Source organism: Typopeltis vanoorti, chromosome 3 (genome assembly GCF_054136105.1).
Source record: "Typopeltis vanoorti isolate ZY-2024b chromosome 3, IOZ_Tvanoo_1.0, whole genome shotgun sequence".
In the NCBI taxonomy this organism is placed as follows: domain Eukaryota; kingdom Metazoa; phylum Arthropoda; class Arachnida; order Uropygi; family Thelyphonidae; genus Typopeltis; species Typopeltis vanoorti.
The window spans coordinates 23,592,169-23,664,257 of NC_143551.1; positions in this window are offsets into that span (position 1 = coordinate 23,592,169).

Genomic DNA, 72,089 nt, shown 5'->3' on the forward strand with positions numbered 1-72,089 from the left:
GATAAACACTCCTTTCACAACCAACATCATAACGCCCAGACATCCATCCTTGCTTCCTCAAAGAAGACTTCCTCTTCTCTAATAAAATAAAATAATAAACTCAGAGATCGTCGATTGATACTGCATTTTTCGTTCAATCTCTGGGCGTAAGCAAACTCTCTTTTCGCCTTGTTCTTCTATTTCCTAGTCATGATCTGTACGATATCATCGACTATTGCAGTGTTTATTTGCATTTGACGCAATCTTGAGAGAAAGAGAGAGAGAGAGAGAGAGAGAGAGAGAGAGAGAGAACCATTCGTTCCCACTCTACGACGTCCGCAGAAATTGGTGTTCGGAGACCAGTGTGGCTTGTGTGAAGGATAATCTCAGTTGTACGGAGAAGAATCTCTCGATTCTCTGTCTGACGAATTAACTTAAAAAATAACTTGTCTGAAAATGGCTTAATAACACCATCTTCAGCGATGTCATTTGAATAAATTGTAAATATTGATTCCGATACAAGGTTCTTGTTCTACAACTAAAGAGCGGAGAGCTGGTTGTAATTACGATCAGAATTTAGCTTATGAGTTCTGTTAGCTGGACGGTTTGCCTATTTTGAGAAATGAAACTTTCAGTTCGTTTTTGTGAAATAGAAAACAAATGCCTTTCCCTTCTGGATGGACACCCGTTACTTGAAACCTAAGTGACAATATCTTATTGTTTCCTTAACTCCTAAGTGCGATTCCAACTAAAATGCATTCGATGGGATTTGAGACGTTCATCTCGCTATGCTACGGATGAGCACCTAAATAGTCTAAAGTCGATTATGAGAATTCTGTGGTCATATAATAGCATTTTCTGCTTCTTGAATTTTCAACAAATATCTCGGTGATCACTTTGAATCGAACTTGGCATTGATAGTACCCCCGATTACTCCTATATCTGTTAAAACACGTGTACCTTATATTCATTCTTTCATAGTTCAATTCGCAACCAACAGAATGTTTTTCTCTCTCTCCTACTGTTATTTTATAGAATACTTATCTCTCGCATCTCTTGTTTAAAGGAGCAAAGTTTATAGGTGTGTTTGAGTCCAACAATCACACTTCTCATATGTTTACCTATCTACTTAACTATACAGCATCTGGTGAATACGATTGCTATAAAACTGATATGTGAGATTTGGTTAGAATATCAGACTGATATTCCAAGCAATGGTCTGTTTCTGTAATCCAGAAGAAAAAGAAACCGGATTGCGTACTGCTTTACTTCCAAACTGAGAAAGAGATCTCAGTTTGAAAGTTAAAGGACATTTAATTTCGCTGTTAGGAAGTTACGATTTTTGTGATGTTGCATTTATTTCTTCAAATTCCTTTTATCTTCCAAACTTATTAATGCCTATTGAGCTTTATATTTTAATAATTAGATTTGCAAAAATTAATAGTACGATCTGATTTCTGATAACTTTTACGTTAATACATTTTAAGAAATAGAATTAATTGGTTGATTAATTGGGCGCTTGCCTTGATGTCAAGGAAATTATGTCATTTATTATAAATGATAATGCATTTTAAAAATCCTAGTGGTTGTTCGTGTAGTGTGATTCATCATCACCATCATGATGATCATCATCATCATCTATCTATCTCCCTCTCTGCTTTGTTTTGCAACTAATTATGTGACTCTCATACCCTGCCATCTATTTTTTATTTTAAAGAAGCCTTAAACTAACCAAGTTGGTTTAAGGCTTCCTCTTTTATTTTTTTTCCTTCTTTATTTCCTATCTATTATGATTTTTGGTGGGTCCATTTTGAATGCAACCCTTCATTCTAAGTCCAATAATACGCGATATTCCAAACAAGGTTTACGGATTTGACTGTTTCCCCCGCCTTCCGACTAATAGTGTGCAGTTTGGATCCAACTTTGATCCATGTTTAAGAAAGTCTTCTGGTAGTAGTTGAACAACACCAGGTACGGGATCATCACTCTTCATCGGACATCTGAAGATGATTTCAAAATGCTAATGTTTCACCTCTAGAGCACAAAGGTTTTCGGATATTATAACCCTTAAATTAACTACAATGGTAAATATTTTATGTGTTACCAACATTTAGAGGATGAAATTTTAATAACAAAAATAAAAGAAAACGTGGTAGTAAGTGTTGTTAAAGGAATTTTTTTTCATGACTGTTTTCATGTTAAACAACTTAAAATGCAGCCAGAAATGGAGACGTATATTTTTAATAGGCCATTAACCATAAACCTTCTCATACTCAATATGATAAATTGCACCATTCCGAATGTAAAAATTACTTAAGTTGTTCTCTTGGAAAACAGCAACAAAAATTCGTATTATCTTCTATTTCTCAAGGAAGTGAATGGTTGTATTTATATTTTCCTCAAAGGACCCAACCACGTAATAGATATTTAAAAGACGTGGTTCCATTTACCATCCCACATCAATTTAGTCCGATGAGTTGAGCTGTTCAAAAAGATGCCATTAATTCTGAAAGAGGAATTGGCGTCGTGTCGATGCTTTTTACATGCAGCAGTGCCAGGGCCGAATCAACACCTTCTTGAGCCCCCGGCGGGAAGAGAAATGTGAGCCCCTATCACATTTCCTAATGTTCAGTAATAATAATTGATTGCTAAAATATTTATACATACAATAAACATCTTGTGTGACATTGCACCTTATAATTTTACAGACTTCAGCAAAAAGTCTGTAAAATTTTTACAGACTTTGTCTGTAAAAGACAAAGTCTGTTTAATCTTTGTACATACAAAAATAATAGCGGAGAACCTTTAAGAGTTAAAGCAATTCCAAAGGCGAAGATTGTATTCTTATATGCTCTCTCTGGTCAAATTTTCGAAACTTTTATATTCTACATATATTCAGTTCTGAAATAAGGTTGGTTCTTTAACATTTACTATTTATATTACAACTGCCAAGTAAAGTCAAATAGTTCTTTAGTTGATAATTTCTAACAGCGAATGTTTAAAGAGTGTTATTAATAATAACACAGATTAGTCATACAAGTCATTTGACATATGCAAAACGCCGATGCTTTGCGATGAATATTAACGTCTGATCACTTACGTAAACGTATAAGAGACCTTCATATGTCACGAATCATTTCAGTGGACTTCGCAAACGTCGTAAAAAAATTGTCTTTTAGTGGTCATTCGCATCACCAATGCGGATGACCACTTTATTTAATGGTGTTCTGAAATAACGTGTGCAGTGAGACTCTGTTTATCTTTTCTTTTATATTCAAAATCCCTTAGTTCTTTTTTTACCGATTTCAAACCTTTTCCACTCTCGCCGTTGCAAATTTTGGCGAATTTATTTTGGAATCATTTTTTCAGAATAGGTGGACGTAATGTGCTTTACGTTTTTACTTTACGAAATATATAACTGAACTGAGTATAAAATTTAGAACTCCGTATGGTTAAATGCTATACATTTTATCAACATTTTTCGAAATTCTGACTGAGATACATTTCCTGTATACGTATAGAGATACGCAGATAGTTTTTCCTGTTTTAATCTCCCAGCTACGAATCTGTCTCAACGAAATGCAAAATTCGTTTTCACGGGGCGAAATTCCTATCAGCCGGGGCTACCACGAGCTTCTTTTGTAATTCAAAAAATTTATGCTTCAGCGTCTGGGGACTTGAAATCCATTTTCTTAACGCGGTTTCTGCTCCAGTTCTAATAGGATTTCCAGTGTGGTGTCTGTAAAGAGCTGGCAACCATATAGAACCATAATAAGAGCGATTCTTTACACACACAAGATGTTATATATACAAGATGCTTGCATCTTATATATGTAACACCTATTTAATATAGCTGAGATTTGTGGATGCTCTATCATCTGCGAACACGTCTTTTTTCCACTTCGTCCAACAACTCTGTAATGAAAGTCTGATAAGTAATTTGGCACAAATTGGGTTCTGCTATAATTTGTTATCAATTGCTATGCTGAAATTAGTTTAGCCTTTTAATAAAAATTTAAATATAAATATACAATATGATTTCAAATGATATAATTTAAATATTTTAATCGACAATTTACTACATTTTGAAATTTTTTATAATTAAAAAGATAACAGTACACACCAAAATTAAAAATAAAAATAGATATTTAATATATCCCCTTAAAATACTAATTCAATGTTGGATGGAGAACACATCCAGGGTAACGGATGGCAATGCTGTAGCCAATGAAGTTTTAACTGAGGCTCGGCCACATATTTTCTTCAATCAGCTGAAGGGATAAAGAGTCAAGGATTTAGTCGATCTCCCCTTCCCCCGTCAAAAAAAAAATTTTTTTAAGGAAGAATTTAATTTTGGGGGGGGGGGGATGATAAATATTTATTAGCTTCAGGAATTATTAATTTTTTCTCAAAAATTGTGAATAATTTTATTAGTTCTAAAAATACTTAGAAAACTATCCGATAACTTTGTTTCTGTATATTATGAGTTACAGTTTTAAATATTTAGAGTAAAATTTCACACTTTGTTAATGATGAAAATTTTGGGCAGAGCAGTCTATTGTCTAAGTTTTTCAGAGGATAATCTTAAAAAAATCACTTAATCAAAAAATAAATTTTGTTATTTTAAATGAATGTCCCTTTCATAATTCATCGAAAATTACTAACTTGTGAAATATTTTATAACATCCCCTCTCATTATTTAAAATGGACGAAATGAGCAAAAATGACCATTGAGAATATAAGAAATATTTTACTTTATTTCAGAATATTCTTCTGTTTTCATTGCGCGTTTCGAATGTCATTCGACACTACCGCTGTATGCTGATACTAATGGGCAATGATCTTTTAAAAATGGTGGAATGAAGAAATGTAAGAATTATTATAAATTTAGTTTAATCCTTTATCCAAGGGTGAGCAAACAAAGTTTGCGCCTGAAAGTATCTTCAGGACTGGGGTAAGGTATTAGACATATCCGCGAGGAGATGTGTTTTGCATTATGGGAGATACTGAGATAGGAGTGTTGGTATCTTGCTCCACCTTTGCAAGGAGTCCCCCTGGTGTTGTACTACCTTACCCCAGTCCTGAAGATACTTTCAGGCGCAAACTTTGTTTGCTCACACTTGGATAAAGGATTAAACTAAATTTATTATATTCTAACCAGGTAAGAATTATTATTCATCATTCATAAGGTCATTTGCACAAAATGTATAAAAATATAAATGTTTTACTTTCAGTAAAATGTACAGATTTTTTACAGAAATCTGTGATAAATTTCAACCAAGAATTAAGTTCGTGCCATTCTGTCAATATTTTGAAAACTTCATAAAAATGACATTTTAACTCTTGTTTAACAGTTAGTGATTATAAATAGCGAAGAAACTTTGTTTTTATTCTTGTTTTCAATGTTTAACATTCTCTATAATTCGTTTGATTGATATAAAATGTCTTTAACAAAATAATATATTAAAGACATTAATTTCTTGCCAGCTTAGTGAGCAAATCAGTTTTTTATCCACGTATAAATATCCACGTATAAAGCCATATAAAATGAAAGAAAATATCATTGCAATAATCTAAATGCTTGGACATTTATTACGAAAACCTCTATGTTTAAATAAACACCTATAACATTTTCTAAGACTCTTCACAAATAAATTTTGTCTAGGCTGGTATACATAATTAATGACAGAAATAAAGAAGGAAAAAATTAACATAATTAAACAAGAGGCTTGTCACTATTTAAATATGATTTAACATTTATATACGATAAAAACACATAATTTAATACAAAATCTAAAATAAATAAAAGCATTGATAATCTTTTAGAAATTAAAAAAGAATAATTGAAAAGTCAGAGAATGCAATATCAGTCACATAGAGATTTTTAAAAAATAAATAATTTGCTTTAAAAAGAATATCGAACACATTTTTTAATTTTCAAATATATGTCAGTTAAGTAAATTTACAAATAAAGGTTGTGAGGTCGGTCTTTCTAACTTGCTCTCATGTGAAATATGATTCAATTATCTTGACTGTCATCATTTTAACATAATATTCTTGCACTTTGTAACTTAGAAATAAAACTTCACTTTTGGCTCAGTCAACAGACGGTGAAATGTGTTAATTAACTTGTTTATTTTTATTTTTACAGGCCAGTAGACCAAATACTTTGGAGGGAGAAGAAGAAGAAGGTTTTATTTTGTTTGATTTTATTTTTTGAATATCGGTCATATATCAATTAAACGTGCAATTTCGAATTCAATTTAGAAAGAAAATCTTTTCTGAAATTAAAACAATAAAAATGCAGTAGTATCACGTGACTCATTATGACTTAGATGTTATAAATGTGTTTACAACATATCAGATCTGATTCGAAACATGAAGATTTATTTTCTTTTTATCTCGCAATCACTGCACTTCACACAAATAATTTACAGGTAGCCCAATCCTTGTAGTATATGATACAAGTGCATAGGAGGGTGGTCTGACAAGTGCTCGGCCTAACCATGAAGAAACGAATTTATAATTTCAAAAAAAAATTTTTTTCATCATAATCTCCCTTAACACTAATACATTTATTCCAGCGATACTCCAGCGCAATTATCCCGTCCCTGTAGTGGTTCTCAGTAAGATCTGCAAAATGCTGCTCTAGCAACAATCACCTCTTGATTATTCGAAGAAAAACGCTCACCAGCGAGGACGATTTTTAGATTTAGGAAGAGATAGAAGTCAGAGGGAGCCAAATCTGGGGATAGGGTGGATGTTCCAACAATTCATAGTGCAGATCCCTTAATTTTCCCATTGCCAAAACACCTTTGTGGGCAGATATATTGTCCTGATGAAAGATGATATTTTTCTTCCGCAAACCGGGTCTTTTTCTCACGAATTGTTTCGTCTAGTCTGGTTAAAAGATCGGAATAATATTCCCCGGTTATTTAATGTTTAACCCTTTCCAAGATAATTAATAAACAAAATACTTTAATCATCACAAAACACCGATGCCATGACCTTTCCTGCTGATGGAACCGACTTTGTCTTCTTTGGCGCTGAAGAACCGACTTCTGTCCACTGTTTTGACTGCTGCTTGGATTCCGGTGTGTAATGATGAATCCAAGTCTCATCCACAGTAATAAATCGACGCACAAAATCAGTTTTGTCCTGTTAAAACGCTCCAAGCACTGTTCAGAGATTTAGATGCGAGTGCGTTTTTGATTTGCTGTGAGCAAGCGCGGCACCCATCTTGCGTAAAGCTTTTTCATTTGCAAATCTTCGTGCAAAATATATCCTACACGTTCTTTTGAAATTCCTGTAGTCTCAGCAATTTTACGCTTTGACTCTCTGGTCATCCAATACCATATCGTTGATTTGATCAATGATTTCTAGAGTTGTTACACTTTTGGGACGTCTTCACGTGGATCATCTTCAAGGCTGGTACACCCATGTTTAAAATTGGCAGCCCATTTCTTATTTGTTGAAAACAGAGAAAGGAGAAGAGTGCCCATAAACGTTTATGAACTTCGAATGACCTTCTTTTACAAAGAATTGTATAACTGTACGATACTCAATTTTATCCATTTAAAGGGCTACAGACAGCACTTTTGTTTCAGACAGCTGTATAAAACAAACTACTTGATAGAATGACTTTTAATTTCACTTGGATGCTTATCACAGATGTATCATCTTAGAACAAAGATTGTGCCAATAGTGTTGCCATCTATGATCGAGGCTGAGAACCTTTCAAACCCTCCTCGTAGAACAGTAGAAGAAGGAATATTCACCATAAAGCTGAGTACCCCATCAAGCCTCTGTGATATGTCACTTATATATCTTCTTCATTGATGCTCTTAGATAGTATGATGTATCGTTTGACAATAAAGACAAACACAGAAAATAGATTTTAGAAGAAACAAATTCCCCCCAATCCATCAGATTTATACTAAGACAGTTTTATAACAGTTTTTTGTTTTACTGTCTGTCAGGTGGAGTAAATTTTTCCAAGAGTTTCATCCTTCATCATTTTGCAGATATTCTTCATTTAGGAGCTCTTTCTTCACTACTGTAGGAGTACCACGAGAAATAAGAAACATATTGTAGCTAATTGGTTTGCTAAATTTAACTAACTGTTGGTAGTGCTAGTGGTAGAAGATTACTTTGGAAATAAAAATAGCTTCACTTCCAAAATATACGCCTGCGTTCAATGCTTAAATCACTTTTGATTTCATCAGAGACCTTTCCGCTATATCCGTAGCGAAAAGGTTAACAATATTTAACCTTTTCCTTCAGAGTACATTTCACGGATTCAACGTATACGAGAATTTTTATAAAAGGTATTTCGCTCTAAAGACTTCAAGAAAAACAGCCTGTCCTGTGGGAGAGTCGCGAAGAGATGAGACCTGGAAGAGTTTCCTGATTCTATCTCGATGGCCTTCAGAGAAAGTGGAATATTATTGATCTTCTTAAGATGAACCGTTTCTCCTTTTTTGTTTAAGGAACTTCATTTATCTGCATTCTGTCAACATCAAAAATGTTTCTAAATAGATTATTATTTTAAAAATGATAAAGATAATACATTTCAAGGATTTGTTTTTGAAAGCTCAGAGAAACTGCCAAGTGTGCAAAAATTTCATTTCATTTGATATTTTAATTTAATTTGATTAAATGTGACAAACTTAATCAAATTTGATAATTTTCTACGATATTTTTACTATGCTCTTTACAGGAAAATAATCAAGGTGAAAGGCTTTTATTACAGATCAGTGAGAACATTTTGATTGGTTACTTCGCTGTTATTAATGTTTCGTTTATTATGTTATTCGTTATGTATAAGTTCCTTACAAAAAAATTTCTCACCTTTGTTTGGACCTACAAAAGTAAAGAAAAAAAAGCACGAAATAATATGCTAAAACTCGCGGACATTCTACAAAGCAGTCTTAAAATAAATACAAGTTAAACTATTTTCTATATTCAAATATTAACTCACATTGAAATATAACTAAAGCATTGCCTGCTCTCACCTGCCAATTATTTTCGGAGCTGCGTTTCTTTCTTCCAACAAAAGGGACGATGAAGACTTCATTTATGAACAATTTTTATCCTCGTTACTTAAGAAATCATCATCAAACATGACCTCCTTCTTACATTCCCTTGTAGTGACCCACAGGTAACATTTTGAGTTTTCGTCGTCAAGGCAGTTGTATCTGTAGTTATTAAGGGCAATAGAATATGCTTTTCGAATGTCTACCCCCCCCCCCACAAAAGGAGTTAATCAGGTGAATTTTTATGGAAACAATGTCGAGTCATTGTGGGAGATATTCTGGCAGCTCGTAACGGAGTTATGATGGGACTCATTGACTGATAATAATCATTACTATAACAAACACGAAGCAGTTCGTTGGCTGGATAATATACTGCTTGGATAATACACCTTCCTTCTTAACATACTGCAAGAGAGTTACAACAAAACCAATTTTTCCCACTGGGCATGCTGTACACCAAGAAGACATTTTTTTTTCTTTCATCAAGAATTTGTTTCTCGCCAAAGAGTTAATTTTTCAAATATACAATAGCATTCGTGGCCTTTATCCGATCTCACACTCGATGGGGTGAATCTTCAATACCCGATTCTTATTCTTCCCCGATGGTTAATCATAGAAATGGTCCCTTGTGGCCGGAGTTCTTTGTACGACATGGTCGCCTTCCATGTAACGATATATCAAGTCGACATTAATGACCTTAATGCTCCACTTAAGACTCTGTAACAAGGAGCATCAGAGGGCAAACAAACACAACGGATCACCCAGAGCGGCCATTTGTTTTCTCTATTGTGACTTTACCTGACCCTAGAGGAACGAAATCTCTGCAATAACTCAAAGAAAGTAGAGACAGAAAGAAAGAAAAGAGATTAATAGAGTGAAAAACGTTTCTTAGATTTCGTTATGGTCTTCACCGGGGTGCAATAACTTATTTTTACTAAGTGAACATTCTCTGCTAAGAACAAATATGACCGTTAAATATATCTGCTACGTCACGAACCAGTACTTGTATATTTCAGATAACATAATGAACGATGATTAGGCAACGGCATGTGCGTGTTTCGGAATGATTCGTTAACTTTGCGTCACGCGCATCCTATCATCTTCTCCTCGAATGTCAACGCTAGCTTTTTATAATAATTTTAACAAGACAGAGTCACGCAAGTTTTTTGTGATTTCAAGCTGCTAATATAACTGCGTTAGTTTTGTAACATGCTATACGAACTCTTTCCCAAATATATGACGCCATATATTTGGCGTCATATATTTGGGAAAGATATCAGTTGATATCAGTTTGAGACATTACAAGACATCCAAGTATGCAACTTTATTCCTTCACGAAAAGAAAATCCTTCAAACGCAGTTCGCTTAGCACAGTCTTTTGCCTTTTTATCCTACTGAGGACTACCACGTAACCCTTTTACTCGATTCGAAAATTTGAATGTGCACCCGTTTTCTACTCGAAATCGTCAGTTATATAAATTGCCACAAGCTAATTATCTAGCTTATATGTTTTCCATAATCTACAGGAACTCTTGACACAGCCTGCATCTGCTGAATCAGAGTAATTCGAGTTTCTCCTCAGAACCTAGACAATGCTTGGAAAGGGTATATTAGCGGGAATCGGAGGTGAATGAAACAGGACTGACTTTTATTCAGGAAATTTTAATACTTTGCAAGCAGAAAGGTCAAGAAAAATGATAATCGAACTGACGGAAAAGTCACAGGAGTTTATTCTGTCTCTTATTCATTTTTTTCCTTTCTCACTACGTTAGGCTCCGTTGACCAATGCAAGACAAAACGTTCTTAATTAGGTCAAATCTACTGGTTGATTTCATATTTTGCTTCCTGTGTATTTCGTTTAACTTTTTTCGTTTTGTACATTTCATGAAACATTACGCCACATCCTCCGGAACATCAGTTTACCGCATCCGCTTCCTAAAATGCGAAAGCGAGTATTAGATTCGCTTTGGTTCGTCCGTACAGAAGTTAGTTTAGTACTTTCACTGAACAGGTTGATTTAAATTCGATATTTGCAGTCCTTGTAACAAAGTACGACAAGCATTTCCACTTTTTGTTTGAATCGGACCATTTGCAGGCTTACCAAAGAAAAATCTATCAATAAGTTATCCAAATCTGAATCAATAAACTCTCCCTGGATGCGTGGCATTGAACAAACTTAAGGAGTTAAGATATTTATAAATTACCTCACTTATAAACATTTAGTGTTTATAAGTGAGATAATTTATGTAATGAGCAGGGTGACCACCACTAGTACATTCGTACTAGATCTAGTGCTTTTTTAAATTTTTAGTGTTCTAGTACGTTCACTAACAAATCTAGCACCTTCTTCCTTCCTTCCGAATAATAATGATAACAATAACAACAACATGAAAGTTAGACATATGAGTTAAATATTTTTCTCTTCTCCCACCTTCTCATATGTCACATTCAGTGACACAAGCATGATTTCTCTTTTTCTTTACTCCCCCCTCTCACTGTTCGCTGACATTCTCCCCACCTCGATCCCATATTCACGCAACGCGAATGACATAAACCAATAAAAATATATTCTTCGCTATTCAAATACTTGTCGCGTATTATTGTTATGGATATTGAATCCAACATTATTTCAAAGCCGAATGTCGGATTCAATATCCACTTCATTTGTATAATTTTGCATCGCCGAAGTGAAGCCTCTTGGCTCTTCATTTCAGTTAAATATTTTAATATGATTAACCACCTTTTATTGATGCAAAACGTAATTTGGAGCCCATTGAAAAGATAAATCCAGCCGACAATAGTCAGTTTTTAGATGTAGAAAATGTATATCTAGGGGTGTTATGAAGAGCTTGATAGAGAGTGGCAACTATTGAAAAAGAAGCATTGAAAAAGGGTCAAGAATTCATGGTGTTTTGGAATAAAGTTTTTGAAGTGAAAAATGCTGTAGGAGAACAAAATGTTTCCTAAATTAACAACATTATTTAAAGCTGTACTGTGCTTCCCTCAATCATCATTAGCAACTGAAAGAATATTTTCAGCAGTGATAACAAATAAGAATAAAATAAGAAGTAAAGTATTATTGTTGATTGGACACCTTTTGACAAAAGAAAAATTGAAACATTCCTCAGCTACATATTTTACTATTTCTGAAGAGTTAATTAATTTAGCAAAATCTGATAAAAATAATGAATAAACACTATCAGCGTTTTTCTTGTGAGTAGGAACCCTGTATATATGTAAATAGCATATTAAATAACTGAATATTTAATGTTACATTATTTTAAACACTAAAGTGAGATTAAAAAGTATATGGTAAATTAATACACATGTTAAGTGCTAGAGTTACGATTGGGACTTCTGTTATGATGATTGACAACTGCAGCTCTTGGACTCATAGATGACTACAGTGAGGTAAGTTTTGACTTTTTTTATTTTCACGTTTGTTAATTTAGCCGTTTTACGTTGAGTTCATCTATGATAATAAGATAGTAATATCGTAAAATGTCCTAAATAGAGTGAGCAAATAAAGTTTCAGTACTTTTTTTTCAGATTTAGTACCTTTTTCCTGCATAAGTTGGTACGAAATACGTTTGATGGGTGGTCACCCTGGCAATGAGGGTTTGTAGTCCGACAGATTTGGAAATGAAAAACAAAGAAGATTAATTTCAGTACTAAAATTAATTTGTATTCACCTTTTCAGGTGTTTAATACTTCTGAATAAAGTATGCGTGGATTTTATGGTTCGGTATTAGAAAAATGACGACCAAGTGATATTACAATCGCTTATTAAGAGATCGTTAAATAGACGGAAATTGCCTGAAAATGAAACGAATGTTCAGGGAAACGCATAAACAGTCTTACATTTGTGTGTTGATTTACTTTTAAGTTAATATTTATTTTTCACTGAGTGTTTGAAGTCAACATTTTAAGGAGACAACTGCTATTAACATATTCCCGTCATGTCATTGCGCCTGTGGGTGTTGGCATGCAAGAAAAACGAGGATCGAGGAGTTAATTTAAGATACTTTATCTCCATTCGGTTTTCTAAGACATCATCAATCACACGTTGGCCTCAGTGTGACACATCGATCGAAGACTGCCCTGCAAACATCTCCAGAGAGAGAGAGAGAGAGAGAGAAATAAGATCGCGGTTACATTCTTGAGTATTTTCCTTACAAACATGTCTTCTCAAAGCATCATTAAACAAAAGCTTTCCTATTCACTTGCAAACGACAAACTTTCAGAGCGCACAGGAATGATTTTTCTTATCTTTTACTCTTCTTTCGATTATATTTTCAGAGTGAATCGACACTAAACTGTCAGAGTGATCCTCTTACATCTCTGGAGCTGGGAAGAAAATATTATGAGAGATCGCTTGGAAACAGGATTTGAGTAGCTGGAAAACTGGCGTCAGTGAAAGAATAATCCATTCAAGTGTTATGTTTTAAGAATTTTTGCTTTAGGGAAATGAATCGTCATATGAAAAGATTCAATATAAAAATTAAGCCAAAATGCATTCTAAAAGTTTCACAATGAAAATAAAAATCATGGCATACAAGGCAGTTATATAACACAGTCATAAAGGATAAAATAATAGAATAAGCGACACAATTTAATTATTTAGGTTTAATAATAACATATCTAGAAGCCTACATAGCCCAGGTGGTTTCGACAAAGTCCTTTTGTTGTAAAAACGTGGGTTCGAATCCTGTCTATGACATAATCAACTTTTATCAGCGCTTTCAGTCAAAGGCAAGTTAGCTGATCTTATGCGAAATTGGGGGTGTTTTCTGCCGGAAATTAGGGTTTTGGGTTCCGAATTGACTAAAGATAGGGATAACTGACATGCCTGCTTTAATTGTCTAAAACACCTAATTAAGTGACTCAATCCGTTTCAGACGTACAAACATTGGATAGATTGATGGATAACATATCTGAAAGACTAAGATATTGGTGAAAAACAAATTCCAGAAATTACATTGAACAATTAAAAGAAGGCTGATTAAACCTCAACACTAGAAATTTAACTTGCATTTTATAAAGTCACGGCCACTTCCACTCTAATCTGTGGTTGCGAAATATGAACTGTTGAAAGAAGGATCAAAGTAATATACAATCAGCCTAAATGACATTTCTGGAGTTTCATAAAAAGCGCTGAAAAATCAATTAAATAAAAACACCTTTCTGTAATTACCATGTAAAATAACTTATAATATTCGATGAAAGTTTCGATTGAAATAAAGTCATTTCTCTAAAATTCTTGTTTCTTTCATCAGAATACAGTCAGCATGTTATGTTGCTATTAAAATGAAAGGAAATGAGATAGAATTCGAATATACAGTATATATAAATGTATATGTATACTTAACTTCTGCATTCCACCTGATTGGCCGAATCGCTACAGACCACAGAGGCTGTCAACAGCATCAGCGGTATGGGTAGCTTTTCCTGTTGCGACGTATGAGAAACTGGTTTGAAAGCGTACTCCGAAAGGTACATGCTGTCATTCAGAAAGTTTTTTACCTTGGGTTTATTATACTTTTAAGATACCGAGAAATTTTATACTTGGTTTTAATGTTTTTTCCAAGTAAACAAAACAAAGTCTTGTGCGTGAAATATATTCACGTCTGAGCTATTTGTATATAGAGGCTAATGACTTCATATCACTTGCCTTAATATGTATCCCATAATGCAAAGCACACACACCCCCCCCTTTCGGGCGTGTATAATGCAATGCATAATTGGAAGGGTCACTACCCAGAACGGTTTCGACTTTTATTGAGATATCCCTGTAAGAAGTGCGGGGTTACCTCTCCAAAAACTCGTGAGATACCCCGGATCACCCAACAATGAGCTACCCGACGGTTAGCTCATTGTTGGATGAGGGGAATTACTCAGCGTTATTCCCCTCAGTAACAGGCTCAGCGTTGCTACCCAGTGGCAGGCTCAGGCTCGCCTCACCACCGATCACAGCCGCTCATATTTCGTCTGAGGGGTAACAACAACAGCCTTGCCTCAGCTAACTTCATGGGTTACAGCATTGCCATCCATTACCTCTCTACCTGCGTGATAGCAACAGCCGAGCCTCAGTTAAAACGTCATTGGCTACAGCATTGCCATCCATCACCCAAGCTTCCAACCGGTTTCGACCCTTACGAGTGTCATCAGTGGGAGCCAGACCCGATATATATACCAAGGTTATGAAATAATGCAGAAATCATACATATCTCATATACAAGTAGTCTGAAGGTGCTCCAACTTATTAATAAAAGTCTCTGGATGAGTGAAAGATGTTGAAAGTTTTTTATCATGGGTTTATTATACGTTAAAGACACCAAGACATTTTATACTTCGTGTAATCCTTTTCCCAAGGAAGCAGTGTTTTGTTCTGAAATATATTCACGTCTAAGCTACTTGTATATAGAGTGCCCTTCGCATTATGCATAGCATTATACTCGTCCGAAAGCGTGTATAATGATTCCGATTGGGAGTGTGCTTTGCATTATAGGATACATACTATGGCAAAAGCTAACTAGTCATTAGCCTCTATATACAAGTGTGATCACTCTCTGGAAAGACCTCAATGAACACTTATCGCGTTCACTGTCATTCATTTAAGACAGAATGTTCCCACCCCATTCAGAATGACGAAATGATGTTGCTGCAGTGCCGATGCATTCTCATGATTCGATCACTCTTGACAGACTGAGTTATCCAGCGTACAAACACATTGAGTAGGGTTTGTTAGGAATAATAGTCGAGTTAGTGAAGGTTGCTATAATTTGTTTGTGAAGTGAGTGTTTTCACAAGCTGATTTTCTGTTCATCGAATAAGAAAACCCGAATTTTCTAGAGAAAATACTTCACTGCGATAACGCATGTTCTCGTTTCTTGTGTGCAGAAGTTGAGTTTTAAGAATTGTTTTTAAATATTAAAGTCTATATTCTTTAGATAATTACACTTCAAATTGCACTAGCGAGATTGACTTACACTTTCCAGTCCCCCCTCCAACCACTCACGCAAACAAATGAACTACTCCATTTTAAAGGTGAGTTCGTACCTTATTCTATCACTGAAATGACTGATGGACTGCATTCACAATTCCCTGGCATACTTGAGTGGTTGTGGGTGAGTGATCTTCCTCGAGAAAAGGAGCCAAGTGGAGCACTCTCGAAGAAACGGTCTCTTTCTACTCAGTGCTTCTATTGTGCATACAGTAAGTGCTTTCTTCTTCTTCTTTCTTGTACCAAATAACTTTGCAAACTTGAAAAAGGCTACATGCACAAGGTTGAAGCAGGACAAAAAATAAAACATTCAAAGGCGATCTGAAAATCCGCAAAGTTTCTTAACCTCTGACCTTTAAAATCACGTGCCGTCAGTGGAATAAGTCTTGCTCATGCTTAACTGTATTTTTCTCTAATCTCAAGGCTACGTGTCTAGGCTATCAACATTAATGGTTGGTTTATAGTATTTCTTCAAATATAACAACAATGAGGAACACTGAGGACGTGTTAACTGGTCACAAATGAGAACAGCTCCTCGTTATGTTATTTATTCCCATTAAATATTTACATGTTGGTAAGCCCTGAAAGCCTACGTGTGAATAAACAATTCACTTTTATCGTATATTCGTTAATTAAAATTACTAGAATGATACGAGATATCACGGCATCTTTTTGGTTTGAAATCCATTTAAATTTTAATAACAGGTATTACAAAGTACGAGCAGATTATGAAGTTCAACAGTTCGTTTCCATTGTATAATCACGTGATCATGTCAAAATCTAAAGTCATTCATGAATGGTTGCCTATACATTTGAGTAGTAAGAAAAACTCATGGTGTTTATAAACATTCTCCAAATGAAATCATCACGCGGAATTAAAGATCGCTTTATGGATCGGATCGGGTATTTCTTTGAAAATGTTTTCGTTTATTGTTTATAAACCTAAGTGGAAATTAAAGGTATCGAACCCTAGAGTACATGTTTTACACATCACTGGAATCTCTCTCAACTGCATTAAAATTTGAATTTTCGTTAAGATTTTAATTTCGCTGAACATCTCAATAAGTAGACAATACAATTTAAATGTGGGAAGATAATACTAAGATGGGATATTTAATGTGCTTTATACCCTTCAAATATGTAAAAAACCGCTGGTTTAATTTTAACACATGTAACAATTTTTCTAAGAACACTTGAATACGTACAGTTTACTTTGTACGTATCGAAGTAAATATAGCTCTGTATGGAATGTAATCGTTACAAGTTTAGAAACATTAAATGAATGAGTCTGAGTGCAATTACTTCTTCCTCGTGCAACGTTCACTTTGTGAAGACTTCGAAGTCCTAGAGAATTCTCTTTTATTAAATACCGCAGTACAAGATGAAGAGGTTTTTATTATTTTGCCACAGTGAGGCATTGAGCAATGCGTCTTTAATCATTGTTAACTGGCTACTGTACAAGCATTTTCAGTGATTCTTGTGACAGCTTTTTGGGTGCTTCGTATGGGAATTTTATTATGAAACAAAGAGTAAGTGGCCATTCACTGGATGCAGTACAAAAATATAAGTTGATGTCATTAAATATTTAAATTCACATTCCTCTTGAAGCAAATGCTTTAGATTTATTTAGATGCTTCAATCGTAGGATTGCAGTTTAACTGAGCATTTAGTGATAATCTGGAGGGTGTTTTTATCATTCTGCTCCTATTTTAATATCGCTATGAGAAGAAATTTTCACCAGTGAGTGCACATGGAGTTTTTCGAATCCAACAGCGTCCCAGAATGTCATTGTCATGGCAGCTGAGGGGAAATATAACGAAGAAACACTCGAAATGTATATTTTCAAAGGAAATAAATATATAGTTTTAACTATAGATATGAATTATGATTCTAAAGCTACAGGCGTGGTTTTATCCACTGCTGAAATGTCAGCGTTCTTATTTATCTTTAAATCTTTAAAAAGATCCTCGAGTGATTGGAATGATTATGAAGTATCAGTTCAAACGAAATCTGAACAAAGCAGACCTACATGACAGAACAGAATGATGATAACATAACTCAGATTATAACTCAGATTATATTTTATGGAAAAAAAGCAAATTTCAGAAATTTAAATCAATAAGAAGTACAGTTAACAAACAATGTTCATTTAAAATTACACGAACATCATTAAATTTCAGAAATTACTGTTTTAAATGCAATATGGTAAAAACATCTGAAAATAATATAAAGGTGTTCAAATAAATTAAAATATTTTAAAATAACATTTAAATAATTATGCTTGTTTAAGCAAGATTAAATAGTAATAATAAAAATGCATATACATTTTAAAAGTATATATGGAATATAAAATAAATTTTGGTTACAAATGCCTTTTCATTTTCAAAATAAAGTAATGGCTGTCCATGATCAGTGCTTAACCTGATTATAGAGTCCAGAAAGGCTTGAAGTGATCATCTAAAAGTGAAGTTCGTATAGGAAAACAAACACGCATTCTAATTCTAGTCTTCCGAGTTTAATTCCAAGTTAATCTTCTTACACAGAAAAGTGATTATACGTTTTATGAAACCATGATCATATTAACACTCTTCAATTCAATAAATGTGTAGAGCTATTCTCAAATTGGAAATTTTCTTCCGCTTCCGATTTAAGTCGTGTCGTCTGCTCCTGTTTCGTATCATCCCTTTCTTAAACATTCAAAACTGGCCAATTTCTAGTAATGCAATTATATACTAGAGTACTGCAGCAAGCCAAAAATATTTTGTATTAAACTCAGGACGTAACACGAGCTCGTAATAAATAAAAAAAAATACGAAGCCTCTTACTGATAGTGTTAAACATCACCGATGTTTCTGAACAAGAAAGTTCAGAACAGAACAAATTTCTGATAAGATACTAAATTACATCTTCTCAACTGACATTCAAAAAATTGAATGTCAGTTGAGAAGAGTTACCTTAAAATACCAATGGGAACTTTAAATCAATTCCAGTTTACTCTCTCTTATCTTGGATGGCTTTTGAATAGGGAAATAGATAGCGCGATTTGCGACTTGAATGGCAGCCTATTGACAGAAAATGAACGAACAACTTAATCTCCGGGATGCAGATACACAAGAAGATATCAACTAAATATTCACCTGTCGAGGGTCTATCTTTATATAAGCATTTCTCAATATGGCATCGTAGGTTATTATGACTGCGTTATCTGTCCTCTGCGTTATCTATTAATTATAAGTTGTCTCTCTCTCTCTCTTTCTCTCTCTCTCTCTCTCTTGACCGATTTTGATGAAACCTGATATTAATGAAGGATCACAATTCACTTTTTTTTATTTATTTCAACCAAACATGTTTGCATAAAATATATACTGTAAGTATGCATATTCCCATTCATTTTTTATATATTTATTTATTTTATTTTTGCATTGAATTAATGGATGGTTTTCATAGTTTTCCTAAATAGAAAAAAAAGGTAGGTGAAGTACTAAGACTAAATCAGGAGGAGAATTCTCTCCATTCCATAACATCACCGCAAACCACAGAACAGATGGGGAACGTAGTTCGGAAAATAACGTTCTCAAGGCATTAGCTATATTCGAAGTGTATCGTGATTTATCTTTCACGCCACAACTTTCCAATGATCTTTTGTTTAATCACAGAAAACTGGCCACAAGGCAATTCAAAGTAGAGGAGGATTGTTTATTTTGTTAGCTCCCCTTCCATGAAAGAGATGCTGCTTACAAAACCCATTTTGGTCACACATTTCACGGGGAAGAATTTTCATTTGATTTGTAATCAGCTGAAAAGACTGTGCATGCAAAAATAGGTCAATGTTGTGTTTATACCTGAAACAGACGTCTTTCGACTACGCTTCCTTAATACTTTTTTTCAGTTTTTTTCATTCTAAAGAAGTATTTCCATCTCTCTCTCTCTCTCTCTCTCTCTCTCTCTCTCTCTCTCTCTCTCTCTCTCTCTCTCTCTCTCTCTCTCTCTCTCTCTCTCTCTCTCTCTCTCTCTCTCTCTAGGAGGAATGAAAGGAAAAATAATTATATTTTTAAAGTAAACTTGAGATGAGAGTCTGGGTAACCCAGTTGAAAAACAAATAGGAAGCGTTACTCGCACCCGAGATTCAAACAGTGGCTTTTGAATAGAAGGACAGCAGAATAAAAGGCAAAAAGAACTGTTACGGGAAAGTTACGTTGATACGTTGTTGATGAATAAAATTCGAAGTAAATCGAAATAATGAAATTAGCATGCAGATGGTTAGTATTTAACAAAATGCATGAAGAGAAAGGGTTGAGACTGCTAAGAATTGTTGAGCACGGTCACAAACCACATGACATACACACACGTCTATTGTTAGTGCTTGGGAGTGCTCAGTTATATATGCAAGATGAATCCAATTTAGGCGAGTTCTGGTATCTTATTACGCAGGAGGCTACTTAACTCAATTAGATGTGCCTGCAATTGGGGTGGATGCTTTCGGGGGCTAATGCATTCTCCCTAACTTCTTTGTAAATCTGATTAAGTGTCCCTGTGCCTTTCTCGCTATGCCAAGTGTAGATTAAAGTAATATATCACTTTAATGTGACTGACGGTCATTCTGTCATGGATGTGTCATAATAAATTGGAGCGTTTCACGTGAAACATGAACACACTCAACAGTAGTGACCTCTCCTCATAATGTAATTACAGTATTACATTATGAGAAAATATCAAGGATAGTGAGGGAGCTCGCTCCACCTTTGCTTCGAGTTGCCTTGGTGTTGTACTACCAAGTGGTCATTTACACTTGGATTCGCCGATAGTTTTTCGGTATATATGAAACTCATAGATTCGTAGTACTCGATCTTAGAGTTTTGCTTACTGGCAGTTGAAAAACAAGGGATTTGTATCCCCTTAAGTATTATTAAGGATGCCAGAAAAATAGCCGTTTGGCTTTCAATTTATGCTATAATATACAAACAAACCTTTATGGCATTCGTATAGTAAAGGTAGTAAGTTCGTTTCACTTAAACCTTGTTATACTCCAGGTCTATCTTTCTTCCAGGTCTATCTTCCAGATCTACCTACTCACTGATGAGACCTCAAAAAAGGTTGAAACTGGTCTGGGTAGTGACCTCTCCTCATAATGTAATTACAGTATTACATCCCCTGGGGGTTGTGTTTTTACATTATGAGAAAATATCAAGGATAGTGAGGGAGCTCGCTCCACCTTTGCTTCGAGTTGCCTTGGTGTTGTACTACCAAGTGGTCATTTACACTTGGATTCGCCGATAGTGTTTCGGTATATATATGAAACTCATAGATTCGTAGTTCTCGATCTTAGAATTTTGCTTACTGGCAGTTGAACAACAAGGGATTTGTATCCCCTTAATTATTATTAAAGATGCCAGAAAAATAGCCGTTTGGCTTTCAATTTAAGTTATAATCCAATCATTCAGTTGGCTTCAATTTCCCACCTGGTGGTGAAATGAAACTATGAAATACGCTTATAGGGGCAGTTGCTATGAAATTTTCAGAGAAAGCTCATGTTGGTAAATCATAAAAGCCAATATGCAATAAAACAATTCACATTTACATAGAGCACCATTAATTAAAATTCAATAAGCAGTCATAAAATACCAACAGACTCTCACAATGAAGTGTCTGACGTGCTAAAGCAGTTCGACAGTTCGAAAATTCATTTTTTATTTCGTATAATCGAGTAATCACGTCACAGTCTCAAATCATCTAGGAATGGTCGCCTGTAAATTGATTTGATAACCGAAACGCGTGGTGTTTATAAACATCGTCTAAATGATATATTTACAAACAAAATTCTCAAATATTTGCGAATAGTATGGCCACCCATACTGACTCCCTGGAAGTCTCTTTTAATAATAATAATAATAATAATAATAATAATAATAATAATAATAATAATAATAATAATAATAATAAACACTTTATTATGTCTTACATACATGTAATAATTACATTATAAAATTATAGAAATTAAAAAATTAAAAAAATTGCACACATATAATATCAATAATAGTAGTATTTTTTTTTAATTCAATGATTTTTTATTATGAAATGATGATTATATATTATGCATTTACAAAACATGTCGCTCTAGGAAACTAACAAACTAACCGTTGTTGCTGATTAGGTGTTTTTTTTTTTTTTTTTTTTTTTTAACAATGAATTTCAAACAAATTTTCCTTTTTTTTGTATAATGTATTAATGACAGTTACCGTAGATGGTAATTTATAGTTGCGGTTGAATAAGATTACATTTTTAATAAGATTACATTTTCAAACTATGACCGTATTTATAGTATAACAATAAGTTATATATATTTTACAATTTTTGCTTTTAATGTATTTAAGTGCTGTAAATACAACACTTCAATGTTTTTCTTTCTGTTGATCTCGGTTGAGATAATGTCTCAGCTTGCATCGTGGAAGATTTTTAGTAAGGTTATCTGAGGATGACACTAGTTAGATATTTTTTATCGATTTGATTGCTGTGTTGGAAGTAGGCTGATGTTTAAGAGGTCAAATGAATGATCTGAGAGGTCTGATCAAAGTGATATTGCTACTGGAATTATTACATCTGTCTGGTGGTTCACATTCATTTTTTTTATTGTGGTCTTCTTTTTTGAACTAATTAGGAGACTTTTTTTTTCACTGTGGTAGCCTTTCTATGTCTTCTGAGCTTTTAATTTGTATCGGCTTTGAAGTTTGTGACTTCATCAAGAATATCTTGGCATCTCTGATCCACAAAAATTTGGAATTTTTTTCAGTTTTTGCTTTTCTTGCTTGGTACAACAGATTCTGGTTGAATGGTGTTAAATTCTCCAATAGGAAGATTGGTGTATTATCTTGCAATGCGTTCAAGTCCTTAGCAACTGTTTTTTTTCTGTCTGTTGGCTTTTATGAGATGTCTCTTGTGGACTTTCTTGTAAGACAAACTATGACTGGTGCGGGTCGTGGCGAGCCTTGCTTTTTGCTATTCTTGAGAATCCGATTTACAGTCTGAATGTCGCTATGCTGTAGAGGGATATCGATTGCATGGCCTAATTTTAAAACTAAGTCTCTGAGGTTTTCTGTAGGTGCAGTTTCAGAAAGACCGTTTATAACAAGATCTTCTTTATGTTGTTGCTGATTTAAACGTTTGTATTGTAGTTTTAGAGAATGAAGTTCTTGACGGAGTTCGGATGTCTCTTATATCAAATTGTGTTGCCTTTCAGTGCGTTAATATTGATTTTAATGTCTTTTACCGTTTGAAAAACTTCTTTCACTGCTAAATGTTTGTCCAAATCCTCTTTTTCGTTAGTTTTTTTGTTATTTGTTGATTTTGTTTATCAAAGAGTTCTTGCAAAAGATCTACTAAGCTGGCCTTTATAGTCTCTAGACCGTTTTCTGTTAGTATATTTAAAGAGTTGAAATCATATCATGGGTCTCACCTGCATTTTTTGTCTGTTCAGTTCGTCATCTGATTTTGCCTCCAGTATATTCAACTGCTCCACAGGTGGCTGCCTCAGGTGCGTTTCTTTGTTCTCACTTCCATTCCTCGCATGTTACATTTTATTTACATTGCCAGGTTGTTTCTGAAAGGCTGGCACATGTAAAGTGTAGATTTCTATGGCATTTCCTGCAGGTTATATGATATCCATTAGACGATAAATCCTAAAGGCATTTGATGCACTTCATGACTCACCTTTTTTCCCTTGTGCAATGGTAGTGTGATTGTAAAGATGGCGACGTCCTTTGTTCTTTGCTCGTTGTTCACAGTCCACTCTGTTCAATTTTCAGCAATCAAAATTTGGTTTCTTCTTAGCTGATTTTGGTGAATTTTTTATCACTGTCTTCGATTACAATAATTAAATGTCGCATTCATTTTTTTATTGTAGTCTTCTTTTTTGAACTGATTAGGAGACATTTTTTTCACTGTGGCAGGCTTTTCAAAACAGGAGTTAGAACCACTTTAAAACTATAAAAAACGGGAGTAGCGATATCATCGTGCGCCCGTTTGTATGCCTACACAGCACCCTCAGATATAATAATAATATTTTGTCTTAAGTATCATAAGACATAATTAGTGAGAGCGAAGAATAATGGTAAGGAATTTGAATAATGGAACAGCACAGTGCATGTGCTAAATTTGAATCCCTCTGTACAAGTAGCTGCCTTTTGTCCAGTTAAAACTATTGGACTGAAATGATGAATTAAATTAATTATTATAATACACATCTATATAACACAGCTGCATATAATAATTGCTGTCACTCAGAATTAAATATAATTTTATGAATCACATCGGTAAAGTGTTTAAAATATTCGTTGCATCTATTGATATTTTAATGCAACTGCATTAAAATTTCAGTTTCAGCTATTTTAATTTCTTCAGATAATTAGTCAATAATGTTTAATTTCTTGAATATATTAATGTCAGGGCATATTTGTAAGCACTTTTCGCTCCATAATGAACACCACGGGTTTAACCCATTTAAGCAATTTTAATCAATTATTATATTATTCTGTTCCCAAATCGGATTTAATACGGGATTATCATTGAAATTATTATTGCAGCTATTGTTGTTGTGATTAATTATTAAACTACAATTCTAATATCAAACCATCAAACAGAATTAAATGATACCTAAACAATAATACTTAACAACAATGTTTTAGTGAATGAAAAAACAATCTGTTCAGTTAATAAAGTCATATCTGTGTCTTTTTAAATAATTTTGAGTGATTTTTGCTTCGCATAAGCACAATTCTTTACCAACATTATCGCTGAAAATTTATTTGCCAGAAAATTCACCAGCTTGTTTTTTTATTAAAAAAAGTACTTCCAAACCCTATGCATTTCACTACATATTTCAACTTTGGCGCATGCACCTGCACATTTTTTTTTTCAGTCAAGAAGACAAATATCAAATGTCAATTTTAAAATTTCTGGCCTTCAGGAAATACTAATATTGGTTATAAGGAGAGAATGAACTACTATTTCAGTAGAAGATGGGAATTGTCCTTCAAGCTGATTTACACCATGAAAGGATTTATGCAATTTGACCGTCATTTTCCTAAATGTGTAGTAATTACTGAAAGGCAAACACAGTCTCGCAGGGAATCACATACTCTCAAAGAAATGGTACGAGACAAATGCATTATGATTGGTTCCGGAGTTATCGATCTCTGGCATGGGCGAGCAGGTTTTTTCTTCTGGAAACTAGGGTTTTTCGTCCCGTAAACTCAAGAAAACTGACCGTAGAACCCATACTATTTCAGACATTAAATATATTGTGTTAGGGTTAGGGACCACGAGATGGCAGCACTTGTTGAGCCATCTCTCTTCACTGCATGCCGCTTAATTGGTGATAGACTTGGGCTAGCTATCTCTGATTGGGTACCAGTGGAGATTGAACTGCCCACTCAGTCTCCAAAAGTAGGCTAAAACGAACTCATCAACTCCCTATACGGGAATTAAAGGCGTTAGCTGTTTTTCTTTTCTTTTTCTTGGAAACTGAGTTCTTGTAATTCCCTCCTTTTTTCTGATGATCCCCATGAATTAATGGAAACTTAACATCATTGAGCGTCATAAAATGGAAACATTTCATAAATAAAAAAATTAATTCATTAAATCGAGAAATATCAGATATTTGCAGCAGCTCAAGAGGAAGGTGTTGTTAGGGAATTCTACATAGAACTTCAGTTTAGAAATTTGTTGTAGATAAAAATAAAGTAATAAATTCCATTTAGAAATGAAGCCATTTTATTTTTAGGCCCTGACGAAATTTAAATTTAACAGCACTATTTTTAACTCATTATCAGTATTAAAATTTAGATGTTATCTGTGTAACAGAAAAAAAGCAAGAATATCTTTAAAAATGTCGTTGTTAAATAAAGTGCCAAAAAGAGAGAAAGAGAACCTACTAATAGAAAAGAGAAAATAAATCCAACACTTCTTCACACAGTTTATACATCACATTCATTCCACACTTTCGAAATACAGAAAGTGAATCCATTTTGATTACAGAAGCAAAGCTACGAGCTAAACCGACAGGAGTCGTACTTCATGACGATAGCAGGGTGCACAGAGACTCAGTCTTATTTACTAAAACCCTTCATGAAACTTTTTATCATCGTATTTTATTCTGTTGAAGGAAATGCGAGTAGATGGAATTTTCTTGGTACGCCATTCAATAGAGTAGGTGATGTGATGGGATCAATGAATGAATTATTCCTCTTCATCCATCATTCTCTAGACAGATGAAAGTCTGATGGATTGTATCAAAGCAGAAGACGAATACCCTTGATCTATAAATAACTGGATCGAAATTTCAAAATGTTGAGATATTACTTCTATAATAAGTCGCTGAGCTGCATTGCCAACTCCGTTTATCGTAGGACGAACGTTATTTCACGAAAATTATCAAATTTAGATTTAAATTACCAAATTACGAAATTTATAGTTAAAGAATTAAGTTAATAACCTAAATAAGATACTGCTTCATGCATTTGTTAAAGTATGTTTATTCATAGGATTATAGTTTAATTTAGCATTTTGTAGGAAGCTCTGGAGAGACGTTTTAGTTATTCTATTCCCGAGTTAAATGTAATATTAAAATTGTGAGAAGACAGTTTCACCACTTTCCATTTGCGTATCAATTCGTCAGAGTCAAAACTAAAGCATACATTCATCATCTTTGTCATTACTCCTTGCCAAAAATGATGCATTGCTTTTACGAGGTAACATTTAAAAGACAGAAAGTGTGACAAATAATGAAGAGGTTTCGTATTTTGATTCCAAGAAGTTTTGTTCGTATCTTCGTATATCTTTCAAGTTAAGCTTCCTTCCTGTTCCAGTCTCATTTACCGTATTACATAGGGAGGGATATAATGCTCTGTCTACTTCCTCTCACATAAAACACAAACTACCGAAAAAAATTGTCATCATTCGCATTCGGTTATTTTGAGCTAAAAGGATCAAGTAAAATAGTTTACGTTTGTTCTCATATTTATGAAATCTCTTGATATTTTTACTGTTGACAGGATGTGGGAAAGTAGCCGAAGGACCGTATATATCATAACGATGAACCGAAAATGCCACTTAATTTAAACTTAGTGGGCATTTTGGAATCTGGTAATATGCTCGTATATATATATAAACTACTTTTAGGAGCTCTGTTCATTTATAACGCCGATAACTACTCGAGCAAATTCGCAACAGTTTAATTACTTTCATCGCATCTTGCTTGCTTTCAGAAACAAAATTGTCCACGGTAATGGTGCACATTTTCATGAGCACAATGAAAGATAGGAATAATTAAGGAGAGAGAGAGAGAGAGAGAGAGAGAGAGAGAGAGAGAGAGAGGGAGAAAGAGACGCCTTCATGTTAAGAACATCTTAGTATCGAGGATGAAATGGGAAGAAAAATGCACATGGAATTCGCTGAAACCGATTAATGTCATATAAGAACTCATTACGAAATACATATTGTTTTAGCTGTAAATGTAGATTACCCTCCCCAAGACAGGCACAGGATCTGTTCACTACTAAATGGTCAGAATCGGCCTTTATCTACAGAAATAGAAGCGCGTGATGGGAACAATAATGGAATAATTAAAATGAGACTTTAACGAAGCAGCCTTAATGAGCAAATAACTAGAAATATTGAAATGGTAATAAAAGAAGTAATGACCCCAGTAGGATTAAATTTTAGGGGGCAGCGACCTTTACAAATTAGATAAATATAAGAGCATCCTAGTCAGTTTTGAATATAACTTATGTGGATCCTCTTTAAGAACGGAATCTCGCTCATAATATTGCTATGAATAGGAAGTTCCGCATGTTCATCCTTTCAAGCATATGTTTGAGCATAACCGAAAGATTGTCAGAGTTAGTGACAACAAACATCTTTTTAATGGTCGCATAATAATTTCTGTATTTATCATATTTCTGCTAATTCTTGTATCAATTCACTCATGAGCTAATATTTCAATTGTTTGCAAAATAAAATAAAACGTGAAGTTTTAGTTGATGTTTCTAAAATCATCACTATTGAATGCCTCATTACAACAGGATCTGATATTTGGTTAAACGATTTTATATTCGTTAGGAGCTATTGAGTCATTCCCTAGTCCTGAAATATCATTTTCTTAAAGGAGATTTCTGCTCAATAGGGAGTTTAGTTAACGTGATTTTAAAGTATTTTCTGCTTTAGGTCTTGCTAGCAAACAGTTTATTCTATTTCGTCATCAAACGCTCATTTAATTGAGCACCTTGTACATCTCATTAGCATGAAAAGATGCTACTTGGTAGAAAACAATTTTCATCGGTCTGTGGCATTCTGTCCTCGGGGTTCGATGCACTGAGCCTATCAGTACGCTGATACCTGGTTAGAATATTTCCCATGATTCTGGTAAAACCACAATCTATCTGGAATAATTTCGCAAAGAATGTTCGTACTCGTGCAAATCTGCCAATGAAAAGTAAAATTAGTTCCAGGTAACCATAATTGTATAATGGATGACGTTGGAGGGTTTATATCCAGTGGTGGAATTCAGATAATTTAACAACCGGTTCGCTACCCTAATGACCGTTTTAAGTATAAAAAACGATATACCGAAAGGTAGTTTATTATTTCATACAGTTAATACTTAAATAAGAACAATAAAAGAGGTACACAAAACTATATTATGATATAACAAAGAGTTTTAAAATATTAATGAAAAAATATTAAATAATACCTGACAAAAAACAGTAAAACTGTTCATCAGAAAGATTCCAGTAAGTGGACCGCATGTTTATTGCGATAAATAACCATAACAAAACAACCCGACAAGTTTTGTAAGTCATATGACTTATATCTTCAGGGGTAAAAGGTAACTAAAAGTTAAAACACACGAAATGAGAAATTACTCAAAACAGTTCATTCTATGCAGTTGTCTTAACTGTTCATTAAATTGAATATCCGAATGCAGATTCAGTGAAATGCTAAGTTTGAACAATGCTGGATGCTGTCACGTTCTGTTGTTCACGTTCACTCTGTCCGAGGTCTGACTTGGGTATATTTTTTATCAATGCTGACCAAACTTGGTGTAGAATTAGGCCCTGGTTTCACACCAAGTTTGGTCAGCATATTTTATTAACACTTGGTTAATAAAATATAACCATCAGTTGAACTGGGAAATTGGTTCACTATCTCTGGACAATCTAAGAAATTAGATAATAGAGTCAGCATGCAAATATCAAATATTGCTCGCCAAAGGAAGAGAAAAATCGAAAACATTAACGCAGTTAACAGGGAGACCTGTTCTGGATTTAAATGAAATTAGATGGCCAAAATGTGAAAACATAACGTGTACTTTCAAATGCTTCTGAAAACATAATGAAAGAGTCTGTGCTTATAATAATACTCAAAAATAAATGTATTGATTTTTAAAAAAAAATAAAAATGTAACCGTTAATTTTACTACAGTACCATGTTCCCAAGAACAGAAATGAAAATACTTTTGCACAAGAGTGGGAAACCATACCCTATGATCGCTAATGTTACAATAATAGTAAGGAACAAAAAATAGAATGCACTTTTCACTTTATTTAATTTCTGAATGTTAGATTAAAAAAAGATAACATTATAAATAATATTTCAGTCAAATAAAATGTGTAAACTTAAATGAACAACTTGGTGTCATTGATGTGTTGTGCAAATTTAAGTAAGACCATATATATATTGAAATCACAGTGAATTCACACACAATTTATTTATTTATTTCACCAGACTAGAAGAAAACACTCATACTAAATTCAACAGCACGACTGTTAGACTTTGGTTATTTTACAGAGAGACAGTAGATATGTTAACCCATCACATTACTAAAACTCTTAAATAGCTTGGTATAGAAAATAAAAAGGAATCGTACTGTGCAGATAACACATACATAATTTGGGGAGTGAGAAGTCAGGATAAATGAATGTTCATAGAAAGGTAACAAGAAATCTGCATGGTTAGCCTAGTGGCTTTGTGCTTTGCAACCATATGCATAGGGAAGGAGAGTCCCAGGTTCGATTCCCGTCGAAGGCGTGAGAAATGGGAAAATCTTCCTCAGGCATAGCCAAGTTAGCAGATCTTGGGTGCGGGCAGGAGGGTTTTTTCCATCAGTTTATCTGGCATTTTTCATCCCACAAGCAGGCAAACCAGACCTGTGAACATACTTCTCTACAGTCAAAAATATATATTCCCCCACTGACAGGTCGGTTGGGAGTGGTACTAACATTTAGTCACATCTAAGTAACATGCGGACCCTGCATATGAAGTGGGAATAACATGTAGTGAAAGAAGAAATAGACAGAGAACTTTTATGCTGTTTTCAAAAATAAAGAGAAGGTACATTTTTCTTTTCTTTGCAAATATTTTTGTACATGATGAAAGTTTAAAAACATATGACTGGCAGTTGAAACTTTTTTTTTCAAAACTTCACAACACATAATATTCCATTAGGAGAACCAAAAAAAAGACAAATGTGATAGCTAATAATGTAATTGTGTCTTTTGAAATGAATAAAGTACAAATGAATTAAATAGTGACAATATCTATAGATGTCTCCAACAGACTAGTATATCTGTTCATCATTTGGAATTAAAGTGTGACTAAGCATTTCGTGATTTAATATTCCAGCAATATAAAATATGCATTTGTAGTTTAAATGAACAAAGATGTGTGCTGTTGTTGTGTTTTCCATAATGAAACTTTACTCAGTTATTCTGATTAAAAGTTAATATATAAATTCATAACTTATACCTTAATGCAATTCTGTTTATTTATTGTACAAAAATGCGAGTGCAAAATCAGTTTCTGTAGGTCAACGAAAGAGACAATAAAATAGATTTTGAAAAGCATATTTTGAATTTTATGAGAAATGTATCTGTTATTTAGAACTATTGGGAAAGCAGGTTCAAAACTACAAACTGTTTTCATGAAAACACTGAAAGTGGGATACTAACGACACCATTAGAAAAATGGTGTCGTTAGTATCAAGGAGAGCATAAACATCAAAAGGGATGATATGAGTAAACAAATTGTATGATACCTTTGAACAACATCATGAGTCATCTATAAAATGATGTCATTAACTATTTACAAACTGATTAATCTAGTTCTGAAAGAGAAAGAGAGTCTGAAAGAGGATCGAAAACTAAGACCGGAAATTAATGAGTAATCTTCAAGAAAGATTAATGAAAAAATCAACAGTGTTGGGGAAAAAAATTCACACACATTTATTTATTTATTTATTGCTCAGTTATTCTGGCTAAAAATATATAGTTAACTGATTTTTAAAGTAAAATAGAGAGAAAAAAGAATTACGAGTCCCAGTATCAAATCTACTAGAATTCCAAAAACAGGAAGTCGCACATACTCTCAACTCTATGATGTCATTTTGGACAGAAAGCATGAGGAAACACATCATGAGGCACCATACGAAGGAATTAATGAAAGTACCAAACGGACGGAAATATAAAGGATGTAGTCAGCTAGAATTTCTGGTTATTTACAGAAATATCGTTCTTTCAACTCATATGGTTTATGTGTGTGTTGTGCTGTGGATATAAAATTCAACTATTTTGGAATATCTTTTTTGGAATATTCGCATTTAGAAGAGCCATTCTGGAAAGACTGTAAGTAATTTAATGGAAAGATTGTAGGTAATTAAATTATGACTACATAAAAAAGTTGTTGTAATCCATATAAGTCTCCGTTTATGTAAACTAAAAATACCAATAGCCAAACATTTTGTAAAAAAGATAACGTTAATTAGAAAAAATAATGAAGTTTAAGATCTTAAATGTAGACAAATCAAAATATTCAGATGAGTTATATGAGGAAAAAAGTGGGTGTTTGAGGGGACACCAGCATATAATTAATTATTCTGAAAAGGTCGAAATGCTGCCGCCATCTCGACTCTACTCTAGAATTCCCATAGTATTTAACAGGAAAGGAATAGCCCAAACTCTATTGGAAAATTAGTGCTGCAATCTATAGACAACCAAACACAAAACTTGATGACAACAACGGATGTTTGTGACCTTGGGAAATCCCAAGATATCTTATCTCAAAAACATTGCCCACAATTCCTAAGGCAAACAAAACACCACGTGATGTTACAGAGACATATGTTCCCCAGAAATTTCCAAACAGATAACGTCATGACTCCTTATCTCTAAATACCACCCGCAATGCTTTACGCGAACCAAACACACCATGTGATGACCCTGACAGAAGAGGTCCCAGAGAAATTCCAAACATTGCAAACTCTATCTTATCACTATTCAGTACCCACAACACCATGTGCAAACCATTTACATATCTACATCTCATAACACACGTCCACAACACTGATGTCGCTTCCCCCATTCACCCTACCCCTATTTTGTTCATAGTATCCCAACAATCATGACACGAATCCCTATCCACTAATATCTTCCTTTTCCATTCAAAACAATAACATCACTTATTTACAAATAACAAATTAAGTCACTTATCTTCATCTGATAACACCACACGTCAAGGACACGGACGTCGTTTCCCCATACACTCTACCCTTATTTTGTTCATAGTATTCCACATTCCACCAATCACGCCTCGAATCCTTATCTCTAACTATCTCCCACAATTCTATACGCGACAAAACAAACGTGACGTCACACACACATATGTTCCCCAGAAAAATTCCAAACATTCCAAACTTATAAAGTCACACACACACACACACACACACACACACACACACACACACACACACACACACACACACACACACACACACACACACACACACACACACACAATGACGTCATCATCGGAACAACCAATCACGTCACGATTCCTTATCTTATCTTGATCTTGATGTTGTCACTAGTGGCTGGTCTACTACTGATGATATCTGTATTTTGTTTTTATTTGAAGGAATGATGAAAATCCTTTCTCACAAACATAGTTGTAGAAAACTGCATGACTATTTTCAATGCTTCTTCAGATAATTCGGAAAATTCACTGAATACGAGATCCAGAATCGAGCAAATCAAGCACGGGATTGCATTTTAAGTCCACTGTCACTTGAAAACTCAATCAGCTGTTCTTTTTTCGATAACGAAAGGCCGTTCTCGTGACTGTAAGCTGAAATGGCTCGCGAACCCACAAAAAAATTCTTATAAAAGTTATTCGGAAAATATGTTTCAAAATTCTGTTTCAGAGTTTGAGGTGGTCACAAATTCTTTCAAGAAACTCAGAATCAACAAAAATATAATTTTCCACTAAAAAGGATTCCAATGTTGAAAAAGGTGCAAACTGTCTGTCTAAAAGACATTATAATATAACTAATCAATAACACCATTTTTTTTCTCGAATGCCTTTATTTTGCTGTAGGCATCAAGAACAGTTAAAGAATTTCCCTCAAGGGAGAGATTTAGTTAATTTAATTTTGAAAAATATATAGCAAAGATAGGATAGTGTTGATAACCATGCTTCATCAATAAGCAGTGATACAATGTTAGAATTACGTTCATTTACAAACAATAAAACTTTGTGCCTTAATTTAAATAAGCTTGTTATTACTTTGCCCCGGAAATACGGCGAATTTCAGAATGAAACAAAAGTTGTATATATTCACTCTCCATTTCATCACAGAATACTGAAAATAATCTGTTATTTAGCGGTCGAGCCTTGATAAAATTAACTAGCCTTACAGTGTTATACTGTATAGCACAGTTTTAAATTCTGGTGACATTCCTTTGGAGGCCAACCTTTCTCTGTGTATGAAACAATATACCCGATTCATATCCGGAACCACTTACTTGACCATAGAAACAACCCCCAACTATGCCCAGCTGTAACAGCGCGAGCTCCATCAGAACAGAAACATTTCCCGCTAGATACCTTTGTGTATTATGTAATTATTTAGAGTGTGAAATATATCTTCTCCAGTTGTTCGGGATGACAAAGTTCTGCAAAATAGAATATCATCGTGAATGTTGGTATCATGCACATATCTTACGTAGCGTATTGACTGCGCATCATCTGTAATATCAGTAGTCTCGTCTATTTGTAACGCATAATAAGGGCTCTTCTTAACTCTTTCGATTAACTGAGATCCCACGTCACCTGCCATATCATTAATTCTGCGACCGACAGTGTCATTGAAAGAGGAGGGAAATCAACATCTTTTATTAACTTGCTGCCAAACATAGTTTTTACCACATCTTTTATAGTTGGAAGTAGTCAATTTTCCCCGATAGAATGAGGTTTCACAATTTTCGCTATGCGCAAATTAAGAAATTGATGCTTCCAGTGCCTGGCTATTAAACGAACCCATGGCCGAAACTACATCTTTCCCATGATTTAAAGTCGCTAAGCGTTGGTGAAATTTTTTTTTCAGTTTGCTTATTTTTCACATCGCAATGTTTAGTTTCTAAATGTCGTCGGAGTTTCGTAGGTTTCATGCACTTGTTCAACAACACTTCATAACACAAAACACACTGAGGTTTCTGTTCACTTTCATCTCCATACCAAGTAACCCACAATCCAAATATGAACTGTTCTATTTTCTACTGAAGTTTTCCTTTGAACTGCTTGTTTCTTTTAGTTTAGTAGTATCGGATTTGCTCGCCGTTAAAAACGTGTATCACGATTAGGTTAGCATCATCTGTTTCATTTGCTCTTCTTTTCAAAGTCTTAGTTCAAAGCCACCTTTGCATTATTAAAAAACGTTTCCGAGAAATATATAAATATATAAATACTGCGGTTAACTCACAACACACTTTATCCAAGTATTATTTAGGACTTCTGTAGGTTAAAGCCTTGAGTCTTGGTTGAAGGAAGAAAACCTTCAGTAATAAAAATCAATAAACAACAAGCCTTTGGTTGAAATGTGGATAACATGTTCACTTCAAATCTGAGAAAACAGCAAGGGAAAGTGGAAGCAATAAAACTATATTGTTGTTCACTTCACTCCACTTATTATTCGTCATTCTGCCACTACAAATTATTGTAGTGCTAGAATGAGGAGTAGTAAAAGAGAGATGAAGTGAACAGCAATATAGTTTTATTGCTCCCTCGTTTGAACATTCTGACGCTATTTGGTGTTTTTTAAAGTCTACTTGATTTCAATAATTTTTACTTACTTATTCAATTTTAATTTGTTTGGATAATTAAACAATATATATTTATTTAGTTAATTGAAGTCTGCCTGCGGACCACCTGTCCCATAGTCGCGGACCACAGTTTGAGAAACACTGGTCTAAAGAACAGAAATCCGAAAACCTCCTCTGGAGACCAAACGTGGAATTTTTCAAAGCCACTTAAGTCCTCGAATCAGCTGAGTGATAGTCTCATACGGACTAATGTAATTCGTCTCCAATTTGAACGATAAGTCGACCTCCCATTCGTTAAGAAGTTTGCAATTGTTTCCTTTATTACGTTGGAATGTGTGAAATGGTTAATGCATTTGCTCTTCATTCAACGGACTACAAGTTCGCATCCAGCCGATGGCATGGATGTTTGAGATTGCTTTTACGTGGTGCCTTGAAAAAGTTTAATTCTTGGTTTCTAAAACAGCATTTACAGATTATGTAAATAATAATAAAATAAATAATATTCTTAACTCATCCACTATAGGCATTAATGTGTTATAAGTAAACTACTTTTCATAGGTGGAAGGGAGCAACATAAAAATAAAATACTAGCCCCGATAACACAGTTTCTCCAATGCGAAGCACTTGTTTTTTTTAGAGTTCCTTCTTGGCCCTATTTAGAACTCAGATCTTGGTCATATTTAGTGCGAACATTCTTGACTCAGTTATCGGATAGAATTTCGTGTTAATTTCGTTCATCGCTCTGTTCAATCAGAGTGGGTTTATTAAAATCCAAATTTGTGATATTGCACAACTAGAGACATTCGTTGTTACCATGGTGATAGCATTAATTTCATTCGGTTGTGCGAAGTTACCGTGTTAAAACGACTGCCATTAATTCCTCTCAAATCCTATTGAGCCTCCATCTGTGCATTTCTGTCTCTTGGCAGCACGAAACGGTATTCTTCTTCCAGCGATGTGAATCTCAGAATAGCGGGAATTAATCCTCACGCACGATGTGTGGAATGTATTGTGAACTCAAGTGAGTTTCACCAGCGTGCATGAAACGTAATTTAAAGACAAGAGGAAAGTGTTAGCTGTGAAATACGAACGCATTTTAAATAACATCGCTGATCTTTCCAGTCGAATAGAATAGAATAGACTGCTTAGTTTCGATTTCTAGGAATGAACTCAGATATCCACTGCAGAATGAAACTCACCAAGCAAGTGAATCGAATTAAATCTTCCTATTATTATTTCTAAACACCTCGTTTCCTTTGCAGAGTTCAAGGCTCTGTGCATGCACCAACCACCTCACTTGCCGATAAAATCTTACAACCGTCGAGCGACCACAAATTAAAACGTTAAAACAGGTGCGAAGGTGTTTTATGCTTTATTTGCATTTTGCATTAGAATTGCTTTCAGACGAGCATATCTCAAAACGAAACTGTTCAAAGTGACGTATTCCCATCTACGAAGTATTTTGGACGGACATAATAATCGTTTGCAAATGCTTGACGCTATCGGCGATATTCATTCATCCCCAATGACGATTATTAAGAAATAATTTATTATTAAGATATTTATTATTATATGTATTTATTAAGAGTATAACATCATACATGTCCTCTAGGGGATATTTTACATTATGGGAAATACTAAGGATAGTGATCAGAGCTTAAACCACGTTTACTACGAGTTGCCCCTGTCATGAAAGGTTTGCTTACGCTTGGATCCGCCGAAACTTTTATAGTTTCTATATTGAACACGAAACTCTTGTAGTTTCTATATTCGACTTTAAATTAATGTTGGATTCAATATCCACTTAATTTGAAAAATTGTGCATTGTTGAAGTGAAGCCTTTTGGCTCTCTTATTTCAGTTATTAAGATTTTTTTTATGAACGTCTTCCCGCTTTTGTTTTCAAAAACTACTTGCTCGCACTTTGATGCATGAATATGGAATCATTCCGTGTGAACTTCTTGGAATAATTTCCCACCTTCAAGAATTATTTATTATCCGTAAGCAAATTCGATTCAGCTTCTCTGATAGTTTTCAAGAGGAGTAAGATAAACGCAGTTAATAAGAGAGAACGAAGATTCATGGACACGAACTTCCCTCATCACTCAATCGGCTAAGTTCATTAAATGTGCGTAATTGAATTCGGTTGGTTTACGAACTGATGGAGATAAAATACTGACGAAATTTATCATTCATCAGAGAGGTCGGTATTATAGCTTCTTTTCCCTGTATCTATTCAAAATTTTGATTTTTTTCCCTTGCGTTTAAATGTAAAAACTTACAATGAAGCTCTTACAGTTTGTTTCGTGGTGCCTGAATGACATTTTGGGGATTAAATCTCAAATTACTTAATGCTCTGCGTTCACAGCAGTTACGTTAAGATTTGACCACCTTGACGAACCTTAAAAGTTTATTAAATGGCATTTCATTCATTATTATTACAAATTACCAAAGACAATAAGCATTTACAAAATAGAAGATGAACATGGACTTAGTCTAGTAAAATTCTGAATGAAATACGTATCCAAGAGTATCTTTTCGACATGATGTGCCCATCAGACGTTACAACATCGGATTGCATGCTGCATGAGTTTCTATTACACTAAATATGAGTTCGCTGTTCTAACAAGATACTCGCCAGTAAATCAATAAATGCTTCAACAACTAGACGCGTGATTTTTAGATACAAGGAAGCTCTCGAAATATTTCCTATTTTCTATTCTGAACTGGATATGTCATCTTTTTCTCCTTAAAAATGAATGAATAGAATGTTCGTTTCCATTATTTACTTGAAAGATGTTTGGAGAAACTTTTAAGTGATATCGAAACGTCAAAAAATACTTCCGAGTAGATTTAATGTGTGCTTTACTTATTATGAGTGTATAGCATGTGAACTTTTCTACTCTCAACGCACTTAACAACAAAATGCTTAAAGCGATTGAAAAAATAATAGTAAAATACAAACCGTCTCGGGGTCTTTAGTGCTCCAGTAATATTACTTATGGGTGAAGATGCACGAGACTCCCTCTATTGGTACTACATCGAAAAGTGTTGAAATCAGATTTACTCACATTAAATTCATAATTTATTTACTTATTTTGGATCAATGCAACTAACACATTGTGCTACTTACATTTGTTGGTTTATGGTGTCACAAAATAAAACCTACTTTTTTGATTTTGTAGTAAAATCATTAGTGTATTCAAAATGCAATCACATTTTAGAATAAATAATATTTCATCAGTAATTTTTAATCATTAATTCATTCATTTGAACGAATTAATAATTCTAAATTAGCGAAGTATCTAGATAAAGAAACACGTGACACACTTCATCCTCTGCTGCTAAACTTTAACAGTGTCATAGACTGCACCCATCTTGCACGTATTAAAACGATTCTAGACCAACAACGAGCTCTTTGGTTATGCTAGCAAGAGGCACACATCCGACAATACTAACCAGCTGTGACTCATCGGCTCCTGTTGTTAATCTGAATATTAATCTAGCGCGTCTCAACTTCAGTACTCTCTAGAGCGGCGTGTTTCTTAAATTACTTGAGGAACTTTGTTTCACCAATAAAACTCTCTCTCTCTCTCTCTCTCTCTCTCTCTCTTTCTCTCTCTCTCTCTCTCTCTCTCTTTCTCTCTCTTTCTCTCTCTCTTTCTCTCTCTTTCTCTCTCTCTCTCTCTCTCTCTCTCTCTCTCTCTCTCTCGGCTTTTATCTGGAGACATAAACGAAACATGGCTAATTCGGTACAAGAATCAATATGCCAGAGTTAGCTAATAAAATTCATTTCTTGTGAGATTGTTTGTGTGTGTAGCATCTTTGGTTGTCTTAATAAAAGATCATTGAAAAGTCACGAATTAAATATTCTTGATATTCTTATTATTATTTTCTTGAAGAAGTTCTCTTTGATGTTAGCTTAATCGGGAACTAGAGAAATGGATGGTTGTTGGTTTCTGGTTGACCCAAACGCGGTCAAAGGGATTTTCGGAGTGAAACAACGCATTCGTTAATAGCAATCGAATTCACGATCTATGCATCATTTTTTAAGGCATTAAATTTTAAACACACATCGTACCAATGGATTTTTCTCATAGCAATAGCAACCATAACTTAATTTGCTTCCTAGGGTATCATTTAACTCACTAAAAACGCAATCAAGAGAGATGACGAGAAATTGAAATTTCCTTTTTCGTGTACACAGGATTATCAGATTAAAATTATGTATTCGCTTTCTGATCAAGATAACCCTGAGAAAAAAAGTGTCATTATTAAGTAATTTTGAGAAGTTTTCAAAACCTCACCCATTAATTTAGAAGGATACATGTTCCGTCTGGTACATGATAGAAATGCACCAGATTATTAAGAATGCGTAATCAAGCCGTAAAAGTGCACACACCGTTAGTTACATTCTGTGAATGTTGCGATACTACGTTTTATATTCATTTGTTACTGTGGTCTCCTCCTTAGACCCATATATTTGCGAAATCCTGGTGAATAATTAAAACGAGTATTTATTCTGATGCAGAGAAGCAAAATATATGCATCAAATATTGTCCTAACAAATTTTGGACAAATAAAAATTAACCAGTCGCGCGAGAAAAACATTACTGTTCAAATATTTGAATCGCATCTGACGCAGATTTAGTGTTCATTTCTATCATTCTACTTTAAATATATATAAAGAAGCTTTGTAGCAGTATCACAGGAGATGAGGCCTCTTTAAACATGTGCAAGGCGGTTGGTAATCGAATACTTTCTGAATCTTTACTCCACCAATGGACTCTCATTTCACTGGAAGAATATTTACTCAGCAAACTGAACTGCTACTTTTATTAGTTGAAAACTTTTTCCCCGCTAGGCGATTTCTGAAAAAATATTTACAATAATTTCCTATCAATCTAAACTATTTAATGTTTTCTTAGTTTTCACAGTTTGCCTAGTTTCAATCAAATCTGCTCTTGTGTTCTCCCCAATACATGTCAAGTGCCTTCACCTTCTCAGGCATACGCAACTAGACAGTGACTCTAAATGACGTTAAGTCATCGTTTATAAAAAAGTAAAAAAGTATTATTGCCAATTAAAGGCATTAAAAAGTTGGTCATTTGTTTGCAGTGTAAACAGAATTGTAGGGCAAGTGGATATGCATCATAATAATTGCGACTCGTGTTACGAACGAACAGGTTGTTAAACAAGTTAAAGGAGCAAACACCCAGACTATCGCGAGACACTGAATGAATAATTTGTTTCTTTTTGAAGCCAGTATTTGAACATATTATTCTTACCGAATGTTGTGAATTAATCATTGTTTCTTAGTGACAATTTAAAGTGGGTAAAAACACCATCTCGGAACATCTTACACGTCATAAAATGAGAGAAACATACTAATGAGTATCACTGTGTCGAAAATACAGAATTCAATATCGCTGAGAAGGAATTCTCGAAAGGAGTAACCGTTTTCAAGAAAACGAACTGGTCGTCCGAGTTGCCATGGAAACGATCTCGAGAAATCTAATCTGATTTCCCGTGGAGATGTTTTTCTTGTGACAACAAGGCTGCTTATTTGCCTTGAGGAAACTACAGAGAAAATACTTTTTTTAAAAGAGATGATCTGGTTTCTGGTGAAACGCGGAGACGCTGTGTATCCAGTGGAGTGTAGAAATACGATCGGGATGTTCACAAAGATGTCTATTCTAAGTAAAAACATTTTAAAGGCATATGCTTCAAAGAATATTTTAAAAAAAATGGTCCCTATGTATACCAGCACTCAGTGCTTTGCTTCGTCGATTTTAAACAATACGCACCCAAATGCCTTCGTTCCCTCCATCCTGAAATTAAGGAATTCCTTTTACACAAAAGTCCTGTTCAAATTCTACATTTGTTATCTGATCACATGAGATACTGTTGAGTGTGTGTGTGTGAGAGAGAGAGAGAGAGAGAGAAAATAAATTATACATCATCTCTGTATAATAGAAAGGTATTTTTTTTATTAAGTTATCCAATGAGATGCAATGAATTGATGTTTACATGGAAGCAATGGATTCTGTTAGCATAATAATTAAATTGGTCTGAACACTGTCTTGTGGACAGCTAATTTAGTGTTTTGAGTAATCTCTCTCTCAAATTTATTCAGTTGATTTCCACCATACTAGCTTTACTAATTCTGTTGTCTATTTTCATATTTCACTTACCATCTTCACTAAAATTATCCCTAAATACCTGAAATGTTTTACATGTTCTATAGGTTCTCCATTGCACGATGCACTTCATGTTTTCAATGTTTCTGCCTATTTTCTTTCTCTTTTTATTGCTGATTTTCATACCAAATTTTTTACAACAGTTATTCAATTTAGCCGGAGAATCTGGCAGACTTTTACTGGATTTATTCAGAAGTATAACATCATCAGCATAAAGTAAAGAGCTAAGATAATATGTTAGAATATGTAAGATAATATGAAGAATAATATGTTAAAATAAACGTAAAATATTTTATGAAAAAAATAGAGGGTGTGTTTTCAAAATGTGTTATTTTTAAACGTTTTCCTAACTATAAATATTCTACAAAGAAAAATTAATATAAAATTTCAGTTATATTTTATGTTATAGTGAGTATATATGTCATTATTTTCGTTAGAGAAAAATTCCTTTGGTCGTTATCTGTAACGGAAGAAAATTAGAGCCAAAAGAATTGAAACAAATCTTGCTGGCGCAATTCGTTTCAATCGCATTTGAAAATATTGTATATTCCTGAAATTTCCCTTAACGTACTGAGACCCTTAAGTTCAAATTATACCATGTTTATTTTCGATTTTATTCTTTGCATTTGTTCAAACTGCGCTATAGCATTGATGTCGCACACTCTCTCTCTTAGGCGGAGTGCATTATAAAATGGAATACAATGCAATTATTTGGTAGTCGGAAAATTCTGAGTAGTTCTTTTATATTAAAAACATTTAAAGAATCCTAGTGTAATCAAAATTTCGATGTTCCATAAACGTAGTTGAAGATAGAAATATAATCGCCTGCGATAAATACACTGCGGATTTTCGGTATTTTTCTTAAAATTAATTCAACTATTTATCTATTTTAGCTATATTATTTTTATATAACATTTGTTTATTTTAAATACTATTGGAAAATGTTTAAATTTTAATTTCTAATCATAATTAATTTAAAGAAAATTCGCATTTATTAAAGACACCCTCATTTTCTTATCATAAATTAAAATGAAAAGGTTTTAAGATAAATTGATGTAATTTTACTAGACTCCAAGGAAGTATCAATGAGCTAGCAAACTGGTTCACCAACTGGAGAATTCAAGTAAACCCCCTCAAAAGCTCAGCCATGATGTTTTCAAGAAGAAAGATCTGCAACAAAGAAGACATCCTGCTCTCTGGTCAAAAGATCCCATGGCATTCAGAGACCAAATATCTTGGAGTATTGATGGATAAGAAACTCCTTTTCAACAAACACATCAATCTCGTTTGTTCCAAATCTTCCAAAGTCATAGCTCAGCTCTACCCATTGATCAACCGCAAGAGCAAATTGAACCTACATAATAAATTGCTTCTTTACCGGATGGTAATACGTCCAGTCATCACCTACGCCTCACCAGCATGGAGTCACACTTCAAGATCAAACATTTCAAAATTGCAGAGAATCCAAAATAAATGCCTTAGGATGATCCTGGATGCACCGTGGTTCGTCAGAAATTCACAGATTCACCGAGAAACCGGCACTCCATACATCTCCTCCCTTCTTCGTGATCTTGCAGAAAAATTCTTCGTGAAGTCAAGTTCACATTCAAACCCACTAATCGTGCAAGCTGTCAATTACAATGAGACTGATTACTACAAACACAAAAGACCGAAGGCTATTCTTCTCTCAACTGATCATAGCTAACACTACTGCCCTCAGAGGGCGAGCTTAATTGCTCACAAATCTCCCATTCCCAAATAACTCTCATTACAGATAAAGGGGAATATGAAAAGCACTTGTGCTTCACCCATCCTGTCAGTAACGTCAATGGTCAATGGATGTAATTTTAAGCTTTATCATGAAGACTTCTTGGAGATTGTAGTGATGTGTGTTCTATGTAAAAGTTACGTGATAGCACTTATGGAACTGTTGTATTCCGTAATAATGCAGCCATTTATAATCGAACCTCTTCATATCTAACTGCATGAGATCTAACAGTATCCTCCCTAGCGTGATACAGTTTAGATAAACATTAATGTCGTCGCTTCTACCAACACTTCAATTGAGTTTTCCAGGCGGTCTTCCATTATTGAGTGATCATATTCAACTAGCATGCACTAGGCGATAAATCCCACATAAGGAACGAGGCGAAGACTTGTGCTACTCACGGTTGTCAAGGCAACGATGTCAGAAAACTGGTAGAATAGACAGAAGAGTACGTAAACTAACTTGAGACATAAATTACCGAATGTTTGGCATTGCACAAATCCAATTTGGATCGCGAAAGCTCCTGAAAACAAATAAAGCGATGGCAGGATAGACTGGATGAGAAGAAATTGTCGAATATCCCTAGACGATTTAAAATATTAATAACAAGCGCAATCCGCGACACGGATTGTACTTGATTATCTAAAAACATTCATAAACATCTAGGGTGAAATGACATTCGAATATACGCCTTCCAAAATGGAGGGTAGAACGCAATTGCTGGGTCAACTAAATCTGTAGGAGGATATTTAGAGCTGGTTTCACGATAATTGATGGACGTTGTCTACCACTGAAAGACTTGCATGAACATCCAGGTATATGGTGTGATTCAAACTCTCTGCTTACTAGAGGAGAGAGGATACGTTATCTACTCCCTCAACCAGGTCGCCGTTCAACTTATCCAATTTACGTTCATCCTGTTCTGCTTTATCGCCAATGCATTAAGCTATGTTACGATGTCAGTCTTATAACAGGTTTAACAAGTTGAACAATGTTTTTAAAGCCGGGAAACGCTTGAATATCATATCAACAGTGCGGCGTAGCATAAGGGTTGAGCAGAACAAACGCTGCTTGCCATCTGCACTCTGCAAGGATACTCATGTTCAAAAAGATTTCTAGAATAATAATAAAAAAATGGAAGTTGAAATTTCTCTTTAAAAGGGCAGGCTTTAGAATAGTTGTACTCTTGAGTAATATTAACCGAAATGCACTTTAGATTTACAAATAAACCTTTCGTGGGTAGGACCGACATTAAAAGTGTATGTGCTATTTCTAAGAAAAGAAGGGACATCTTTTAAATTGGAATGGTCGAGTGAAAGCAGTGAGGAACAAATTGAATGTCAGCAAAAATGTTAACTAAGCTGTTTCTGTGGAGTATTTTATACATGCATAGAAATATTGACCAAGGAGGATTGTAATTATTATTTATTAATAAGTAACCTATTTTGTTACTTAAGTATAAAGAGCTAATAAGCTTCATTTCGGCAATGAAAACATTACTTAAATTAAGGGGATATTAAATCCCACATAGTTTTAAAACCGAAAAAGAAACTCAAAGATTGGAATCAGAGAATTTCTTGCCGAATATAGTAAACTATAAAGTATCGGCGAACACTTAGCGTGAGCTAATGCAAGTGACCCTAGTACGTAGTACAATACCAGACGACTCGTTGCAAAGGTGGAGAAAGTTCAGATTGCTATTCTTAGGTATTTTCCATAATGTAAAAACACATTTCCTAGGAAATGTATGCTGTTATTACATTGACATGGAGGGAGGTCACTACCCAGACCGATTTCAGCCTTCAGACCGCTTTCAGCCTTATGAATAAGTAAAGCCGTCTCTAAAAATTCGGACGATCCCTAGGCCACTCAATCGTGGGCGAAAGACCGTCAATCTCAGCGTTGGCTCCACTCAGTGATGGCCTTCCACCCACACGCCACCACCGAGCAGAATCGCTCAAATTCCGAAGAAAAGCATTCACCGACAAAACCCCTCAGCGGGCCGTGCCGGAGAACACTTTCCCCGGAGACTCAAATTGCTCCCTTAAGGCGAAAACCCTAAGGGAGCGAACTCATAATAGCCCCCACCGGTTTCAGCCCTTATGAATAAATAAAGCCATCTCTAAAAATTCGGATGATCCCTAAGCCACTCAATTGTGGGCGAAAGACCGTCCATCTCAGTGATGGCCTTCCAACCACCACCACCGAGCAGAACCTCTCATATTCCGAAGAAAAACATTCACCGGCAAAGCCCCTCACCGGGCAGTGCCGGAAAACACTTTCCCCGGAAACTCAAATTGCTCCCTTAAGGCAAAAACCTTAAGAGAGCGAACTCATAATAGCCCCCCACCGGTTTCAGTCTTATGAATAAGTAAAGCCATCTCTAAAAATTCGGACGATCCCTAGGCCACTCAATCGTGGGCGAAAGACCGTCCATCTCAGCGTTGGCTCCACTCAGTGATGGCCTTCCACCCCACACGCCACCACCGAGCAGAACCGCTCAAATTCCGAAGAAAAGCATTCACCGACAAAACCCCTCAGCGGGCCGTGCCGGAGAACACTTTCCCCTGAGACTCAAATTGCTCCCTTAAGGCAAAAACCTTAAGAGAGCGAATTCATAATAGCCCCCACCGGTTTCAGCCTTTTTTGAGGCTTCATCAGTGAGTAGCTAGACCAAATACCAAAGTGTATAGCGAAAAGAACTTATATACTCTGCGAAACGAGTTTCCAAACAGGTGCAACCATTAAGTTACTTAAGTATAAAGAGCTAATAAGCTTCATTTCGGCAATGAAAACATTACTTAAATTAAGGGGATAATAAATCCCACATAGTTTTAAAACCGAATAAGAAACTCAAAGATTGGAATCAGAGATTGGAATGTATTGTACTACGTACTAGGATCACTTGCATTGGCTAACGCTAGTGTCGCCGATACTTTATAGTTTACTATATTCGGCAAGAAACTCTCTGATTCCAATCTTTGAGTTTCTTATTCGGTTTTAAAACAATGTGGGATTTAATATCCCATTAATTTAAGTAACCTATTTTGGTTACTTAAATTAATGGGATATATTAAACTTAAATTTCCTCTGCACAATTTATTCACCTTTAAGAGATAGATTTACCGTCAGAGTGGATATCGTTGTGTAGGCCTCTGTGGAGTGAGGACATGTTATATATGTGTTATGTGTATTCTTCCACATGAAAAACATTAATAGAAATAATTTTTAACTACTCAGTTAGTTTTGTGAAAATTCTTATGTTTCGCATCATCGGAGAAATAAGTGAATAAACTTAAAATATATTATAATAGGTAGTGTACCTAATGAAATATAAGAAAACAGGAATAACAATGGAAATGCGCATTTGCTATGAAGTTGTTTACTGGTTCATGGTCTGCTACGAATAAATACTAACCGTGTGTGGGGGGGGGCGTGTTATTTAAATAGAGGAGGTTCACATAAAAACGTTGTTTTCACTGCCCTTCTTCACATTTATTTACGTTCGCCTTCTTTTGCTTTCTCCGGTCATTTGTTTTCTTTACACACCTCTCAATATGGACCCTTAAATATTGCTTTAATATTAACTATTGCAAAACAATCCACAAGACAATATCTTTTTTAAATTGTACATATTTGGTCTGATGTATTAAATATTTGGTCTGATGTATTAAAATGAAGAACTTTTATTATTACAAGATCAGAATATAAATGATAAAATATACAAAGAGCCAACAAGTTTCACTAGCCACTGTCTAGCATTTTCAAGGCTGAACTGGTGTGAAAACAAATGCATTAAGTTACATTTAAAACATACACTTTAGTAACTGTTAGGCCGTTACATTTGATCATTCGTGTTTGATGGTGTGCATGTGTTCGAATGCTTCAGTCAGAATCCGGTACATGACCACGTGTTGTGTAGTTTTTTGCATATTGTAGTTCTGTTGAACTGAGAGAGATGATGAGATTTTTCCATATGTCTTTAAGAATAATACCCTGATTTCTATTTAAATTATTGCCTGTGCGTAGTACCACAGCTGCTTCCTTTAAAGTTCTGTGTCTCTAGTCATTCTCGATGTAAGGCATAAAACTGTTATTCCAATCTATAACGTGATTTGATGTTGAGAAATGATGAGCTAAACCAGATGTGATGATTCTATTATGATTGGCATCCCCCATATGTTCATTCTGTCTTATTTCCAAACTTCTAGAAGTCTGACCAATGTAAGAAAGGCGACACGTGCATGGAATTTCATATACTCCAGGACATTTGAAGAAAGGTACCTCATCTTTGGGTGATCTTAAGCTTTATCTGATCATGGCAGTTGGTTTAAAAACCACTCTGATGTTATGAGCTTTTAACATTCTCGCCAATTTTGTGGAAACTGAATTAATATATGGAATGACAGCTGTGGACACATATTGGGGAACCGTAACATGTTGTTGGTGGTTGTCTTTAAATAGCCATTTGTTTAAAATGTTAGAAGGGTATCCATTAAGAGATAGAGTGTTAGCTATTAGTGACAGTTCTCTCTGTACATCTGCTTCTTTTGAAATAGACCTTAAGGCTCTATTACGGAGCATGTGAATGATGCTGTGTTTTCTGTTTTTGTGATCTATGATGGTTGGACGAATAATATAGATATCTACCTGTATCTGTGGGTTTCTTGTAAATGGACAGTTGGATATTGCTATCTTCTCTCCTCACGAGGAGGATGTCAAAAAAAGGTAGTTCTCTGTTCTTCTCTAGTTCTATAGTGAATTTGATCTTATTGTGTAGTGAGTTTATTTTGTTCAGAAACAAAAGATAGGAGAGATAATAACAAGAGAAAGGATACAACATACCAGGTATGAGCTTAACATTATTGATGCGAAGTGTAGAGATCAGTTTGATGATATATCGTACAGTTTGGACTACACGACTTGGAATAATATAGACCACGTATTACATCGTAGCTACGAAAAAACTTTCACAACGAGTAAAATCAGACAAATTAACAAATTCGAAGTCCTGTATAAGAAAACATTACAGTCGCACCACAGTCTGCCTAACAACAAAGTGATTTTTAACTTTTCAGATTACAAGCTTTCTAATCATGAATCAGCAATCCTAAAAAAGGGTTTCAATTTTGCCATCTCCCCTAATTTTATCCCTAAAATGGATTTCATATGTGGGATAGAAAAAAGTATTTTTCCTCTTCCAGAGGCTACAGCAAATGATATCAGGTTCATAGTACGATTATTCTTGCTTCAGCAAAACCACCAATAACTAATATTACTCCTTATGATAAGAAAGCTATCTACAACTTATAACAACAAAGACATTATAATAACAAAAGCCGTAAAGGAAATTCAACGGTCATTCTCAACTAGAAAGATTACTTTAAAAATATTAACTTGTTACTAGCAGACAGTTCCACTTACCAAGTCTTAGATAAAAATCCCGTCATGAGTAATCATCTGGAGACTAACGCTCTTATCCGCAATATGACCGGTTGGTCGGATGAACTTAAAAAACAACTTAAATCATTACATCCTATTACTCCACGCCTTTATGGGGCCCCAAATATTCATAAAGAAAACGTACCTCTTCGTCCAATAGTTGATGGAAGATCCTCACCTACGTACTTACCTAGCAAAGCATCTGGCAAATGAAAGGAACAATTAGACACATGGAGACCTACATTAAAAACTCTCAACAATTTGTAGAAAAAATCAAGAGTATTAAAATATCAGAAACGGACATTATGGCTAGTCTTGATGTAGTGTCCTTATTCACTAATGTACAGATCGTAGGGTAGTCAACATTCTGAAAGATCTTTTCCCTCAAGACATCACACAGTTGTTTGTTTCATCATTGCCAGAAATCAAATTTCTTCAAATTCAACAACACTGTATACAAACAATCGGAAGGTATAGCCATGAATAGCTCCCTGTCACCACCATCTGCAGACCTTTTTATGGAAAAACTTGAAAAGGATATTCTTTCCACCATTTTACCAAAATCGTCAATTTGAATGGAGATATGTCGATGACGTGTTCATCATCTGGAAGGATACCATGGAAAACCTTCTCGTGTTTCTGAACAAAATAAACTCACTACATAATAAGATCAAATTCACTATAGAACTAGAGAAGAACAAAGAACTTCCTTTTCTTGACATACAAGTGAGGAGAGAAGATAGCAATATCCAACTGTCCATTTACAAGAAACCCACAGATACAGGTAGATATCTATATTATTCGTCCAACTATCATAGATCACAAAAACAGAAAACACAGCATCATTCACATGCTCCGTAATAGAGCCTTAAGGTCTATTTCAAAAGAAGCAGATGTACAAAGAGAACTGTCACTAATAGCTAACACTCTATCTTTTAATGGATACCCTTCTAACATTTTAAACAAATGGCTATTTAAAGACAACCACCAACAATGTGTTACGGTGCCCCAATATGTGTCCACAGCTGTCATTCCATATACTAATTCAGTTTTCACAAAATTGGCGAGAATGTTAAAAGCTCATAACATCAGAGTGGTTTTTAAACCAACTACCATGATCAGACAAGTCTTAAGATCACCTAAAGATGAGGTACCTTTCTTCAAATGTCCTGGAGTATATGAAATTCCATGCACGTGTCGCCTTTCTTACATTGGTCAGACTTCTAGAAGTTTGGAAATAAGACAGAATGAACATATGGGGGATGCCAATCATAATAGAATCATCACATCTGGTTTAGCTCATCATTTTTCAACATCAAATCACGTTATAGATTGGAAAAACAGTTTTATGCCTTACATCGAGAATGACTACAGACACAGCACTTTCAAAGAAGCAGCTGTGGTACTACGCACAGGCAATAATTTAAATAGAAATCAAGGTATTATTCTTAAAGACATATGGAAAAATCTCATCATCTCTCTCAGTTCAACAGAACTACAATATGCAAAAAACTACACAACACGTGGTCATGTAACGGATTCTGACTGAAGCATTCGAACACATGCACACCATCAAACACGAATGATCAAATGTAACGGCCTAACAGTTACTAAAGTGTATGTTTTAAATGTAACTCAATGCATTTGTTTTCACACCAGTTCAGCCTTGAAAATGCTAGACAGTGGCTAGTGAAACTTGTTGGCTCTTTGTATATTTTATCATTTATCTTCTGGTCTTGTAATAATAAAAGTTTTTTACAATATCTTTTTATTACAGAGAATTGTTTAGGTAACAACAAGATAATCATTGTAGTCCAGCATGATTGTAAATATTAACCAATCATATTTTGTGTTTACTCGATTTCATCACTATAATTATGAGAATCATTAAATTCTAAAAAAAGTATGTTGGTGTTTCTGGCATAATTGGATCACTCAAAGGTTTAAGTTTGTCTTTAATACAAAGTTTCACTTTTAGTTTGGTATTTAGGTAGGCAGAAAAGACAGGCGAAGTTGATCTGAAGGTGATAAGTATATGGTTATAGTGGTTAAATCCGCCATATTTGAGGGAGTGAAAAATAAAGGAAGATTTTCTTTCACTCAAATGAAAGTGCTCTCTGTAATGGCTACTGTTATGCTTATTTTACTGTAACGCTCATCCGTTATACAGAAGAACAACACGCGCAGGATAATTTTGCGCTTTTCTGCACGTGTTTTCATGCCAGAATTATAATAACAGAAATATAATAACAAGAATACGTATAAGCATAAGCCTAACCACCTTATCCTGGAGTTCATTCATTTCATTTCGTATGGTGATTCAACGGCAGTGAGCCCCTTTTACTGGGAAGTACGGCACCACCTCAATCCCCCGTATTTTTATCAGGCCTCGGGACCGGCATAGCTGACAATTCAAACCTATGGCTGGAGGGACTGTCTTAAGTATTCCTGACTGTATCCGTTTGTGTTCACGGGGCCGGTTTTTCGGCTTGTGGGATGAAAACCCCCATGATAAACTGGGGGGAAAAACCCTGCTGTCCACGCCCAAGACCGGCTAACTTGGCTATGGCTGAGGAAGAGCCTTAAGCTCTTCACGTCGTCGACGGGAATCGAACCTAGGACACTCCTTCCCTGGGCATACGGTTGCGAATCGCATAGCCACTAGGCTAACCGCACGGACATCCTGGAGTAATGATTACGAACTCCAAGGACACTTGAAAGGTCTTCAGTGATGTTAGAGCCACTGATGCTCATCATCATCTTGATCATAAATAGAACAAGAATTTTAAAGAAATTAAAACTTTTCCATGTAAAGAATGTTCATTACAATAAAAATAGAATGTGCGAAGTTCTTTGGAAGAAGATTTAAATTTATCAATGTGCTTTTAATTATAAAAAAAAACTTGTTCTTCACTGATGCTTAATTGAGTTTATTTAGAATCTTTTAATCAAGTATATATCTATTGAGTTTAAATGAAATCTTGTGAGCGATGACCATTCTATGCTATATACATGTATTAATGTTGAGCGACACCGAGTGAAACAGCATTTAATCTTTTAGTAATAATATAAGATGTGCATATTTGTTTTTCAGGTGATTCTCATTCTGATTTCAACTGCAACTTTCAAGTCGGTTAATGTGAGAGAGAGAGAAAAATAGAGAGAGAGAGAATTTTCCTGAAAAAGCACTCTATTTTTATTTCAAGCGCAGAAGTGAAAAAGCGTTGGATGGTATTTGACAACGGATTTGGAGGCTTTTTACGTAAAACGTATTTGCTTTCTCTTTATCCTAACCTGTCGGCAGAAAAGATTCTTCCAATAGAAAGTGCGCTTTGGTTCTATTTGCGTGCGTGTGTGTGTGTGTGTGTGTGTGTGTGCGTGCGTGCGTGCGTGCGTGCGTGCGTGTGTGTGTGTGTGTGTGTGTGTGTGTGTGTGTGTTCGATGCTTGCGCGCACGGAGCGAACTCCTTTCTGTCAATAGCGAGTAACGAGGTCACGACACTGGCAATATAGGTCGTAATGAAGAAACTGTCAGCGTCAGATAGGAAACTTTCAGTAAAGTTTTTTGTTGAAAAATCTCGTTAGAAAGTGCGTGCCTCGTCAGTGAGAACGAAAGCAAAGGACGAAACAGAATAGAAAGAAAGACATGCCAACATTTCTCACAAAGCAACTACTAGAGAAAAGTACAAAAATGCAAAAGAAAACGTTTTTTTCTTGAAATAGCATTTGCAAGTGACAAACAGAGTAAATAACAGGAATTGATTAGATAGGTTTTTGTGTCACACGTGTCACAAGTGTAATCAAATTAACTACTTAATGTTGGTCAAGGTTCTACTTGGGAATTTTACTGAAATATAGAGTGAAATGGCTTCAATTTGGCATAAGTAAGATAATAGAAGGAGGAATATCGCGGATCGAGCCATATTGCATAATCAGATAAAATATAAATATCTAAAAACAGGTTTCGATACTCACTGTACCAGAGAGCTTATGATATTTAACTAGTCATTTAACTAGTGCAAAACCAAGGCAACTCCGATGCCGAAGTTGCTTAAGCTTTCTGGTACATTTTTTGAAACCTTTTGTGCTTCTTTTTATATTTTGCTATAAATCACGGATCGATAATATTTCCTCCATTTTGCTTCTTACTTAGATACAAAAATTCGCTAATAATCTATTTTACAGTTTTAGAAGCAGAGGGGGGGGAATGTTTTTGCTGTATCTGGTAGACAACAGATTGACAGAACGTTTGTCAAAGGAATCATTTTCAAACTTGAAAAATATGTTAGGTTTGTATCAAAAAACATGTAGCAAGTTTCTGGCTTATCTAAACGTTAGATGCCATTAAAAGTGTGAAGCCTGAAAAGTATAAAAGTCTGAAAACGAAAAGCACATTTCGTGTGCTTTTCGTTTTCAGACTTTAATACTTCACAAAGAGATTTAAATAAGTATCACGTCTGTGCACAATCTCCCTGCTTAAACCTTTTTTTATTTGTTTTTTGTGACTTTCCCCCGCGAAAGGTTGTAAACCTATAACACGTTAGTACCATGCGTAAGGACTTTAATTAATTTTTATAATGTTTTTGTATTTTTTAATTAATATTTGCCTGTTGTTCAGACATCATTGGTAATTCTTTTTTAATAAGATTTTTTCACATTTTAAGTAGATTTATCTCTTAATAATTCTTTGGATCTGTTTCATCTGCTTAAAACTCGCATTGTAATATCTTTCCCACCAGTAATCTGATATTTGTGTTTTGAAAGCATTTTATTAGAAATGTTATTTGTATACGTCAATTATATTCTCAAGTCTAACCTTTCAAGTTTTTAGGCAAAGGTATTTTTTTTTTAATTCTTCCTTATTTTTTAATGAATGCCGATGGTAGGGAAGTATCTGAATCTGGCGAAACAGTAGAATTGCTAAGTGAACACTTTACAAGAAGCCGAAGCAAATGAACTGGAGGTACATATCATATGACAGAACCCTGATGTTAATTCAGCTATAGGATTAGGTGGTATACCAGCTCGAGTTTTAGGAAAAGGAGCTAGGAAATTTTCAGTGCCCTTGACCACTTGGTTTAATCTAAGTCTTAGCTCTCGGTTAGTCCCACCGTGTTTAAACTCAGAAATAAATGAACTAAAAATTTATTGCCTTCATTTTAGCGCCTGTAACAAAAGCGCAAATGACAAAATATAAGATCATGTGATAAAATCAATAAATAATGATGAAAATGCTGCCTTTAAATGACAGTTAAGAATGAAATGTCTGTTGCTCATTTTATGCCAACAAAATGTTGCGTTCTAAGTAATTGACAAAGACGAAAATCGCGTGTTGTATATTGCAGAATGTATGACTTTTTCCTTTGTAGTAGGGATTCTGGAATTATGTGATTAACAAAACCTTAAAAATTACAGGTAAAATACAAAGTAAAGGTGCTTTATTAATTAATTCATTCTGTCACTTTAAATTCCAGTCAGATGCGCAGTTACAACACTAAAACGCTTTTAACATTTAAATGATGTGAATTAAAGGAATAATTCTCATGACATACTCGGCTCCACGCAAAAATGATGACGACGGAGTGTGTGCACGTAGAGCACAAAGTGATGGTTGTGTCAAAACCAGAAATGTTCGGTGTGAAGGAGTCTTTGTTCCGTGAGGAGAAATTCAATAAATCAAAGTACAAATCAAGTCAAGTAGCGAATCTTTCCCACAGGAAGGGGATCACGCACGAGTGATGTTCTTCCTTAACTTTTGGTTTAAAAACAAGACTGAAAAAGAACTGTGTCTTGTAGAAGATGGAACTGGCAAAGTCCTGCGATGTGATTTTTATTTCAAGAGCTTTTTAATTAAGTGATTTCTTTTCGAATTCCGTGTAATAACCAAACTCGCCGAGTGTGAATCCTGATTTTTTAACGTCTTCTCAACGAGGATGGGCGAACAGATTAGAGGACTAGGCTAAATAGGATTAGATATTAATTCAATTTACATTAAAATTCTGCTGGAATTTCTTTAGAGATGTTCTGAAATTGAGGAATCCGAAGTTGTGTGAAAATTGATGATATTACTTGAAACTCTTTATTTTCACGAGCTGATGTTTCATTGTCACGTGACTAGTGCGTTATCTAATGTTGCCATAAAACTCCATAATTCCATGCCATATTTATGCGCTTATGTAGATGTTCTTTGCATCTTTAATCACTTGTTTTACACATCATAAGAATCAACAGAAAGAAGTTAATGAAACATTACTTACTGGTGGACACGGACCAGTCTATGCTGTGATCAGAGATATGAGACAACTAGCGACTATCCTTTCTAAAGACAACAGCGTTTGAGCTGGAATTTTGGAAATGGTCTCCCTTAAAACCAGCTGCCAGAAATGCCAGTTGTTGGCACGTGTTTCCATAGTGACAGATATAAAGTTAAGATTGAGAGCAGCGATTTTATATTCAATGCATAATTAGGATTATGCATTTCTTCGTTCTTACAATTCCAAACGTGGAGAAACTAACAGAATAACAGAAAAACCCATGAGAATTAATAGAACATTTTAATTATTTTTAATTAAGAGGACGATTAACCGAGAAAATACTGTTTCTCTCTCTCTCTCTCTATCTATCTATCTATCTATCTATCTATCTATCTATCTATCTATCTATTCACCCAAAATAATCAACACAGAAATAGACGGAGTACCCTACACCTTTTATATTACTGTTGCTGCTCAGTGCTTTTACTGCCACGAAGAAGGCCATGTAAGGAAGTTATGCCCGTATATACCCAGAAATGAGAAACCGGTTAACAACACTACTAACCCTAGCGAATCAGAGAATCAGAAGCAGCAAGCAGCCAACCCCAAAAAACAGAGCATCCCTAACAAACAACAAAGATCTCAAGGAAACAGCTCTCAGCCCAGTACCGAGGAGACAAAATCAAGTGGTAGCACTAAAGAAACCCAACTTTCGAAAGAACCTCCACCAACATCGATTAAAAGCAATCCTAGAGAAAAGGAAACGGAACACAGACAACTAACTAACTCTGATAAAGATACAAATAACGAAGAGGAGCAAGAAACAAAAACGGAAAAAAAGCCAAAGACAAACCAGCGCAGCTGCAGCAGGGAACCTTTGCCTCCAAGCACTCTGGAACCCTCCCAGCAGCCTGTAGAGGGGGATGAAGAGATCGAGCTTCTTGAGTCCTCAGATGATGAAGAGGAAACTGGAAATGCAAGTCTTCCTCACACTGAAGGCCCACTCACAAGTGAGCAGCTTCAGAGCTTTCTTAAAAAAGTTCGAGGCTCTTCACAAAAACTGCTGACAGCCTATGACTACACAGCTGACATCAGTGGTCTTATCACCCAGCTGGAAGAGTTAAGAACTATTCTGGCAGGAAAAAGAGGGAGAAAAACCACCAATCTCAGGAAAAGGATATACTACCTGATAAACGGGCTTGAATCCCAGCGGCAGCGTAACTATCCATAAAGGAAGTGAGGATTACCGCACCAAATAAAACTAAACCAAAAAAATAATGAGCACCTCAATAAACCTTCTCTCACTAAACGCTAGAGGATGTGCCACACCACTGCGAAACAGGCTGGTCCTGCAGCATATCCTTGCCCACCGGCCAGAAATAGTTATGCTGCAGGAAACAAACTTCCATTGCAATAGCAAAGCTTCATATCAACACTGGAAGAACTGGCCTTATACCATGCACCACTGTCCTGCCATACAACTTCATGGATCGGGAGTCAGCATTGGAATTCACCAAAACAGCGCTCTAAAAGTAGAAATAATCGATACCTTTCCTGGGTGTGCAATATATGCACTCATTACAACTCAGACAGGAAAGAAAATATATATCATTAACATATACATCCCACAAAATGACCAGCTTGCAGTGCAGGTACTGGAGTTTGTGCGAAACCACCTCAGCAAGGTCAATGACCACATCATACTGGCAGGGGATTTCAACTGCACTCTGGATCCTGCAATGGACAGACAGCAATGCCAAGAACATCGACACTCACTAGCTCAGCTTCTCCAGGATGTAATAAATGACTTCGAGCTGACTGACACCTTCAGACACTTGCACCCACACGAGAAAATGTTCTCCTGGAGAGCCAAAGGTGGTCCTACCAGTGTCTTATACCAGGCACGGCTCGACAGATACTACACATCGATGCACACAATACCCTACATCAGGAGAGTCACATACCATCCATCTCATGCATCAGACCATGATTCCATCCTTCTTAACATTTGCTTTCCTGGACACACCAGATACAAAGGAGGAGCATACTGGATATTTAACAACAGCCTACTAAAGGATACAGAATATCTCAGAACCTCTAAAATCTATATCGAAACTCTCATCAGAAATATACCTACTTCACAATCAATTTCCGAGTGGTGGTCACCTTTTAAATCCAAAGTTAAGGTATTCACCCAAAAATATAGTCACCGAAGAAATTTGAACAAGCATTCAGCCCTCAAAAATTTGCAACAACAACAGCAATTGCATCATCCAGAATCTGAGGAATACCAGTCCCTAGAAGCCACCATACGCTCACACCTAGAGCACTCTGCAAGAGGAGCACTAATAAGAGCACGACGCAAACATATTAACTTCGCAGATGCCCCTACAAAGTATTTCTTTTCACTAGAAAAACGCCAACAAGAGTGCACCACTATATCTGCTATTAAAACAGATAATGGAAACATCATAGAAAATAATGACGAAATCCTCTTATATACCTTGCAGTACTACAAAAATTTGTACCAAGCCAACCCAACATCTATGGAGGCCACGAATAAAATTCTCTCCGATGTGAAAAGACTCTCACCAACAACAAGGAGTAACACAGAACTCCCTATCACGTTACACGATCTGAAAACTGCCTGCACCTCCTTACCTAAAAATAAATCTCCTGGCATAGACGGGCTCACCACTGAATTTTATCAGTCCTTCTGGGAACAGCTTGGACCTATCCTCTACAGAGTATTTCTCGAAGCGAATACCAATGGCTTTCCACTCAATATGACAACATCAGTTATCAAACTCATTCCAAAGAAAGGAGACGCGACGAAACTAGGAAACTGGAGACCCATCTCTATCACAAACACCGACTGCAAAATTATATCCAAAGCCATTGCCAACAAACTTAAACCCGCTCTGAGCGAAATAATAAATAGGCATCAGAGCTATTCCATCCCTGGAAGATCTATCCACGAAAACTTACACCTCATAAGGGATCTCATAAGCATAGCGAACAACAACAGTGAAACAATGGGTCTTGTAACACTAGACCAAGAAAAAGCTTTCGACCGCGTTGAACACCTTTACCTCTTCAACTGCTTGAAAGCATTTGGCTTTGGCTCAGGCATCATTCACACTATTAAAATGTTGTATGCCAAGGCACAGTTTTGCATGAAAATAAACAACAGGCTTACCATAACTGCACCATACAGCAGAGGTATTAAACAAGGCTGTCCACTCTCCGGTCCTCTTTACACAATTGCCATCGAACCCTTTTTGTGTAGACTCAGCATGCTGCTCAAAGCATGCCGCCCTAAACTTCCCTACCAAACCATAACCCTGACAGCATATGCTGATGATGTTACAATCATAGCCCGCAAAGAAGAGGACTTTCATAACATACAAAAGGCATACCAACAATATCAGGCAGCTTCAGGAGCCAAACTAAACACACATAAAACCATAGGACTATGGTGTGGCAAATGGAAAAACCGAACCGATTCCCCAATGTCTGGTACCTGGTCCACAGAGGGAAACAAATACCTGGGGATTTACCTAGGAAACACACCCTCTTATGTGGATAAGAACTGGGAAACACTAAACAAGCGTTTCAAGCAAGTTCTAGGAAAGTGGGCAGCAATACGAGCCTCTGCCTCCACAAGAGGGAGAACAATAATCGTTAACCAAATAGCCACCAGTGTCCTTTGGCATACACTAAAGATTCTTACGCCACCAGTGCAATTCATCAAACAAATAAAGTCAACCATATATCGATTCATATGGAATAAAACAAACTGGCTTTCCTACTCTCAGCTATGTACTTCTCTCAAAGATGGAGGACAAAAGTTGGTCTCCATTGACAACAGGATAACAACGTTCCGCGCTCGATTTCTCATAAATGCCCTACAACAGGAAATATCACACAAATGCACCACTGAGTACATTTTCACTTCTGCCACTAGAGGTCTCTCTCTCTCCACCACCTTAAGAATGACAACAGCTCAAGTGCCTGTAAATTTAACAAATTTCTACAAAGATGCCCTTCGACGATGGAAGAAGCTAAACCTCCAGCACACAGTGAAGACAGCATCCCTACCTGAAATCCTCATGGAACCCATCTTTCACAACACGATGGTAAGAAGCCCGATCACTCAGAAAGAATTTTTCTTTCCTCCATGGAGCTGGCGAAACGTGAGGATCTTGGGTGACATTCTTTCTCCAAGCCTCACCTGGCGCTTTCCAAATTCGCTCGAAAACCTAGAATATGGGAATGAGGCTGAGCAGAAAGACACCGTAAAGGCCGCGTTTCAAGCCGCTATGCCTGATAACATAACAGAAGTGGGGCTTTGCCCTCCAAACTCAGAAGTTCTGGCGCCTATCTTTCTTATAAAAACCAATAACTCATGGGAGAAACTTACACCCAGCGACACCAACAAGATCTACAGTACACTAACACAACAGTCGAACCAAAGCACTTTGTTGGAAAATCCTGCATCATCTGATCAAACACTATTTCAATGGGATCTACCATATCGCACAAGAGCCATCAAACCTGACGCAGATATTCAGTGGAGAATGTGGCATAATATATTACCCACTCCTACTATTTTACGAAAATTTAACTCAAACGTCTCAGATAACTGCCTCTTCTGCTACCAATTAGGAACGGTCCGGCATATATACTTGGAATGCCCAGTCAACACTAAATTAATCAGTTTGACTCGGGAAACGGCAGCTCTTACCTGTGGTAATCTTCATACAGAAGAGGAATATTTCAATCTCGTCCATGTGGAGTCCAATAACCATTCATTCTGCAATTACCTATTCATCACCGCAAAAGCGGTAATATACAACTTCTACCTCAGACATACAAGACCAGACAGCACAGCAACTTCACAGAGAGAGGCAACTGACCAACTCACTGCAGCCTTCCAACAAAAGGTGAGATGTCGGATCCTACACGAGCATCACCACCATAGGCAAAACAACACCTTAGATCTTTTCCACCAAGAATGGAATCCACGGAATCAACTCCTGGCTGAGCAGGGCGACTGCATTATAATCCACTTTCCAGCATAGAAGTGACACCTTTACCCCCCCCCCCCAAAGAAAAAAAAAAGAAAGGGGGAAGAAAGAAGGATTGTTGTGCTTAACAGTGCGAAAGTTAATCAGCTGGCACTCTCATGTTAATAGATAATATTGTGCAAAAGTAACTTTTATGTTCTTCCACATTTATGTTCTTATGTTAAAATAAGATCTTATGTTATCATGTTAAAATAACTCTTAATGGCTTTAATTTATTCAAAAAATAAAAAAAATGTAATTAGCCTTATAAGTGACCTCGATGTAACATACCTCAACAAGAGTATGAGCATGTAAACTCTCTGTCTGACTGCAGAGAACCAAAAACCGGTTAATCATGTATATATAAGATTGTTATGTTTACAATAAAAAAAAAAATAAAAAAAAAAAAATATCTATTTACACGCTTATATCCTTAGATCTTTTCCACCAAGAATGGAATCCACGGAATCAACTCCTGGCTGAGCAGGGCGACTGCATTATAATCCAATTTCCAGCATAGAAGTGACACCTTTACCCCCCCCCCAAAAAAAAAGAAAGGGGGAAGAAAGAAGGATTGTTGTGCTTAACAGTGCGAAAGTTAATCAGCTGGCACTCTCATGTTAATAGATAATATTGTGCAATAGTAACTTCTATGTTCTTCCACATTTATGTTCTTATGTTAAAACAAGATCTTATGTTATCATGTTAAAATAACTCTTAATGGCTTTAATTTATTTAAAAAAAAAAAAATGTAATTAGCCTTATAAGTGACTTCGATGTAACATACCTCAACAAGAGTATGTAACCTCTCTGTCTGACTGCAGAGAACCAAAAACCGGTTAATCCTGTATATAAGATTGTTATGTTTACAATAAAAAAAAAAAAAAAAAAAAAAAAAATATCTATCTATTTACATCTCGCACTGAATATCGTGTTTTCATCTGTCATTATAACATACAATGGATTGTTATGTCTTCATTATTGCAATAACATTTTGAACCGCTGTAGCTCACTCGTTATCCGCGATGTCATTTCGTTGAAAAGATCTTGGTTTCGATCTCTTGTAGGACACAAATGACCTTTATAAAGATTTTATTCAGATGAATAAAATAAAATCAAGTATAGCAGGTCTCAAATGAGCCTAACAGGGTTTTTCCCTTTCTCTGAAACTCGAGTGTTTTTCAGCCAGCAGGACGGGGTCATCGTCTAAGTTGCTTCGGCCGTAATTCCAAAACAGTCGCTAGAACCACCTTCACGAAGTGCTGTTCCTGTCCATTTTCATTATTACGTTGTCTAAGATCCAATTCGATGCATTCTTTGGGACCTCTGGTGTTAAACAGTACGCATTTATCAGCGCCCTCTGTTGGGTGATGGGAGAATACGTTGCAGGTATTTTCTTTGGTTTTTAATTAACTGTCATCTGAAACAGTGTTTATTATTTGTGGCACCTTCTGGACATCCCACAACCATAACTTGAAATTTGTGCTGAACTCATCTGTCCTTCTCCCACTTAAGACTTTTCCTCTTTTTGGAAAGGAGGAATAGGGATTGGGAGGCCAGTATATGAATGAGGTAATTAAGGATGGCGTGCTGCTCACTGCGAAGTCAATAAAGAGTACCTTAAGTATGGAATACGCTAACAAATCGATTTCTTACTTTAAGCTGCCAATGAGCAAACCACTAGGGTGCTTCATCCCGAAGTGCACTTCTTATTTCATTTGTAAATCATTTGTATTCAGAGGAGAATTCCAGGTCATCACTAATCGCATTTCTTTCTACTTGAACGTTCCTTCGCGTGCTGCTCACTGCGAAGTCAATAAAGAGTACCTTAAGTATGGAATACGCTAACAAATCGATTTCTTACTTTAAGCTGCCAATGAGCAAACCACTAGGGTGCTTCATCCCGAAGTGCACTTCTTATTTCATTTGTAAATCATTTGTATTCAGAGGAGAATTCCAGGTCATCACTAATCGCATTTCTTTCTACTTGAACGTTCCTCGTGATTTTAAATTGAAAATATGTTTTCGATTTGAAACCATATTTTTAAATAAATAATCACTTAGCAACATCATTTAAAAGATCATCAGCAGGTGACGGGATTGTGTTTGCAATGAATAGGGCAGCAATAAATGTTTTCTTTCGGATTGAAGAATAAACATCTGATACATACAGCATAAAACCCTCTTAAAATCATACATTTCAAGGTATTACTTCATGCTTCCAATTATGGAAGTTGTACGTTGGGAAATAAACTGCGAATGAACCAGCACATTCTAATCGCTTAGTTAGCGAAATATCGTTATACTTAGTAACAGAATCGTCTGGCGATCAGTCCAGATAGTTTATTTATTGATTGATATTAAACTTTTGTCGAATTTTAATGTTCATTGCTAGGATTCTGCGATTATAACTTACATGAATAGTAATATAACGATGCAGGAAAGGCTAAGAATAGATATTACACATAGACAACAATCACGTTTGATAGACGTATTCATTTTGTGACGTCACAACTGAAATCTTAATGTATGCTGATAGCATGCTTGACTTTTCACAGGTGATTATGTATTAGTATTTTTAAAGATTATCTATTCTTTAAATAGCACCGGGGAAAATATCAAACGTTTAACAAAGATATAGGGAATATTAAAAGAAAAAATACAGTCCCTCATTTAAGATTACACTTGTTTGCTTCTTTCTTTTTTTCTTTCTTTTTTCATTTCTTATAGGGCAGAAAATAATAAATCTCAATTTTATTACAATAATTTCAAGTGCAGTATATGAAACAAGTTAGTTAAAAGGAATGATTACACGAAATAAAAGACTGTACTTCCCAGTAGACGTGCATTTCATTATTCTTCAGCACTGATTCGAAATGGGACCGAACTTCATCGACTATTTTTCTTTAAAATCTTTTTTTCCCCTAAAAGTCATTTTTTTTCTTTCAGTTGTTATTTTCAAGGTACGAAATGTCTCTTAGGAAACTAGTAAATCCATTTAAACTTTTATTATGCGTCTAGTTTTATCTTCTACCACCAGATGTCGTTTTATTTCTCGACGATTTTCATACGTCACGTCTATTTCTTCAACTGCGCAGCAATTCAAATTGGTACGTGAATAATTCCCAAATGAGCTCGCTGATGTGAAAACACAAATGGATTTTTATCTCGTAACACGAGCGGCTACACTCGAGATTTGAATGCGTATTTTAACTCAACACTGCAGCGAGTCGTTTGACGCATCCGAGTATTCAAGATTTATTGTCACAAATGATCTCATCTTATCATGACAGGTCATTCGTAAGTTCTCCCTATTGAACTAACGACAAGAATGTCGATGTCACACTTCTGCGACTAGCAGAGTTTCTTCCAACTCGTAATGCTACCCTTGAAATTACCCCTCGATGAAACACGAGTGTTCTGCAAGACTGGGTTGAATTGGATGAATTATCTCAGACAGTCTTTTGGGATGATGGATTGGTTCCCATGGTAACCGGGCGTTCCTTGTAAGTAAATAGAGAGAATTCGCGCACCGAAGCTAAACATCGGTGCCACCAGAAAGCCGAGAACCTGCCAAGTATTGTTAAAGAGTATTGTTGAAGAATATTCACGAAAAAAATTCAGTTTAATTTTGCAGCTCATTGTTTCGCACCAACATAGAAATCTAGAAAAATAGAAATCTACTAGGTAACAAAATAAGTGTTGAAGTTCTAAACAGTTTATTACTTATTTCGTTATGTGGACAACACAGCAAGAGTTCTGCGCACGCGCGCACGCACGCACACGCACGCACGCACGTACACACACACACACACACACACACACACACAGAGAGAGAGAGAGAGAGAGAGAGAGAGATCATGTGATATTCTGTTATTTGATTTTGAATTAGATGAATGACTAGTTACAAAAGCAGCAGTGTCGCTTCTTCTACTCGTCAGTGGTAACATTCTGTGACACTAGTTGAGGTTGCTATTTTTTAAAAGTTCATCAATGCAGAGTTTAAACAATGTCATTGTGCTCATTATATAATATTATTTTAATAGAATACTGTGATAAGTAATGTGCTCCTCTGCTATGCTACCGGAGGAGATGACTTCATTTTTAAGTTTGCCGTTATTTTGCGGTGAGCTGACACTTATATTGATCGAGTTTTGTAACAGAATATCTATGACCTCCTTGCGCTATGTTTCGGCCTGTGTGTGTGTGTGTGTGTGTGTGTGTGTGTGTGTGTGTGTGTGTGTGTGTGTGTGTGTGTGTGTGTGTGTGTGTGTGTGTGTGTGTGTGTGTGTGTGTGTGCCCTTTCAGGGTTTATTCCACATAATAGAAAAATTAAAGAAAGAACGGAATACGCAATACAAATGCAAAGAATGGAAGAGGTGTCATGACCACCACCAGGGGTCACTGTCGCTGTTTGTTCAGTGGTGCTGAACACATAGCCAACGAAGATCACGACGCTAGCTATTTCTTGTCTTATCTTAAGCTTTCGCGAACCCTTAAGGTTCTTAGCTGCGGATTTCCCAACTGTGACCGTCTCGAGGATAAGGTGGTTAGCCCTGTGCCTCCCGATGTGTCCTATGTCTGTAGATGTGTGTGTGTTAATGGGGCCGGTTTGCCTGTTCTGGGAGACGAAAAACCAGAGTTTCCGGGTGAAAAAAACCCTACCTCCATATGAGGTCGGCTAATTCATCTTTCTTCAAAAGATACCAGATAAATGTTCCTCACGTGATAGTTGGGAATCGAACCCAGGTCTTTCGGACCAAAGGGCTTCGTCTATACCGACTGAGCTGTGGAGGCTCTCTCCCCTTATTTCACTCACAGGAATTGCAGTATCTTATGATTTGACAGGACTTCTTTCCCTCCCAGGGGAGCTGAATCCCTTACTTTGCCGTGGTTTACAGTCTCTTCACTTTAAAATTCTGCTTCATCTGTCACACATTTTCTTTTCCACGAATCGCTTCTCCTGACACATGTCGATGATAGTTTAAATTCCAGTGAAATGTCACCGCCTGCGTGTAAACACATAACAAGAAACTTAAGTTTTGTGAGAGAATGTTTCTCATCTGTTTTCTTAATGAACTGAAAATGAAAAAAGACCAAACACTTATAGTGCAGAACGTTTACTCAAACGAAATATCATCCTCCACTCATATTTGTTATAACCTTCAACGTATACAGATGTTTGTGTTGATAATTTGTTCATTCAGGCTTTGTAATGGATATTATTAACAAGAGATTTATTTTTATGAGAAATAAAAGTTCAATTTATATTTTATATAAGATTTTGAATAATATTTTTGACCATCTATAGTGGATGGTCAAATCATATCCAAGAAATGAAATGTACGAAAACACTGCAGTATATTGCTGACCACGCCAAGAGCAGACACTGCTGATAACTCTCAGCCCTTCTGTCTCAGTATATATATATATATATATATATATATATATATACTGAGACAGAAGTATATATATATATATATATATATATATATTGCACAGCATGACAGTAGATATAAAACACAAGAGGTGAGTATTCTGGGGCTATGCATTCTATGGTTATTCTTATTGTATGTTATGTATTTCTACTTCGAAAACTTCTGTTTCGTAAATACAAAACTTCAGATATTTACTGATCGACTGAGATGTGTAGTAAAAAGAAAACTTATTGAAATAACTGAAGCGATTTGTAGGAAAAGGTAAAGACAGAAACGAAAATAACCATATCTTCTAAGCATTGTTGAGCTCGAGCACCAAATTTCAATTTAATCTGGTGGAGCGCGTGATAGGAGAGCGCGCTGTTTATTGTTAGTCTCGAAGCAATTTAATACGTGAGGCGATTGCAATTTATGGAAATAAACATTACTTGGCTTTCTTTTTTGATCCTTAGACATCTCTTAAGAAAATTGGATGTGTCTGGACTGCTTCTATGGAATGTTAATAATAATCTTGAATCCTATACTTACCTGTGTTAGCTCGCATTAGTGCAAGATGGTTGGAAAACTAAGAATAACAAAGTACGCCACTCTTTTCCTTAATGTTTCTTTACAAACTGCGCCAACGTACGTTCAAGGCAACTTAATTATCTACGAGATTTCGTCTAAGAATCAGTTGCACTTTTCTCTGAGAGGAGAATTATATTTCCGACATGAGGCACCGTCTAGCCACCGCATTCCATATTGCATGCGATTTATTATTAAGGAATTTTAACTCCAGGATTTTTATACTCTGTTTATTAATAAAGCAATTGGCGAAGTGAATAAAGTTCCTTAACGTTCAGATTTCTTCGTACGTGGTATTTCTTTTGATCGAAGCTAAATAAGGTTGAGTCCCTTAACCCTGGATGTTACCATGGCAACCGGAAACCACTCATTCACCATTGGTGATACGATCGTATTTTTAATTTTGATTGGTTTTAATAAAATTTAAAACAGTCTTTTGGAGGAAGACTAAATGAAAAAGATAATATGTGCTCAGAATAATCTCAACCAATCACAATAATCACAAACGTAGTAGATGAAATAATGGAGTTGCTTAGTCTCTTATTATAATCCACTTCTTGTCACAATTTAACCACAGAAAGTGAACTTTAAGAAAGCTTTACTCATTTCCTCATTTTAGAGGAAGGCTGGGAAAGGTCTGAATAATATATTCGACTAGCATTGCCTTTCACATCTCAAAACTAAACCAACATGACGAAATGTGGGGTGTTCATGTGCAATACTTCCACATATGGTAGACTGTTCCGAACTATCATCACTGTTCAATGCTATATTTGAAAGAACAAACTCGCCACTGATTTACCTCCCATCCACTTGTATCCCTTAATCATAAACTTAACCAACTGAGTTATTCTGGATGTCTACCAACGTCATTATAAGTTTATTACAAGACTCAACATACCTTTCCTATTATGACTTTTCCAATTGGAGGAAAGATTGCCAAACCAAAATATGTGGTTTTTAATTACAAATTATTCGAAACTCTGTAGATTAAAGACAAATAGTCGAAAAGGATACACCTCTAAAATCGCATCCCTCTTCATTGGATTACAAACAATATTGGGGAGATGCATCTCAATGTTTATCTTGTGTTATTACTATTATTATTACTATTATTACGGGCAACTCCAGGGAGTCATTAGACTCATCGAGGGAGGCCCCAAATCATATTCATCACAACTATTTGACATTCACACAGTATCCATCATACCTCGCCTTAAACTCATTCACCGTCACAGCATCCACCACAGACTCAGGGAGCGCATTCCACTCATTCACCACTCTAAAAGTAAAGAACCCAGCTCTAACACCTTTACTAACCACACTTTTGCCCAATTTCCATGGATGTCCCCTAGTCCTCCCACAACCAGCCCTGTTCTCAAAAATACCTTCTGAATTAATTTTATAGAAACCCTTCAGTAATTTGAATGTCTCAATCATATCTCCCCTTCTCCGCCTATCAACCAATTTTTGCAACTCACAAATCCTCAACCTGTTCTCATACGGTTCATTCCACAGACAGGATATAAGAACTAGAGTTATCAGGATATAAGAACTAGAGTATCGATTTATCATTCTTAACACTCAAATGGTTATAATTTTTCATTATTCCTTTTAATTTACTCTCGAAGTGTATAAGCTGCAATACTTCCACCCTAACGTTTGGTATTTGGTTGCTACTAGTCAATTACTACACCAGACATAGTGAGCCAACGTAGCTCAGTCGGTTTTGACGATGCACTTTGGCTGGAAAGACCTCCATTCGCTCCGAGAAGGACATTGATCAGAACTTTTCAACTGAAGGTGAGTTACAACTCTCATCATTACTAGGCATGATTCTTCCTCCCAGAAACTTGAGTTTCTTCCTTAAATCTGGTAAACCGACCGTTAGAACACACGTCACTAACAGACACACAACATTGCCTCATAGCTTGAATCGCTTCTGCCGTAAATCCAAATCTACCAACCAACCATAAAACGCGACACGAAAATAATACACGAAGAAATGCTTGCGTAATCTAGAATGTAAAGTGAACAAAGTTTAAAAAACAAACAAATAAAAAATATAATAATCAGTGGATAAAGGATGTGTTTGGAAAAGAACCGAACAGAATGATTCAAAAAGGTTTAATATTAAAGTGGGAATGTGCAGACAACTGAGCTCACTATTAAGTATTTTTTCCTATTAATATATACCAATGGAAAATGTAAATAGAAAAAAAATAATAAAAAAAGGTTGTATGCGATAATTAAATATACAAAATCATGCAAACAATAATTGGAAACTGCTGGCCCAGGGAGAGAGAAGTTCCAAATAGCCCCCCTCGGATCGAAGACCTGGGTTCGAGTCATATATAGGAAGCCAGAAGCCTTACAAAGGGCTAAGCAGTAATTAAAGAATGTCTAAGGGAAAGAATTTTCCTTTGTGAAAATCGATACTTTTATTCAGCAAGAGAGAAAGAGAGAGAGAGAGAGAGGTCTCACAGCCTCTGTTGAAACCAGCTGAAGATCGCTATTGTAATTAATTTAATACGACGCTTTACGTGAGTTTTCTAAAATACGATAAACGCAGTGTTTCCTTCGAGATGATTACTTACAGAAACATACAGAATAAAGTGCTGATGAAGTGTTTGTTTCAATGAAGCGTCGCATGAAATTCCTGAAATGTCTTCAAGAAATAGACAGATGGAAATAATCAGAGCAATGCCATATGCACTCGTTGCTGATTTCTTATAAAAAGTGGCCAAATGAGGCTAATATTAAAGGTTCATAAATCTTAAATCTCACGAAAATGCGTCCAGCTGGAGTAGCTTTATTAGGCGTTTAACGCAAATGGAAGAAAGCTTCTTTTAGATTTGGAACGAGGCCAACCTACTCCGAAAAGCTGTTACTTAAATTCTTGTCTTCGTATTGAACATACCATCCCTCGGGGCATTTAAACGGGCGCTCCCTTAGTGTCTATTGTATTAGCTTTGTGTCCCAAGTAGAGCTTCCCGAAATGCATCGACTGAGATTCCTGAATATAAAAAGTCCCCTTAGCACTCTACTTGGCCAAGGAAGCAAGGAGATGGAAAGAAGGATAAAATGCATTCAGAGATATTTTTTCCAAGCGGATGAATAATTCTTGTAATGCACTTTAAGGACACAAGAAAGAAACAACAGCTGCAAAGAGTTAAAAGACACTTAAGGTAAACCTCTCATGCATATAAACAGTCGGTTCACGAAGAACTCGTGCGCATGCAGAAAAATGGACTTGGCTGCCTTCCAGTCCTCTGCGCTGTCACTTAGTATAAGGAAAGAAGATGTTCCCTCCCCCCCCTCGTTTGTTTGTTTGTTTGTTGGATTACATACATTTCTTCATCTTCCTCTCTATATTTTTCGTTTTCAACACCTGGCATTGCCTATTCTGTCAAATCTCTCTCTCTCTCTAAATCGAATACTTCGATATACCGTCTCGTGACATATTGGAAACCCCATTCCATAGTGTGCATCTTAACTAGACAAAATCCAATGGTTCCTTTTCTTTTAATATTTCTTACACAGTCGAAAGAAATAATGCATTTCTTTGGAAGAAGACATAAATCCGACTGTGGTGTCCTCTTATTTTTACATAGAGACCACCACTTTCTGATAAATAGACAGAATTATTCATCATAACGCTGATATCTCCAAAATTAATGGCGATGCAAGCTCGAGAGGAAAAAAAATCGTTTTTTTTTGGCTTTCCATTTGAAGAATGGAAGTTCTGAATTGTTTTTTTTTTTTTTTTGAAAGCATAATGCGACTACCAGTTGTTTTTCTTTTTTTTTTGGTAGATGGACTGAGTCCTTGACTCTTTATCGCGTCATCTGACTGAGAAAATCTGTGAATTGGGTATTATTATTGAGCTATATAAGCTCTGATCATAGCAGGAGGGTAACAGCAATAACCGAGCCTCAGTTAAAACAACGTCAGCTACAGCATTTCCATCCATTACCCTCCCTGGGTAGGTACCCAGTTTATTGACCTTGTACGACATGCATGGGCTGCAGCGGAGCTATTCTTATCCCGGCCACCACACGGGAAGCGACCACCAGTTTATTATCGTTGAAATATATATCACACATTGGAGACGTCAATCGGTGTGAGACCACGTCCATGCTTATTGGACCTGAAATGGTTTTAAAATTTTCCATGTTTGGTTTAGAGAGAAACGTGTCAGAATTATGTAAAAGGAATAAAAAATAAATATATAAAAATAATAACTAAACAAAATAATAATTTCCGCCATGGAAGGATAAACTCCTCCTACGAAAATTCATAGACCATTTTGATCATTGAATGATATTTTCAATAGCATGTTTGCTGTCGTGTTAACAAATTTCTAGTATTCCTTGAGTTTCATAAAAAAAAAAAATACTCTCATACTTTAGCTGCTATGGAAAGGCATCGATTTTTAATATTCTTCCAATCATGAACTGTAATTAAACATATTTCTCGAAACATTTTCAGGACCATTTAACTGCAATCTATCATATTATTTCCATAGTCATTCTGTCATCTAAAGCTATTTCAAGAACCATAGCTATTTAAAGCTATACGCAGTAAAAACTTCTAACGCAGAAATGTTCAAAGTGCAAATCTGATGCAAAAGAATCTTTTGCATGATTTGTGATCACAAAAGTGATTTATTTGCCAAATTAATCACTTCTCTGGGAGCGAATTAAGTATAAATTAGCTTTCATGATACTCAACCGAAAGGCAATCATTTCTATTTTGATAGGAATGATTACCTTTATGTTGTAAAAGGAACATTCTCTGTAAAAATCTGACGAAACGTAAATATTCTTAATTTTCTTCATTACCATGGAGACTTTCCAAGTATCAGCTGCTGTCATTGAGTCGTTATTCTCGGTGTCCATATGTTGTTTGCAATAAATAAAAAAAAGATAGTCCACCTGACTCATTGGGTCTGTCACCCTGGTCACCTAGAATTCGAAATATTCTTATTACTGTCTGGAAAGGTGACAGGAGTCACCTACGAAACAGTACGAAACAGTACATGAAATATCCGAAAATGCACCACTTTAAACAACCAAAAACACCTCAAATGCACTACCTCAAGAGCAATATAATTTATTTGCAGGTTATTTCATAAAGATTGTGCTCAAACTCGTACGTTTCCATTGCCTACACATTTATCATATTGAATAGATTTATTAGATACTGAAATGGTTACCTGTACTTTCTCAAATGCGAAGTCGTGCGATACAAATCTGTTTTTTTTTGTGATTTTTGATAAACAAAAAATTCTTATAATAAGCAGTTCCAAGTATCACACAGCATTCTTTGAATATAATTCTTCAAACACAGAGCATACTTTTTTTCTTTTTTCTTTTTTTTTGAGTTGGTGATATTAAATTTCTGTTAGTGTCGTGTCTTGTGGAGTAAATTTCAACAGATTTTATTGCACTTTGAAATCTGGTTAGAATGACGTCTCACACTTTGTGAAGTGCCCGACTTCGAGCAGCAGTTTACAAGTGCTTGTGGTCATATTAAGCCAGCCTTGTTGGCCGAGCGGTTAGCGTATCCGCTCTCCAGCCAAAAGGCTACGAGTTCGAATCCCGCCGTGGGCATCGATGTTTTTGATTGTCTGTGGAAATACTAGTGGTGGTGGCGAGCGCTAGATTGCGTTGGTGTAGTTGCGGTTAGTTGTAGTTGGTGAAAAAGTTGTAGTGGTGTAGACAGAGAGATGTAGAGTAGGTGTCCTCCCTCAATGAGTCTTTGGACTCCCTGGAGGCGTCATAATAATAATAATAATACCGAGTTCAAGCAGTGTCTCGAGTGCGCAGAAAGAGTTTGACCTTGTTTCGCACGTAGATGGTACGAGGATGAGAATCACTTCCCCTCAGATGTTTTCTGAACTAATTTTCGGTTCATTCACTACTGACTGAGTTTTTCGTCGATTGGTTGTTTCCTTGGTTAAAGGTGACCCTCTTTTGAAATTAACTAAACCGCGTATTTTTCATTTAAACAGTGCGATTTTTGTCTAATTCACACTCTCTATGCAAATTAAAGCAATTTAGACATAAATTGAACACTGTTAAGTAACAGAAATTCCACATTCTCACAGGCCTTAAATAAAATGAGATGCGTAACGAGCCACGAGACAGAGCATTTCATTGTTGGTGTAGAACTACTTTATTATGAAAGAGGAG